The sequence below is a fragment of the Sceloporus undulatus genome, chromosome 2 (assembly GCF_019175285.1).
Source record: "Sceloporus undulatus isolate JIND9_A2432 ecotype Alabama chromosome 2, SceUnd_v1.1, whole genome shotgun sequence".
NCBI lineage: Eukaryota > Metazoa > Chordata > Lepidosauria > Squamata > Phrynosomatidae > Sceloporus > Sceloporus undulatus.
The window spans coordinates 169602992-169667539 of record NC_056523.1 but is presented as its reverse complement, the minus strand read 5'-3'; the positions used below and the strand labels follow the sequence as shown (position 1 = coordinate 169667539).

The following is a 64548-nucleotide window of genomic DNA, read 5'->3' as shown; positions in this document are numbered from 1 at the left end:
TTGTACATAATCCCCAGGAACACACATCTCATATAACTACCTGAATATTTCTGAAGAGCTCTTTATTATCATTACCTAGTGATGATTTGTCACTTGCCTATGAGTCACACAAAATCTAGCAGTTATCTGTAATCTTTCTGTCTTGATCAGTGAACAGAAAAGAAAGATAGAATTCTTCCAGCCTGCCAGGAATATTCTTCAAAATAGGTGTAATTAAAAAGTAAAGGTAAAAAAAGCAGGGTGGAAGGACATGGTGACTACTACATCTACCTCATCTGCACAGGGATAAATAAGCTTGTAATATGGGATCTTATATTTTCTCTCCAATACAGCAGACAAAAGGAAGTTAGATCATGATAATGTAAAAGCTTTCTTATACTTAGGAATTGTTAGGTTTGTTACGTAATTAAGGCAGATAAAATGTTTCATGGCCTCAAGACGCAAGGCTGCATTTGGAACACAACATGGGGCAGCAAATACACCTCTGAGAAATTTAGGGGCTGTGCAGACTGCCCCTGAAGGGGCGGCCTGCAGCCGCCTCCATCTTTGCCAGAACGGGCTGCAGTAACCGCATGTCACGGCACTGATCTGGCCTTTCCAGGGTGCCGTAATCGATACACTGTGGCTTTATGGTGTTTCTTTAGTGCTGCATTGTGTAGCTGCAGTGCCAGAGGAGTGCTGTGATGCTGCATGCCATGGGGGTGGTGTTGTGGCATGTGCCATATGGATGTAGATATATCAAGAAGTTGGATATATCTTTCCTCTATCTGCTTGTATGAGGGAGCAGACAGAGAAACTAATTAAGAGAAACTAACAAGATCCATCTCTTTGCATTAGTTTTCGGAAGTGGTGTCACTCAGGTTGGCATCACCCAGTGCAGTAACTTATGGTGTCACCCCCTCCATTGACGTCAGCCCACCCCACCCCATACAGAATCCTTAGTTATGTTTATTCTATTAATGTTACTCATAAGTTCCCATATAGCATTGAAAGTAATGGTAATAGTTGTGATATAAACAGCTTGCAAAATTAAAATTATACTTTTAAATTACAATATTGTATGCACATCCTAAATGTTTTTACACATACATAGTTTCATGTGGTTACAGTGAACATTTGGTAAAATGTGATGTTTTTAAATAAATTTTTAAAATGATAACTTTTTAATTTAAAAAAACTTTTAAAATAAATAAAAAAACCTGGGGCCTCTCCTTTCACTGAGCCTTACCCCAGTCAAACAATCTCTTTAGCATTTTGAAGGAACACAGGCAAATGACTCATCCCATTTCTGCCAAAAAGCAGGGGAGCCACAAGGTTACCCCCCTTTGGGTGCACTCGGTGCAACCAAAACTCCCTGCAGCCCCCTCATGATGCCACTTCTTCCAAGGAAAGTTCAGGCTTCATCTGCTCAAGGACTCACTTGTTTATCTTTTTGGCTGGCCACAGTGTCCTCAGCATTCTTCTCCAGCACTATAATGTGCTTTTTCTCTTTCTATTGGCTTTACTCACTGCCTAGCTCTCACATCCATACATGGGAATGGAGAATACAACAGCTTGGACAATCCTTCCTTTAGTGTTCAGAGTTATATCTTGCTCTTTAGGATTTTGTCCAGTTCCTTCGTAGCTGCCCTTCCCAAATCAAGTCTTCTAATTTCTTGACTGCACTTTCCATTCTGATTAACGTTTGACCCAAGGCAAGGGGAGTCTATGACTATTTCAATTTTCTCTTTAGAATGAATTCTTGTAGTTCTTCCACTGTCATTATTTTTATATTAATCATATTACAGTAGAGTCTCAATTATCCGACGTAAACGGGCGGTCCCATAGGTCGGATAGCCGAAAATGTTGGATAATCCGGAGGGTCATAGGAAAAGCCTAGCAATCACTATGAAAAGCCTTGAATCACTATGAAAAGCCTTCCAATCATTATAAAAATACAAATAGCAAAAATTTTTTGCTTGGAGCCCTTTCCGGTTGGGGGCGTGGCAAGAGCTCCAAGCCACGCCCGCTGACCTATCCGACATCTGATAATCCGGAATGTCGGATAATCGAGACTCTATTATATTGGAGCCAGCATGGCATGGTGGTTTGAGTTTTGGACTATGACTCTGGAGACCAAGGTGCAATTCCCAGCTCGGCCATGGAAACGCACAGGGTGACTTTGGGCAAGTTACACACTCTCAGCCTCAGAGGAAGGTCATGACAAAATCCCTCTGAAGAAACCTTTCAAGAAAACCCTATGTTAGATTTGTCTTGGGATTTGTATAAGTTTGAAAAGACTTGAAGACACATAATAAGGTTGTGTGGTATAGTGGTTTGAGTGTTGGACTATGACTCAGGATCAGCGTTCGGTTCCCATCTCAGCCATGAGACTTTGGGCAAGTCACACACTCTCAGCCTCAGAAGATGGCAATGGCAACCTCCCGCTGAAAAAAACATGGCAAGAAAACCCCATGATAGGTTCACTTTAGGGTCTTGCCATGTCAAAAATGACTTGAAGGCACGCAACAACAAGAATTAGATCTCTCTCTCTCTCTCTGTGTATAGATAGAGATATAAATATAGTTATGTTAACATTACCAAGTATTAAAATCACAATGAAACAATTGACGCACAGTAAGGAGAGAGAGGAGGGGGAAGACTTGTTATAACCTCAGTTGTGAGGCTCTCACTACCTCATCTCCAAGCTCTTGCTCCAGGTTCTGATCCTGTTGTTGTTAGCTTCCCATGAGTAGGTTCCAACTCATGGCAACCCGTCTCCAAGAATCCCTTTCTTCCACTGCCATGCCCAGATCTTGCAAGCCATTGCCCATAACCCCCCTGATTGAGTTCATCCATCTGGCTTATGATCTTCCTCTTTCTTTTACCCTCTGCCTTTCCTAGCATTATTGTTTTTTCTAGTGATCCATGCCTTCTTGGGGAGTGCTTAACTAATAAGCAGTATAGAAATGTACTTGCTAATGCTATTATGTGGCTAAAGTACGGTAGTCTCAACTTGATCATCTTTGCTTCCAAGGAGAGCCCTGGTCTGATCTGTTCAAGAGCCCATTTGTTTGTCTTCTTGGCTGTCCATGGTATCCTAAGTACTCTTCTCCAGCACCACATTTCAAATGAGTTGATTTTCTTTCTGTCTGCTTCCTTCACTGTCCATCTCTCGCATCCATACATGGTAACTGGGAATACAGTGGCTTGTACGATTCTAACTTTTGTGCTCAGTTGTATATCTTTGCATTTTATGATCTTTTCCAGTTCTTTCATAGCTGCCCTTCCCATTCCTAGTCTTCTTCTTCTTTCTTGACTGCAGTCTCCATTCTGGCCAATGTTTGATCCTAGATATGGGATTTATTTATTTCAATTTCCTCGTTGTCTAGATTGAATTTGTGTATTTCTTCTGTGGTTGTTGTTGTTGCTATTATTATTATTATTAAGTTTATTTGTATAGCACCATAGGCTTTACATAGTGCTTTACTTAGGAGAGAAAACCAACAATCTAAAACAGAAACCAAAGCCTGCCTACCACAACCTAAAACTGCAAGCAAGATGATAAAATTAATAAAATATGGCTATAAGAAAGTTAGAACAGTACTATAAAAGTCTAAATTAATACAAATAATATGTCATGAAATATACAGTCTTAAAATTATTTATGTTCAGCATCAGACCTGCCTTTGCACTTTCTTCTTTGACCTTCCTTATTAACTGTTCCAATTCCTGAATGTCTCCTGCTAATATTATGGTGTTGTCTGCATATTTTAGGTTGATAGTGTTGCTTCCTCCTGTCTTCTGCCTGCTCTGATTCTATTCCTGCTTTTCCTCTCTCAACCTCCATTCTTCAAAAGAAGCTCACTGCTGTTGTACTGAGGAGCGCCGCCAGGGGGCGCTCTGGCTCCTCGCCGTCGCTTTTCCAGGAAGAGGCTGTTGCTAGGAGACTGGGATGCTTGGGCCTAGAGCAGCAAAGACTGGGGAAAGAGAGGTAGGTATAGGGCCCTGGTGGGAGGAGGAGGAGGAGGAGGAGGAGGATGATTGTTATGCTTTATTTATATAGCTCTGTACATTTACTCAGAGTTGTACATACACAATCAAAACAGATAAAATAAACCTGCCTATGGCATACATTTCTACAAAAATAATTAAATATAATACATATTAGTACATGTTAACATTCACTAAAATAAGGCAGACAGCAAAGGGCCAGAGAAGGGAGAAAAGATGGGGAAAATAGGTCAGATTGCTCTCTTCTCTCTCTTGCTGAAAAGGGAACCTGGCTCCAGCTTTGAGAAGCATCTGATCTACGCAAAAGGGATCTTGCACCTTTGAGACTGCGGTTTTCCTAGACTTGAGGCTGCATCCGCACTGCGTAAATAATCCGGTTTGACACCGGTTCAGCTGCCATGGCCCAATGCTATGGAGTTCTGGGACTCAAACCAATAAAATAAAATAAAACTCTTGGTTTTTATTGGGGGATGGGGGTTTGTTTTTAGATTATTATTTTTAACTTTGTACATTTTAAATTTTATAATTGTAATTTTTTAATATTATATTTATATATTTATATTATATTTTTATTATTTTAATTGTACAGTTTTAATTGTATGATTTTTAATGTGTTTTATATATGTTGTTAGCCGCCTTGTTGAGTCCCACTTTGGGAGAAAGGTGGGATAAAAATAAATAAATAAATAAATAAATAAACCACAAACCCAAGTCCAATGCTCAAACCATATGCCATGCTGGCTCATTAATATATACTATACTATAATATAATTACTGCAGAAATAATCACCATGGAAGATCAACAAGAATTCATCCTAAGGATTCCTCTGAGGCTGAGAGAATGTGACTTGTTTTATGGCTGAGATGGAAATCGAACTATTGCACCATGGCAGCTAAACAGGTGGCAAACTGGATTATTTATGCAGCACAAATGCAGCCTTGGTCTACTTCCTCAGGCTAAATCTTTCCTAGGAAAGCTAATGCTAGTATGGGAGCATCTGCACTGGAGAATTAATGTAGTTTGACACCGCTTTAATGGCCAAGGCTCCATGCAGTGGAATCCTGGGATTTGCAGTTTGTGATGCCACCTTCTGACACAGAGGGATTAAGTGTCTCACAAAATTCCAAACCCCAGAATTCACATAGCATTGAGCCATGGCAATTGAAGTGGTGTTAAACTGCATTATTTTTACAGTGCAGATTAGCCCAATGTTTTATGCTCAGTTAGTCTCAAAGATGCTACAAAGTCCCTTTGCATGCTGATATTCCGTACTAGCATGGCTGTGTACCTGAAATATTTGTGTGTTTGTGTCTGTCTCCGTACTCTCCACTTGTCCCAGTTAATCTGCTCTCCCCACTTTTTCAGTTGCTTATAAAGCATCAGTTGCTTATATATCCCAGTTTCTCTTTGCTCCCACTTCCCCCCTTTGTCCTCAGCTTACTTTTATTGGTGCAATCAGAGGCTGCTTCTGCTTCTGCACTGCAAAAATAAAGCAGTTTGTCTCACTCCATTTTGACACCACTTTAACTATCATGTTAAATACTACGGAATTCTGGGATTTGTTGTTTGTTGAGGCACCAGAGCTGTCAGATAGAGAAGGTCATATAGCCCACAAAACTAAAAATCCCAGAATTCCATAGCAATGAGTCATGTCAATTAAAGTGGTGTCAAACTACTTTATTTCTAGATGGAGGAAAAGGTACCACGAAGAATTCTTAGTAAGGAGGAAAACCTTTTTGGAAAGCCAAGAAGGAGGGAAAATATATTTCATCCATCTTTTTAATGAGCAGAGGCTCCGTGCCTTGAGCAGCTGCATGTCAGGTAAAAATCAGCATTAAAATAGGTACCTGGTATGAAAACACAGGTGTAAGGAAATCCTCTCTCGTTAGTTTCTACTATCAGCATTGCTTTAAAAAGCCATAGGCACATGTTCCACAAACAGGATTTGGGACTACCCTATTATGGGGAGAGGGAAAGATGAACCAAGCCACCATGAAGTCTGTCAGTTGCTGCAGTGCTGACCATTTCTGTCTTCTCTTCCAGTTGATGTTCCTGGCAGTCTGTGGCTCATCAAACGTGTCCTTGTAAGGTTTTAGAGCTTTGCTGGTGGTGTGGTAGAAAAGCCATCAAGGCTAGTGTGTCACCTGATCCAGGTTTGACATTTCCAGGAGAAATAAGATACAAGAACTGCAGTCAAAGGTACAAGTGATGAAAGGGCAGGAGAAAGTTATTCAATTCATGTTCAAGTCCCAGATCAGCTTTGGGCTGATGATGTTGAGCTGACCACTATTTTTTGCCTAACATTATTCATAGGATCATGCTGAGGATAAAAAGTAGGGGAAACATGGACACAATTTTGAGATTCTTGGTGGAAGAGTAGGGTGACACAGGAGTGGGTACAGGTTCCGCTTAGTACTTGGATGGGAGACTGACAATGAATGCCATGCTGTGGGCTACATTTCATAGGTAGGAACTGGCAGAACCACCTCTGAGTATTCCTTGCTTAAGAAAACCCTATGAAATTCATGCGGTCTCCGTATGTTGACAGGCAACTTGAAAACACAAACACACATGGGGGGGGGAAGGGTGTAGCTTCCAGACATCTTTGAACTGCAACTCCCACGAGTCTTACTCAACAACCTAGTTAGTGGTGAGGGATCATAGGAGATGTAGTCCTATGCATTGAAGATGACAAGCTCCTCGTCTCTGGTCTAGCCATGCTGGTGTATGAGTAGTAGTGAGAGTGTGGCTTAAAAATCAAAGATGCCCCCTATTATTTTAGACCATCTCACCCAACTTAGTGGCCCCTAGATTTGGCAGAGTACAACTCCACAGTGAACATGAAATCATAAAGAGCCATTTCATGTGTCCAATGTACCACAGCCTACGTTTTGTCATCTTGGCTTCCAGGGAGATTTCTGACTTGATCTGCTCTAGAATGCATTTGTCTGCTTTAAATTAAATAGGTACATTTTTTTTTTTTAGTATATTTGGTCTAAAAGGTCCCTCCTCTTTATCATAGCCCCTTTTGCTTTCCTAGGTGAAACAATGCCGAAGAAGAAGGGACGCAAACGGGGCCCACTAAGTGAAGAAGAACGGTTGCTTATGATGCAACAAAAGCAACTGGCCGAGGAGGAAATGGCCAAGAAGAAAGAGGATATGCTGGCCCAGTTCCTAAAGGTACCATTTGTTTGTCTGGACTTAAGGAGCACAAGGCAACACAGAAGCAGGATATAAAATCAGTGAGTTGTGTTGTGGGGAAAAGAGCGTCAGCAATAAGCACAGAACTGTAGGAGATGTGTGGAGTAGTTTTAAAAATGGAAAAGTGTATGCTTAAATATGTAGGCTTACAGAGTTAAAAATTAATGTGCTAGAAGTTTTTTTCTTTTTCTCATTTTATGGAAAATTTTTGGAAAAACTAAGCAAATAATAAGAATCACAGAATCTTAAGGTGTTTCAATCCTAAAGTTTTCCTTAATATTTTTTTAATTGCTTGCAAGATAAAAGACAGAATAAAGAGTGAGAAAACACTGGTGGATTACAAATGGAAGATGCAGTTGTCTGGACCCCTTCTGCCACACTAAAATTCAGTGAATGAGGCAAAGTGATTGCTGTATAAAAGCCTTGTCTGGAAGCAGCCTTAGCTTTTGAAAAATGATGCTAAAATCCCTTTCTGGCTAGAATGTTTTTCCTGTATGCACCATTAAAACAGAATAGAAAGTAAAGGGCCAATATTTTAAAATCATGTGTTGTTATTACTGAAAAGAAATTTAGAAGAAGAAAAAATAAAAGAATGTATGGTAAAATGGGCGCAAGAATTGGGACATAATATAGATTTAGAAAAATGGGAAAAAGCGAGAATTAAAATAAGGAAATTTACAGTCGCCCAAATATTTTTTAAAAAACCATTTTAAAGTGGTAAATAGATGGTACATCACTCCTTCTAAAATAAACAGAATATATAAACAAAATAATAACAATTGCTGGAGATGTCAAAAAGAAAAAGGATCATATTTCCATATGTGGTGGAATTGCCCAATTACAGAGAAGTTTTGGACAATGATCCATTTAGAAATGAAAAAGATGTTAAATACAGAGTTCGATATGAACTCAGAACTATATTTTTTAAATTTAACTTCAGTATTAACCGAAGAAGGAGAAAGAAAGCACTGGAGAATAGGACTATATTTAATAACAGTAGCTAGAATGCTAGTGGCAAAAACCTGGAAATCCACACATACAGCGCGCCTGCGCCATACGCGGGCGTGCCATATGCGGCCTTGAGCATACGCACTCAAGCCGCGGGGCATGCGCAGGGCAGAAGGGGCGGCGCGTCCCATTCAATTGAATGGGCGCGCGCACCCGTTGCACCCCGCACGCGCCTGCGCCGCCGCGTCGCCGCACACGAGCCCCATTGTTTCCAATGGGGCTCGAGCATAGGCGGAATTCGCCTTACGCGGAGGGATCCGGAACAGATCCCCCGCGTAAGGCGAGGACGGACTGTATACCATCTTTAGAAGAATGGAAAAATAAAATATTTGAAATGAAGGAATTAGACAGATTAACAGCAATATTAAACAAAAAGGACATGGATAAATGGGAAAAAGAATGGTCAGGAGTGACATTCAATTTAATAAACGAATAGAATAGTCAACAGGGGAAACTTTATTTAAGATTTATACAGGTTTAATTATTTGTTTTTATCCTCCTTTAATATAAAGACAAATGTTAAATTGATGGTTTAAAAAGTTAGAGATATTTTTAATAACAGAACTGATTATGCTAAGTTTAATGTACTCATTCTGCTTATTGAATGTATACCGTATAATTAACTGAATGCATATTGTATTGTACAGTCAATGATGTGCTGATTAAGAGAAAAAATAAATAAATATAATAAAAAATTAAATCACATGCTGTGATTTCAGCCTTTGATGTAATCAGGCAATAATCCTGCTCCACGTTAATAAAGTAGATCTAGTGAGGGTTTCTTATGCGGTCTGTTGGTGAGAATGGGGCATGGTTGAAAGGTAGATGCTGAAAGCAATCCAAGAAAGGACACAAAATGATGTAAGTCTCATAAAATGCTAAAATAACAGTCGAGGTAAATTGTTAGCCTGAACACTACTGTATAGTGATTTTTTTTTTTAAAAAAAGAACTTCACTGTGAAATAGTTTTGGGTGCAAAATAACTTGAGATTTTGAAAAAAAAATTGATTTTTAAAAAATGTTTATTTATTGTTTGGTGGTTTGTGCCTGCCTGCTTTCCTGTTGTGCTGAATCTATTGCGACTGTCTTCTTGTGTTGGTTAATGAGTAGGTAAAAGGATAGATGTAGAAGGCAAAGAAATGGGTAGACAGTAGGAAGATAGACTGGCAGTGAAACAATTGAATGGCTGCCAGTGGCAACAAATTGCTCAAATTGAAGCATGGCAATAAGCTATAGAGCAGAAAGCTGCTGTGCCCATTGGGTGTTCTGGAATATATTTCTTCCAGTTCTTTACTATTGGCTGTGCTAAGGGGAGTCATTATAGTTGTGGGCAAACCATCTGGAGATGAACACTTTCCTACTTCTGCTTTACATTATATATTGAGGAGAAGGGGGATGTGTTGACTCGGGAAGATTCTTGTCATAGGGTGAAGTTCCAGTTCATATTTAAGTGATGGTTTATCTAAAGGCACCAGATCTTGTCTGATCTTGGAACCTGAAGGTCAGCCCTGGTTAGTACTTTGGTGGGAGACTGCCAGCATTCCAGATGCTGGAGGCTATATTTCAGAGAAAAGTATTGAAAGTATTGGCAAGGCCATCTCTGAGTATTCCTTGCCTAAGAAAACCCTATGAAGTTCATGGGGTCTTCCTAGGTCAACAGGTGACTTGAAGACACATGCACACACAGTGAACTGAACTGATTGCCACTCTACTTTCTAATACTAGGCTGGTAGAATTTCCACCCCAGAGATGGCAGGGATAAAGCAATGCCCTGTGTCCATAGATTGCTGTGATGAATGACAACTTTCAGTCCAGCATCAAAAACCGAGGCTGTATGCCAATGTACTCTGTATCCCATCTCTTATGTTTTAACTGTTGGCGAGGGGAAAGCCAACTACCAGCACAGTCTGAGGATGGGTCTACCCAGATGCAGCCATAACAATATAGTAGCAGAGTTCAAAAACAAAAACACCCAGCTAGTAGTATTGGCAATGCACTGACCACTTTCCATATGCAAGAGAAACACTCACAGACGTAGTTGATTCATCCAAAGTTTTGGAGGGTTTATCTTCAGTTTCAATGTGTACAATATAATACAATATATATACACACTCCTCTCTGTCCACACTCCTCTCTATAAACTTCCAACCAACTACTCCAATGTCTGCTCCAAACAACACTCCAACTCTCCAAACTAACCCAGCTAACTCACATGTGACCAGTCTCTTGGTCCACTTATATAGGAGGTTGGCTCTGAGTCTTTATTCAGTGCCATATAGCATGATTCAGCCTTGCTGTAACTTTGCCTCATGCCATGTGCTCCTGACTTAGCAGTCTGTGGTTGTCCTATGGAATATATGTCTATTGTTAAAGGCACAATTACTCCAACAGTAACCAGACATTTTTGCCATCTGGTCCCTTGAATTACTTGCAATAGTGAGGAGGAACCTGGAATTTGTTAACTCAAAATTATTTAAAGTAAAATTAGTTGTAATGTGGGAAGACTTCCTCACCCTGGTCCAGCCTTTTCTAATCTGGAGTTCTTCAGATATATTAGACTATAATCCTCATCATCACCAACCAGCACTGATTAAAATAACTAGGTGATGGAATTTAGATCTCAACCCATCTGAAGGGCACTGACTGGGGAAGGTTGCTCTAGTCAGAGGCAGGAATTCCCTGAATTTATACAGTATGAATAAAATGGTTGTACAATATTTATTGTTCCATCAGTGCCCTTTTTCTTAGACATTGTCTTGTGGTATCTGGGCTGTGTTGGGATATTCATTTTAATGTTGTGGCCTTCCATACAGGACAAACTGGCCAAGGAAGAGCACAATAGCACTCTGAACATGCACAAGATCAACCTACAGTGGCGCACAGTGCTTCGCGAAATCAAGGCCAGGGAGCTGCGCAAAGACATTGAAATTCTCAGCCAGACCTTTGAACGTGTGGTGGATTGCAAAGACAATGTCATTAAGGTAAGCTGTGAAGGCCCATGGAAGGAGATGGTATGAAGCAATGGATCTGTCAGAGGAGATCCATGGAGCCTCTGAGGCTCACTGTTGACATGTGAAATTGTGTTCAAAACTGCCTCCCCCCCAAAAAAAAACCAACAACAAAAGATTAAGGGAAAATAACAAATGGTGCCTCTGCAATTATAACTTGTCCCCCACTTGTTACAAGCTTGTGCAATGCTTATTTATTTAAAATATTTTTAGCCACTCACACAAAATAATCAAGAGGTAAGAGGAAAGGCAAAATAAAAGGATACCATAGCTAGCTTAGTGAACTTACATAATATGTGGAGAAGCTGTTCTGAAACAGCTTATCTAAGTATGATCTCAGTTAAAGGCTGAAACGAAGAGGAATTCCAAAATCTATATTGCAGTATTACCATAATTAGGTCAACAAGAAAAGCATACACATATGATAATTTTTTTGTACTTTTTAGTAAACCTTTTTAAAGCAATCTTTTTTTAATTTTTTTACATACTGATCAGGAAAAAATCAGAATAGAATCAGAAATAAACAATACAAAAGCAAACATTTTAAGATAGGTAAGCAACAAAAACACATGGGTACTCTTGGAATCAGCAGAATATGTCGTGAAGTGGGGAAATAGTTTCCCAAATGACTAAACCAGTTTTCTGTTATGATAATATTTTATTAATTTTATAGTAGTAGTAATGCAACAATCTGGATGCTGGAATTTTTCTCATGGCCAGCATGTCTACCCTGTTTTTTATATGAACTACAGAGGGAGGTGTTAATGGCATGCCTGAATGCCTGGACTGAAGGAATAAGGCATTAGGAAGGTGTTTCCTCAGTTTTGAAGCTACCACCAAGATGGTCTGGTCCCTTGCGCACATAAACCTAGCTGATCTTCACCAGAGAAGGACCCCTCTAAGTTAGTTGAGACTTTAAGTCAGACATGGGAAACTTCTTTCCTGTTGGGTTCCACATTACATTGATTGAAACCTCTCAGGGTCTGCCTTCCAGCAGTAGGTATGAGGCAGTTTTATCGATGTGACTTACTTTTTTCAGTATGCAGTTGCAGGGAATACATTTCCATCCAGGCATTCTCTTTACCTGTCTTATTCAAAGTGCCTTATATTACCTTTACAGCTACAGGACAGAATAGAAGAATAAATAATATCAATAACCTAGAATAGGTTGGCCTGGGGAGAATCTGGAGGTTGGTAATGAGAGGCTTTGAAGTTCAGTTTTAGCCCATGGACTACAAGTTCACTGTCCCTGTTTTAAAATTCCATCATGTTAAATTGGGCCCAGAAACTGGTCCAAAACACACTGCAGAAATAATTCAGTTTGAGATCAGTTTAACTGCCCTGGCTCAGTGCTAGGGAATCCTGAGTTTATTGTGGTAATTTATTGTGGCACCAGAGCTCTCTTACAGAGGCTAAATGTCTCACAAAACTATGGTTCCTACAATTCCCAAGCATTGAGCCAGGGTCATTAAAATGTTCTTAAACTGGATTATTTATGCAGTATATTTTGGACCTTAATGGTAGCCAGTCAGCATCTCTGGTACAATAAATAGTTCAGTAATCTTATGTGTCTGTCTTAACAGTTACCACCATAAGGAGAGCCAAAATATGAACTGGAACAGCATAAGGACTGGAGTAGTGATGGAGAAGCAGGGCAAAATCAAAAGAAGAGCAGTTCAGTAATCTTATGTGTCTGTCTGCCAGCCTGCCAGCTATGATTTATTTCAAATCTCAGAACTTATGTTTATGCATGAATTCGGAGGATTTATGGTATTTAATAAGTTATCACATAGATGGTTTTCTATGTGTGATCAAGTGATCCATCTATGTCCTTCCAGTCCCTTGCTAAGGATCTTGCAGAAGCAGAAGCTCAATATGCACATGCCCTACGCAGCCACCTGCACAATGTTGATAAACTGCTACAGCTGCAGCGCTGCCGCCTGGGCTACTTAGAGGAGGATTACCAGAGTGAGCTACAAGCCATGCAGAAGGAGTTTGACACAGAGAGGTAAGAGAGAGAATGGAAGCATTACAGTTCAGTTGCTGTGAAAATCTAATGGACTAGACTGTGGGAAATTAAGAGGTTGTTCTCTTTTCTGCCAGGAAGATGATTATAGAACATCACGAGCAGGAGACCCGCTACCTTCAGGATGTGCTGTTGGCTATGGAACAAAACTTTGCTGACAATGACTATGAGGCCAGACTGGACTTCCAGAGTACAAGAGATGATGTTAAGAACAAGGTGTGAGTTGAGATGCAGGAAACAAACATTGTGGCTAATGAGTAGGGGAACATTATTACATTTTGGAATAGAAAGTATCTCCATCAAAGTGTTTGTATGTATGTTTTAGAAATAGTATACTGTAGTCTATAAATCATACTGTAGCAGACTGTTGGTTATGTAATATGTAAAATGGATCTCATTATTTCATAATTAACTCTTGATTGTTGCTCTTCCTTTTTACTTAAATCCACAGTCAAGTAGCTATTAATGAATGACACAGGTTAATATGTCAGTATATTTATATTTATTTAAACTAATAAAACCAGACAAAGTGGAAGTGGGAGCTACACAGAGATACTCAGCAGAGGCTCAGTCAGGAAAAGTAATTGTTCTACATAATTGATATACATGATACTAGTGAGATGTATTGTAACCCTGTGGCCATGATCCAGTTAGCAGGCTAGAGTGACATAATTCTCAGCCATACACTTACACTGGTCATCCAGGGAACAGATGGAGCTCTTTCCCATTTCTTTCCTCAGTGTGCAACAGTACTTGGGGATGAGCCATCCAGGCACCAATAGGCTGCAGAGAACCACTTGAGTACATTCTGGATGCTCCTATTTCTTAAGGGATGCTTAAGGGCAGTGGGAATTCGCCTATAGGTACCCACAAAGCAGACCAGTGGCTCTACAAGTAGATGATGTTGCTGCTGAGCCTCCTGACACGGCCCAGACTCTGCTGGAGCAGGCAGAGCAGAGCTAGGGCCCGCTAAGCTTCAGGCTCAGCCTCAAACTGGGACTCTAACTCAGCCTCCTCAGCCTCCAAGTCCTCAGCCTGGCTGAGCATGTCATGCAGCACAGCGCAAAGAGGAGGAAAAGAAAGAAGGGGAAGGCAAGGCACAGCATGTTCAGTGGGATTTTTTTAAAAAAAAAATTAATTGATCAAAGAATCGATTAATTAGTTTCACAAGTACTTGCCTTTGCAAGTAGTTGAAAAATCAATGAATCGAATCTTCTTTTTATTTGTTATTATTTGGAAAAAAAAACATGCACCCATAGGTCACACCACAAGCAAAAAGGCAGCACTGGGGTGTGTGTGAAATGCTGGATCTACCAAAAACTGAGGAGTGATGGTAAACACCCCTCTGCCATTAGTCCCTCCCCTTCAGAATGAAGCGATTCAGATCTGTTGTTTCCACTTGTTGAATACACTTCAGAATCGATTCTTTTCAAAAGAACCGCTAGGAAACTAGTGTCTGGAAAAATTGGTTTTTTTGCATTTGCCTTGCTTTATCGCAACAGAAATCGATCAAAGTACGACAAGAACCAGTTTCAAATGGGAACAACAGTCATTTAAACTGATCAGCAATTCGCTTTATTTCATAGTGGGAACGAGCCCTTAGAATCACAGTGTTGGAAGAGATCCTAAGGGCCATCCATTCCAACTCCCTGTCATGCGGAAACACACAGTCAAAGCACCCCCAAAAGATGGCTATCCAGCCTCTGTTTAAAAATCACCAAAGAAGGAGACTAAAAAGCCAGTCAATTTTGTTATCTTACAGTGTGTCTACCAGAAAGCTTTGCTTAAGATAGGAGTACCAAGCCAGACTTAGCCAGACCAAAAGGAGCCACTTAACCAGATGATTGCAGAGCAGACAAAAAGGGCATTGGTGGAGGACTGATCCTTTTGTTTTCCCCCAGAACTTGGAGGAGAAGCATTACCTACGCATGCAGTTAGAAGGTAAAGTGGAAGAGCTGTGGAAACGCTTCCAGCAGGCCTTGCGTAACTACACAGAGGCCACAGAGGACCGCAAGATTGCTTTTGAAGCCCTCAAACTCAGGGATGAGAAGAGCACCAAGGAGATTGAGATGCAGATGAAAAAACTGCAGAAGATGCAGGTGAGTACTACAGAAGATACAGATGTATCCACCTTGGATAGCATTTGTGCCCAAGGTGATGCTGAAACTCCAGACACATTTTTCCCCTGCATTCCATAGCACTGCTGGGCTGCCTCTGCAACACAACCATGTTCTTCCATAAGTATAGTATTAATAGTTTCCTTCAGGACTCTAGCTGAGCCATCTCTCTCTTACACACACTCACCACAATTCAACTAGTCAGTGGCCTGTTTCACATCTTACTCAGTTCATATGCAGTGACTCCCATGAGCATGTGGGGTTGCAGTTTAACCCACAGCGTAGTTCAGTTCACATATGTTTATTGCAAACCTGAGTATTAAATCCATTTAATACCTATGTTACAATGGCTATCCATTACAGGAACTGGTGTGGCTGCAGATAAATTTTCTATCTGAAGGTGCTTATATGAACTGGTGCAAGGGTGGGCAACTGTGGGGGTCCAGGGGCTTATTTTCTTTCACTGGAAACCCTGGGGAGTATCCCTGTGTGGACAGTAGGGAGATCCCAGATAGGCCACAAAGGCTCAAGGAAAAAGCCTCAAGGGAAAATGAGTTGGGGACAATATGCCAGTGTGGAGCTAGTGCTATGCACGGCTGGACCAAGTAGACATAGCTGTGACAAAAATAGGTGAGGATACTTCTCCCCTTTTTCAATCTGTCTGGCTCGCTCCTTCTTCTTCACCCAAATTTGTGCTGATTTCTGTTTATACAACTACTATAGAGAACAGCTTGTAATCTGAATATATCCTTTAAGTTAGCATTGTTTGTTGTTTCCAGGATCTCATCATCACACTGAAGAACAAAATAGCCCTTCATGCACGGGAAAGTGAGGAGCAAAATCGGCGTGTACGTGATGAGAAAGAGTTGGTGCTGAAACAGCTACAGAAGCTCAAGAGCCAGATGAATCGGGCCAGAGCCAAAGCTCGCAGCAACTTGGCAAAGCTGACCCAGGAGAGCTTTAGGACTCTCAAAATGCTAGAACACGTGGTAGAGAAGGTAAAATGTCTGGGGGACACTTTGGGTACTTAGGTAAGTGAGCCTACAAAAATGGTTGAAAGAAGCCTAAATCTAGTTTTTGGCAGTATCTAGGAGCTGAAGGGATCACCAAAATGATAAAAATGACTGATTGGAAATGTGTTGACACAATTTTGGTATCTAAAAATAGTAGCCAATTGGGTCCAGACATGCTTGTCTTAGTGGAGATTCTTTTAGGTGCAGTTTCAACCTGCTGATTGCCCTGCAGATTCCACCTCAGCCTGTCCTGCCCAGGTGGTGAGGGGGTGGTCCCCCTCCACCTTACTATGTAGAGAAGGGCCTTTCAAAAGCAGAAGGGCCTAAAGAATCCTGGAAAACATAGTTTCTGGAAAGCATTGAGAATTTTATTAGACGTGCCTAACCTTTGCCCTCACAGAACAAGTTACCAATTTAGGATCTCACACAGTACCTTCCACCTTCGAAAAGAAACCAAGTGTCTGACTTAGAGGAAAATAAATCATACCCAGTGACTACTTCCTGTCTCTACAGGCAGAGCTGATTCTCCGCCTGGCTGAAATGTGCCGCAGGTTGGAGTCTGAGGAGGAGAAGGTGCTGCCTTTTTATGCAAGCTCTCTTAGCTGGGATGAACAGAGGGCTGCAGATAAAATTGCCATGGAGAAACCTGTTGAGCCACTAGCTGAGGTAAAGAACCTGGATGTGAAAATGGGCTGGGTGCACACATCTCTCTGCTTCACTGACCAAAAAGAAATGTTCTGTTGGTTCATTGATTAATCTCTTTTGAAACATTAGGATGATTCCATATCCCCAGGGCTTTGTCAAACTACATTGATTCAAAGCCAATATAAACTATCCTGAGACTTGCAGCAGTTGATAGAAGGTATTTTCACTTGTTCCAGATTATGCTCCACCTTGCCCATGCCATCTTCTGTTCATGAAAAAGTGTTTGGGACTTCAAGTGAAGTGATTGGTGTTATGTGTATTATGGCCTTGTGATGTTTGCCTTATCTTATCCTGTGATACCTTCTCAGAATCTCTTCTGGCATTCCTACCTCCTTACTCACTCTGTCCAAATCTGCCAGACCCGGTGCTCTTCTTTATGACATTTGGCTTCCATCCAGTTACAAGACATCTTTGTAAATAATTCAGAGGTTGTTATACTCTGAAGAAGCATCTGTTGATTTAAAGACTGCCCCAGGAGCAGTGTCTTTTACACAACATCACCATCAGCCCCAAGCGGGCATTCCTGCCTGGGCAAAACCATACCTATTAACTACAGCAGAAGGGCGATTAAGCCTGGTTTCTGGGTGTCCTCTCTCTTTTACAGATGATGCAGGACTATGTGGGGCTGGAGCGCTTCTGGCAAAGATACAACAAGGTGAGGTTGGAACAGCTATCGCTAGAGCGAACCAAAGAAGCACTGTTTCAGGACAACGTCAAGCTGAGACAGCTGCTCAAGCAGTACCTGGATGGCATCTCAGTTAATGATGAAGTTCTAAGCCAGATCAATCCACTGATGATTGTTAACCAGCCAACTATTATGCCATATCCAAACCAGCCTGCACTTGTTGGAGAGGAGAAGGTCAGGCAGCCTATCTATAATGTTATAGAGGCAGCACATGAAGTCAAGCGTATCCTTTGAGCCAAGACATAGAGATTCAAGTTTCTCTCTACCCCTTAGACAGACCATAGGGCATAAAAAGGACCAAGCCCTCCCAATTAGAGGTCCATACTAGTGCCTCTTTGTCAGAAGAAGGCTGTTCCCACAGCAAGCTGCCATTAAAGAATTAAACTGAGCTGGTTTTAGAGTCTTTTCTCCCCTCTGCAAGCAAAACTAGAGAGATGTGGTGTGTGCACATTCAGTAACTCCTACTCCTGTGTGCCAACTTTTAATAAAACACACTCTAAAACAGTGTTCTGTGGGATGCTGTGATCCTAAGGGAGCAGTAGAGGGGAGGATTGGTTTGGATCCATATGTGCATGATTTTTTCTCAGCCACCTTATCTTTCTACCTTGTTATATTTTTATTTACTATTTCCTCAGAGTTCATAGCAGAAATGTATAGGGGTCAGATGCAGAGCAAACGCCAGGACAAAAGCTACACGAGAGCTGCAAAAGAGCTCTCTTGACAGCTTCCTAAGATGATGTGTGTAGTATCAGTTGCTGTGCACACCAATGGAAGCATCTTTATTCCAAGGATGTACAGTATCTGTACCACAGACATTTATGTCTGCTTTATGCTGTACTTCTCCCTCACTGATCCACTCCTAAAATGTTGGGAGTTATAGCTTGGTGCAGGTGCTAAGAATTCTTTGTAAGAGGCACTGTTAGTCCCTGGGCACCCTCCAAGGAAGATGCAGTGGCTATAAAATGAGCTTAAGCTCTTAGTGTAGATGCGCTATAAGAATTACAAAAGCACCTCTGTCCTTTATTTCAACTCAGGGTGCATCTATGCTGTAGAAATAATGCAGTTTGACTGCCATGGCACCATCCTACAGAATCCCTGGATTTGTAGTTTTATCAGGCACTCTTTAGATGCAAACCTAAAACTACAAATCCCAGGATTCCTTAGGATAGAGCTATGGCACTTTAAATGGAATAAAACTGCACTGTTTCTAGTTTAGACGTACCCTCAATCTATGCTAAGATGTACATAATTAATGGCAAATGCAAACTTTACACTAATCCCTACTGCTGTAAATATAGCATATCTTGGTATAGTATATCTTGATTAAGTCCCTCATGATCATCTTGCAAACAGATTAGTAAAATCTGGGCTAGACAATGCAACTGTTGAGAGGATTTGAAATTGGTTCACCAGCAGAACCCAAAGGGTGCTCAGCAATGGCTCTTCTTCATCTTGGAGAGAAGTGACCAGTGAGGATGGAGCAAACTTGTTTTCTGCAGCTTCAGAGAATAGGACCCAGGGCAATGGATTTAAACTAGAGAAAAAGAGATTCCACCTCAACATTAGGAGGAATGTCCTGACAATAAGAGCTGTTTGACAGTGGAACACACTCCCTTGGGGTGTAGTGGAGTCTCCTTTGGAGGTTTTTAAAGAGGCTGAATGGCCATCTAATCTAACAGTGCCTCTTACATATACCTTACTGGTTGGACAGCTCAAATTACTAGATCCTAGCAGATGAGGTCAGTTATTGTCATCCTAATCTTCTGGATACCTTGTTAGTGGATGTCCATCTTATACAGCACTTTCTAATAATCTGAGTGACAGTGGTTATGAATACAGTATGTCAGTGCTTCCTACAGCATAACAGAAATAGTCACAAAGTTGTATTGAAAAAAGGGTAGTAGAAACAGCTTTATTTCCTCTTGGCCTTGTTTCTTTTCTCCTCTTTGAGTTTCTTCTTGGACACACGGGGTGTCTGTGCTTTTTTGTAGAGGTAGTAGCCAATGAGCCCTAAGAGGGCTGGAACAAGCCCAATGCAGACCAACGGCAGCACGTCATTGAATATCTTCTGCCAGTAGCTGGCTCTGGAGAGTCCTACTAGCTCCACCTCAAACTGCAGCACAGCATCAGCTGAAGAAAGAAAGGAGGGAATTCTATCAAATGTGACTGGGAGGGATGACAGGCAACATAACAGTACAAGTGAGGGAGAGTTATGGGTGGAGGCTGTTTGTCCACAAGAAGTTTGACACTCCAAATTTCTCAATCGTGGTTAAAGCACAACCAATGGTTTGCATGGCTTTAATCAGAGCAATGTCCCTACCAAACAAGGGAGACAGAAACATCTAGTACTGATTCTTTGTGCCAGGCAAACTTTCCTTCCAGCCCCTTACTGAAAATCAGTGTAAGGTTGGGCAGGGAAACTTTGATTCTCCAGATGTTGTTGAACTACAACTTCTGTCACCCCTCACCACTGGTAAAGCATCCTGCGGCTGAGGGGAATTTGAAGCCAAGCAATCTGGAGGGCCATTGGTTCTCTGCATTACCCACAGGGAACTGCACAAAGGGTAGTTTTCACCCTCTTTGTGCATGCAACACTATATGGTGTAATGGATCACTGACATTGATCTGTATTTGCTCTGTGGCTCACAGGGCTGGATGAGATGAGCCAAAGGGGTTAAAAGGTCACCATGGCCCAGGGATCTCAGTCAAGATGCAAGCAGTTGGAATCATGGTTCTTTTGCTTAATTGCAACTGCACTCAAACTGATTCCAAGAAGCCAGGTATAGATGCTCACCTCCCTTGCTAAATGGATGACTAGATTGTAAGCACAGATGCCTGTAAACATACAAACTGCAAGAGTGGCCAGAGAACAGGAAGTAATGGTGTTAATGCAGGATGATTAACCCAGGACACCTGCTGATACTGGTGTCTGCCTATTCTCAGTCTGCAGGAAGGCAAGATTGAGAAGCAGTTTATCACCCAATATCTCCCAGGACAAAGTACTGTAGAGGGTACATGCTAGAAATTTTGGTACTATACTGAGGACCCCTAAGGAGCCCCCGTTACTGTCTCCTAGATGATTATTTCTTTGTGGACAAGAATGTGTGATTCATGGTGAATGACTGATGCTTCATTCTACTTCACTGCAGGTACCAGCCACCAGGTCAAGCACCTGAATGGTTACCTCAGATGGCTAAAACTATAATAATGGATGGCATCCTGTTAATGGCATATAAATATCTTGTTTTGGCTGTTGTGAGTTGGTATTCTTTTCCACACTCTGCAACAACTGAAGTGCCTCCCCAGCTTACTGTTTACCTGCTGCAGCCCTGCCACCCTTACCATTCCATTGTGGTAGAGACTCTGAGTGAGATGTGATAAGTGTTTGGCAGTGTCCAATGACACTGGTGGAGACTTTTGGAGGATCTCAGTAGATGATGTAATAGTTTTGCATCTGGCTACAAGGACAGAGCCAGACACTTCTATGACCACCACGACTCCAGTCACCACTGCACACAGAATGACTGTTGGGTACCGCAGCGGTTCAACGGTAAATTGAGCAGGATTGAGTGGACAGCAGAAATTACTAGCTATGCTGTGCCATACAGGATCTTGGTCTATCTCTCCATAAAAGTAATGTGGCTTTAGTGACTCTGTAGCACTCCTGAGTGTTTTCCCTTTTCTCAAAGGCCAATTCACACTACAGCTTTCTCCATATTATTCTTCTACATTCTCTCCCACTTAGTCAATACAACACTTGAATCTGCCTCAGAGTGCACACTTGCCTCAGTCAAATCTCACAGGCCACTAGGACCTTTTTAGTGTCCAGCCCTGGAAACTATGGCCCGTTACAGATGGGCCTAAAAATGTGCGCTCTGCGCGTGCTAGGATTAGAAAGGGGCGTCCTTTCCAGATGCCGCCAAGCCTACGACGCGCGGAGCGCGCACAAAATGGTGGCAGCCATTCCACACGGCTGCCGCCATTACTACGTCATGACCGCGCTGCCTCTAAACGGGGTGGCGCGGTTGTGACGTAGTGGGGTCGCGCAAGGGCGCCTAGTGCGCCCTTTCTGCGGCCCCGGAAGGAGCTCCGTTTCGGAGCTCCTTCCAGGTTTGTGTTGCTGGGCGCAGCTTTTAGATGGCTGCGCCCAGCGACGCAGAGGAGAAAGGGGCCAAGCGGCCCCTTTCTCTTCCTCCCCGCCGCCACGGGGTGTCCTTGGGGCTTGAAGTCCCAAGGACACCCCTTTCCAGGCCTCGGGGAAGTGGCCTTTTGCCGCTTCTCTGCGGCCTGGAAAGCGGCAGATTGGGGCCTCAGTGGCTGCCGCTCTAGCCGCTGAGGCCCCGATCCGGCGGGGAAAGGGGCAAGTGCACATGCTAATATTTTTGCTTTCGTTGATGGCTAGGTCCAGTGATTTTTCCCCCACAGCTTCTCCAACACTCCTCTGTGCCAGCCCTTCTATGAAGCCAAGTACATCAAATGGCATCATGAAGGGGGGGTGGGGGTGGGAGTGGATAAAGGCAGGGATCGAAGTTTGAATGCTACAGAGAGTGAAGTGTCTTGTCACAGCTTCTAGTCACACTTAACATGCAGCTCAACGTTTTAGAAGTGATCTCTCCTTGTCTTGCTGTTTCACAGAGTGCAAGAAAGGGGAAATGTTAATGAAAAATGTTTAACACTGTGATGCTGGCATGAACAGTTAATGGTGCAGGATGATGGGAACTGTGATACAACACCAACTTCAGAGGCACACTTTCTCCACTCCTTCTGTAAATACATTTGCCACTCCATAAATTCTTCACAGTTGGTTCCTTTCTAGACTCTTCCGCTGCTCCCAGTGAAAGCCATAGTGACATAATCTAAATATCTGAACTGTAGATAGACCTGTCCACTGTAAGAGCACACTGAATCTTTGATGGCCTTTGCCAGCCCAGGTGTCCCACTGAATGGCAATCAGGTAGGTCCATTTGGGTATTTACCTGGGATAGCAGGTGGTGAGCCTCGTTTGCCATATGCCAGGTGAGGTGGGATGATGACTCTTCGTTTCTCTCTGCCAGAAAAAGGAAAGACCACCTCAGTACTTGAGAACAGAGCATTTGTACACACCCCTAGTGACTTCACAGTGAGTTTTATCAAAGGAATCTAAGCGGCATAAATAAACCAGGCACAGAATTACAATCTTCAATGAAACAAACAATGGAATCTTAACCTATGAGGGTCAAGGGAGAAAGCTGGATTTAGAGAAAGACTGGAAAGACATGTTAGACCAGTTTTCTTTATTGCATTTTTCAATCTCTGTTTAAAAGTTTATGTTTATATAGCTGGACCAAGGAATGAGAATTACTGCCCTGAGAATCTTGAGAATTTTAATTTGGTGGCACTGTGGCAGTGACTGACTACACTTTTATCCCACCTTTTCATAGCAGTATATTTCATTTCATAGCAATATATTTCCCCAGAGAAAGCCAATGGCTGTTGGACTCGTTTAACTGTGGGTTCCTGTATATGTCAATTGAGATGCAAATCCCAATGAAGTCAACAGAACCTAGTGGTGAGTACAAGACTGCACCCTAGGTCAAAAGCAGACAAACTACAGAACTGAAGGGAAATATATGGCCTTGTTGGTTATTAAGCCATTAAGAGGCTATGCAAGCCATTCACACATACACAAACTTGTCAGAAAGAACACCACTCCCATTGCCCAAAGGAGAGCATCTGCAGGGATGCTGCTTCCCCACTCCCTAACTAAAAATTGCCCTAGGACTGCAGAACTGACAGGAAACATTCTTTCTGTAGCTTCCTGTATTGGCCAGGACAGTAAAGGCTGCTGGGTTCTATGTGGATAAGGCAGTTTTGTTTCATATTGAAGAGAGCCTGCTGTAAGTCATTTGGAGGACTGTGAAGTCGAAGGCTTTCATGGCTGGGCTCCATAGTTTTTTGTGGGCTTTTTGTGGCTATGTGGCCATGTTCTAGAAGAGTTTTTTCCTGACGTTTCACCAGCATCTGTGGCTTGCATCTTCAGAGACTGCTTGCCTGGAAAAAGTTGGGTGTATTATACATTGCCAGGCTCACACAGTATATATACACCCAACTTTTTCCGGGCAAGCATCTCTTGGAGATGCCAGCCACAGATGCTGGTGTGAAACGTCAGGAAACTTCTAGAACATGGCCACATAGCCCAAAAAGCCCACAAAAACATCTGGAGGACTGTTTGATCAAAAAGACAGATATTAAATCTCCATTAAATACTTATAGGATTTTACCAAGCATTAAACCTATTGGGAGTCAGCTGTTGTCTTATGGTGACTTCATGAATTTCAAAGGGCTTTCTCTCACCCCTAAACACTCCTAGTCAGTCAGCACAGTCGTTAGCCATGCTGGTTAGGGGATGCTGGCAGATGTAGTCCAGAAAGTACATTTTCAAAGATCTAAGCTTATTTAACTGGCAATTCCCTATTTCAGAAAACTGTAGACTGAAGACAGTTATGATCAACAGCCCTCTCACCAAACAACAGTTTCCAGGATTCTCTATGAAAAGCAAAGGCAACTGAACTATTACATTTTCCAAGCCTAGGCTAATGTGTTGCAAAGTCAGGAAGTATATCTTCCGCAGGTGGTGACCTGCTGGAATACAAGCCAAGCACACAGGAGGTTACTTACCCAACACACATGTCCAAAAGACTCTGTTCCAAGCCTGAATGAAAGGGGGAAAAAGACACATGTATTCAGGAGATAGCATGAAAATATGTATTTCTGTGTCTTTCTAGCCGCTCAAATCATTTTGAGTGGGATGCGGGCATTCAGATCCAGTTTACTGTAATGCTAATCTTGTCCTGGGCTACATTATGCCAGCTTTGCAATTGTCCTCTGAACCTGTTTGTGTACATCATTCTTAAAAGACAGCATGCAGATTTGGACACAGGTTTCCAAATTTGGCCTGACAGGGGCAGAATAAGTCTGGAAACTATAGTTCTATTAATCAGTCTAGCATTATATAATGATGTAGAAAGCAACCAGCCTTTCCAAATTGAATTAGACATTTGAGCCCATCTACAAGATTGTATGGTAAGGCCTCACTCTTTATAAATTAGAATTCAGAGACACAGCCATGTCAGTCTGAAAAATCAGTATGCAAAGGAATCTTGTAGCACAAAAACTAAGTGAAAGAGAGAAGTTGGCAGCCTAAGCTTTCATAGATTTGAGTCTACTTCCTCAAATGTTGTTTACAACACCACACACTACTGGGTCATATTCAGCTTGTGAGTACAATCCACTGAACCTTTTCACTTGTACAGGTTCCAAGCCAGTTATCCTCCAATACCTGAGCTGATTTTTTTATTTTCATAAACACAATACTTTGCATTTGTCTCTGTTGAGATTCATTTTGCTGGTAAAATTGGGTACCAAAATATTTTATTGTTGTTGTGTGCCTTCAAGTTGTTTTCAACCTATGGTGACCCTAAATAAAACCCATCCCAAGATTTTCTTGGCAAGATTTGTTCAGAGGAGGGTTGCCTTTTCCTCCTTCTGAGGCTGAGGGATAGTGACTTGCTCAAAATCACCCAGTGCGTTTCCATGGCTGAGCGAGAGGATTCCAACCCTAGACTCCAGAGTCATAGTTCAACACTCAGGCCACTACATCATGCTGTCTTCCCCCACCAAAGAAGTGAGCAAATAGCGGTAGATAATCATTGAAAAAGATTTATTTGTGGAAACGGTTAAATTTTTTTGTTCCAATTATTCCCTAATTTCCTGGTTGTGCCCCTTTACCAGACTAGATTTTCTTTTCATCTGTCATCATGTTGACTTTGATTTATGCTGATCCCTATAAATGACAGATCTCCAAGATGTCTAGTCATCAACTGCTCTGCTCAAGTCTTGCAAACTCAGAGGCCTGGCTTTCTTGATTGAATCCATTCATTTGTACAATAATTTCTTTTCCTACCACCTTCTGCTTCACCAAGTATTAGCACCTTTTCCAGTGAGTCACACAGTCTCACGATACATCCAAAGTAAGACCTTTTAGTTTAGTCCATAATTCAATTAGTGCCATAATTCAAATGCCAGTGACATACCTGGAATGACTTGTCTTTTGCCCAGCTCCACCACCAGTGGGTCACGGGAAAGTGAGGTATCGATAACATGACCATTTTCAAGGGTACCCTGCCAAGATACAAGAGCAGGCATGTCACTGGCTGCAGATTTAATAATTCAGCTGGTGCCAACAGAACTGACAACTTGTCATATTCCTCAGCTGATTAAAATAAATAAATAAATCTAGAAAAAATATTGTAGCTTTTTGTTTTAAGATAAAGAGAGCAACATAACATCAGAGGTTGAGAAGGTCTGGTAGCCGTTACAGTCTTGTTAACATTTTGTTGTTGTTTAAAATTACTAATTAAAAACAGAGAAACAAATGGAAGTATAGAAATAAGGATGCATGCATAGTAAGTACAAAATAGATAAGCAGGAATAAATGTGAATATTAATGATAGACATGAAGCATACTTTTGTACAATCTATTTTGTTACTTATTAATTTTATGGGTTTTTTTCTTTGTTAGAAAAATACAGATTTTTTTTAAAAAGAAAATTACTAATTACAAACTGAGATGACAGCTGCCATGCTGGGAAAGGAATTCTTTTCTCAAAAATTAATTTTTATTAAAAATTTTCCAGATATAATAAAAGTTTACACAAAGTAATAACAAAAAGAGAGAGAGAGAGAGAGAGAGAGAGAATGATGAAAAGATATAGGGGGAAAAAAGAAGAGTATATAACATAAATCTAACCTCTTTTTCTAAATTATTTCATACCCTTCATCTTTTACACCTTATACCACATTAGTCTTCATAAGCAACAGGTAACAAAATAATTTTGTTTGATGAAAAAGTCTAGTCCTCACTAGTTGTTGCTCCATTAATCACAAAATAAACAGTTTTGCTTTTAGCTGTATGCTAGTTTTTAAGATTCCTCTAAATCAGAGTATATAATCATCATCACCATCATCATTATTATTATTTATGAAGCGCTGTAAATTTACACAGCGCTGTACATGCAGTCTTTTTAGTTAGACGATTCCCTGCCCTCAGGCTTACAATCTAAAAAGACATGACACAGAAGGAGAAGGGAGTGGTGGAGGGAAAGGGTAAGAGGTCCAGCAGTTCCTCTCTACCTCCAAGGCCTGGACCAAGGCAGATGGACTGGAGGGAGGGCTTGGCTTTGAATCCAAAACATTTCCAGTACACAATTAAAGCTTCTTTATACATTCTAGAGATCTTTTCTGAAGTCATATACTAATGGTACATCATTTTAGAACAGTGGTTCCCAACCTGTGGGTCGGGACCCCTTTGGGGGTCGAAAGACCCTTTCATGGGGGTCGCCTAAGACCATTGGAAAACACCTATTTAATTACAGTTATGAAGTAGCAACAAAAATAATTTCATGGGTTTGGGTCACCACAACATGAGGAACTGTATTAAAGGGTCGCAGCATTAGGAAGGTTGGGAACCACTGTTTTAGAAAAAGTTTGTTTTAAGACTGCAACACAGTAAACTTTAGGCCCTTTGACCACATTTCCCCCCATTAGTTTATTTGAATATTATATCCAAAATTCCTAGCCCATTTTATCATACAGTGATTCAGTTGTTTTCCTTGGATTTCAAATCTTAGCAGCAGTTTATATATTGTACCAATTTCATGTTCATCCAAATATAATTGTAATTCAGATTTTGATTACCGGTACTAGAATTCTTTTTATCTATCTACAATCTTTGAGACAACTGCAAATATGAAAATAACTGAAAATCATACCCCTCTGCTAGCAATGTTTCCTTCGTCTTCATGCATGGCAGGGGGTTGGACTGGATCTGGATGGCCCTTGTGGTCTCTTCCAACTCTGTGATTACACATTCTCCATAGTAATTTTCCAACGTATCTTGGTACCTTAACTATTTATTTATTTATTTAACCCGTTGTTTCTCTTCTGTGGAAAGCCTCTTGTGCTGAGATTCATAAAGGCACTTTTGGGCACAACCTTGGTTTGCATCTACTCCACATTTTCAGTAAGGCACATATCACATGATTGCTAAAGTCTTCATTCACGTTGACTTTATTGCGCCATAAATATCCATGCCATCCAAACCTCAGGTCATGCCCTTCCAAATCTAGTAATCTTTTATTTCGCAACTCCATCTATTCCTTCAGCCATACCAAAGAGCAGGAAGCAAAGTGCAGTTTCATATTTAGTAACCCTAATTCACTTCTTTGCTTTGCATCTTGCAAAACCTTAAATTTTAAATGTTGGGTTTTTTCCCCCTTGACATATGAACTTAGATATACCCATTGAGCACTGCTTAAAAGGTGCATCAGTTATCAAAACTGGTATAGCCTGCAATGAGAACAAGAGTCTAGATAAAACATTCATTTGTATCACAGACATCCTCCCCAGTAAACAAACAAACAAACAGTTTTATAGTTTTTTATGGTCTGAAAAAGACTTTAGCAATACCCTACCTTGTGGCCAAAGTTTTTGACACTGACCATATCAATTCTTGGAAATAATATATGCCTTTCAGAAAAATAAGTATATTCCTTTGCATTTCCATGAATCCAAATTTTTCATTAGATTTAACTTGTCTTGAAAAATCTTGATATCTTTCTCCACTGTTTACACAATTCCAACCCCCATAAGGCAGCAACAATCACAAGTCAAGTCCATTAACTTGTTAATCTAGTCCTTGTAAAATGCTACTTTATTCTCATTCAGTGCATAGACCACCAAAACCAGAGTCTTCACGCTCTGTACTCCTACATTTTTACTCTTCTCACCTGTAGGTACTAATTCTGGGACCAAGTGTGGTTTTTATATACAAAATGACTGTGTTTTTCTTTTTGGCTCTGCAGAAACAAAATGCTCCTCCAATTTTTATACACCAAAGGGCATTGGACTAGATGGCCTTTGTGGTCTCATTTAATTATTTTATTCCTTTCTGAATCATGTTTCCTACAAACAAAGTATGTCATGATTAAGCTTTGCCAAATAATGAAATATCTTCCTCCTCTTTCATGGGCTATTTTCCACATTAACATTCCAGGTAGGAAAATTGCAATCCATGCTCAAGTCAGTTGCTCAACAGAATCCTTGCTTATAGACAGAGAGGTACGCAGCACCTCTACTTTTTTTGGTGGTTTTTCAGTTTTATCTTGTTCTTGACCTGTTGGGTTTTTTTCTTAACTTCCTCCTATCTCTGTTCCAATTCTCTTTTTCCACAAATTCCTTCACTTTCTTTACAAAATAAATTCAAAACCTTTGTTCTTTGAAGGTAAAGTTCATTCCTTCCCGTTTTTCCCATCTAAATGGAATCCTTTTGTATTTCAAAGTCTCTACCAAAAATAATCTTTTCCATTGTGCAGACTCCTGACTGGAATCTCTTTGAGCACTATTGCCTCTCTTTCATTTATCTTAAATTTGTCATCACTATGCTTCTGCAAAGTTTGATCTCTCTGTTTTTGAAGGAAAGGAACCAGCACATCTCATAGAACCTTTCTTACCCTTGCAGTTCTTGAATTAACTCTGTAGACTCTTTCCATTTCAAATTCCATATCATCATCTAATATTTCCAAAAACTTTGCCAAGGCAACAATAATTTTCTCTTTAATATCTTCCTCTAGTTCTTCTGGAATCGCTCTAAATCTCAATTCCATGCCTCTCGTTTTCGTTTTCTTCTCCTCCACCTTCATTTCCCAGTTCTGTGCTTTATCACTGATCTGTTTTATTTCTCCTGTCAGCTGATCAAACAACTTGGTTTTCTCAATTTCAGTATATGTTGATTCATCAATTTAATCTTCTCTCATATATTAGCTGGCCTTCCAGCTTCAGGTATTCTTCTTGGTCTAGTAACAATTTTATTTATTTTTGCTTTTATATTCTTTTCTGTTGTCCAGAAGGTGGCAGTATTTCATCATAATCGTCTTATAAACAATTTATATATATTTAGCTACTAGATAGCATTATTTTACCAAAAGGGAGGAAGAATTAATTTTTATTAATTAAGGTGAAATTCCCTTGGTACAATTGTAGACATGGCTTTATTAAGCTTTTTACTATTTAAAATTTGCTTTTAAAAAATCTCCTTCTCCCCTTTTCTTTTCCACACACTTATGTGCAGGAGTCAGGCAACTCATTGGGATCTCAGAATCACAGAATCATAGAGTTGGAAGCGACCACAAGTGCCATCCAGTCCAACCCCATTCTGCCATGCAGGAAGTCATAATCAAAGCATCCCTGACAGATAGCCATCCAGCCTCTGTATAAAGACCTCCAAAGAAAAAGACTCCACCACTCTAAAAAATTTGCCAAGGCAAATTTTAATATGGAAAAAGCTTAATAAAATGATGTCTACAGCCTAGAATCACATTGGCCTTTTTAGCTGCCACATCACACTGTTGACTCATGTTCAACTTGTGTCTACTAGAACTCCTAGATCCCTTTCACACGTACTTTTGTTAAGCCAGGTGTCCTCCATCCTATAGCTATGCATTTCATTATTATTTTTTCCCTAAGTGCAATACCTTACATTTCTCCCTGTTGAAGTTCATTTTTTTAGGTTTGGCCCTGATTTCCAATCTATTAACTCATTTTGAATTATGATCCTGCCCTCTGGGGTATGACAGTACAGTGGTACCTCGGGTTACGAAATTAATTCGTTCCGCCGCCGCTTTCGTAACCCGAAAAGCCTTCGCAAGCCGAAAACCCATAGGCGCTAATGGGGAAAAGCCGCGATTTCGTGTGAAATAGCGCCGAAAAGCACCAAAATTTTCTTCGTAACCCGAAATAACCTTCGTAACCCGGAACAGTTATTTCCTATGGGATTTTTTCGTATCCCGGAAATTTCATAACGTGGGTATTTCGTATCCCGGGGTACCACTGTATAGTTGTTGAATTTTAAAGTTTCTCTTCACTTTAATTCAAGTTTCTAGGCATAATTTACAAAATGAGGCTTTTGTGATTTTAGAGACCTTGCAAAATGTGATTTGCTGTTTTGGTGGGTAAGTTAGCTGTCATTTTGCAGGGGGAGGGAGGGCACTGCCTATATTCGATCACAGCTCATTTGGCAGAATCTGCTGCTGGCAAGTTCCCAGGGCATGTGGGGTTGATCTCTGGACCCCACTTTATCTGTAGAAAGAGATTTCATTAGTTGGATCTTGTCTCTGAACTGGCGATCACTGCTAAAAAACCCTCCTCTGCTATGGAGCCCAAAGCAAAGGCTTCAGATCACCATTTTGTCTCATTGGATGTCCCCACTTTGAGAGAGGTATGGGAGTGAATGCCTCTTCTAGGATAATGCCCATTGTGACATACACATACATTGCCTAAAATGACAGGGGAAAATGTTTCTCCCCTTCCTGTTTCAATCCTATACAAAACAATACAAGTGTAATCAGATAATGACCACCAATTAGCAGACACTAATCCTCTTTTGCATTAGCCTCCCAGCCTGAGGCCTGCCATCAGCAACAGAACATACACATGCAAACCATTCCTGCATTCTCAGGCTCACACAGTATATATATACCCACCTTTTCCAGGCAAGCATTCTCTGAAGATGCCAGCCACAGGTGATGGTGAAATGTCAGGAAGAAACTTTTCTGGAACATGGCCACATAGCCCAAAAAACCCACAAAAAACTATGGATGCCGGCCATGAAAGCCTTCGACTTCACAGAGGGGAAACTTATTACTAGATGAGGTGGGAATGCCTGAAGCTAGGCTATTGCCCTAAGCAAAATCTAATATACATACACACAGCAATAGTTTTTCTGTATGCATCAGTGTCTCTGTGTATGAATCTGTATCTATGTGAGACTGTACTCTCTCCTTAAAAGTCTTCGCAACTGGAAATAAGTGAGGGGATAACTTTTGGAAGGCTTTACTTTTTATCTTTAAAATATAATTGAATAGTCAACTGTATAAACCAATTAAAAATTTCCAGGTAGTTTACAATAATAAAACAATGAAGAGTTCAAATTTAAAAAGTGAATACAGCAGGAACAGCAGGAACAAGAAAAAGATGGGGAGATCAACACAGATTATATTTTTTTATTAAGCCCAGATCTTTGTCACTGGGACCAGGAGCAAAAAGGTTTGGAACTGGACTTGTCTCTGAAATGACTTGAAGGCATAATAGACAACAACAGACTTACTGCTCTGCTTCAGGCAGCAAAATATTTGGGTCTGCCGACTCTGCTACTTACAAGCCCCCATGTTCTTTAACAGGACCGTGTGTGTGGAGGGGCACTAAGCACGTCTCAGGATTCACCTTCTTGGTTCCAGTGGGACATTAAATGAAGACTAGACTGACTTGTAATGATATTCTAAAACTGGTTGCCAGCCTTTCGCCCTCCAGGTGTTTTGACCTACAGCTCCCTGAAATCCTTTGTGGTGGTTGGGGCTTCTAGGAGCTGGAGTCTGGCAAAACATCTGGCAAAACATCCAAGTGGTTGAGAGCCACTGCTGCCTGTTTCCAACAACCTCGCTGCCTCTGTTTGTGTGTAGCAAGCTCCCCTCCATGTTTAGGGCATCAAGGGAGCAGGGAGGAAACCAAATACATTTTCCAATAGGAGCAAGGAACAGTGCTGGATTTGCCATGGACCATGTGGTGCAAAACTGCAAATGGTGCAGCTGAGCAGGTTCCACAAAAAAGGCTCCCAAAAGAAATGACGCATACATATATACTATATATCTATAGATGCACATGCATAAAATACATTCTCAGTCTATACTTCATTCTCTCTCTCTCTGCACACACCCACTATATATTGAGAGACATTATCTATATCTATAGATACACACACAATATACACTCATGCCTCCATATTTGTGGCTTTTATTCAGAGATTTTATTGATATGTTCTCTCTAGGAATATCTAGGTCCTCCAGGGCAACTCTATGGTCACACTGAAAGACCTAGAGATTCCTACAAGGACTTTGTAGCTCCTCCAGTGCAGTTCTATGGTCAGTGTCTGTTGGACGCTGACCACAGAGTTGCACTGGAGGACCTAGAGATTCCTAGAGAGGTCTCTTCTCAGGTAAAAACATGGAGTTTTTGGCATTTGTGGCTTTTCCATATTCATGGGGGGGGGGTCTTGTACCTCTAACCAGTGAATATGGAGGGACAAGCATGTATTCTCCCTCTCTACACACACACACTCTAAGAGGGAATGTCTATATATATATATAGTGTGTGTGTAAAGAGGGAGAGTATGTGTATCTATAGATATAGAGAATTGAGAGAGAGAGAGTGCCAGCATGGTGCACCGGTTTAAGCACTGGACTAGGCCACTGGGAGTCTAGGGTTCGAATCTTGGTTCAGCCATGCAAACCCACTTGGGTGAGCTTGGGCAAGTCACACTCTCTCAGCCTCAGAGGATGGCAGCTGGCAAACCCCTTCTGAAGAAACTTGCCAAGAAAACCCCAGGATAGGCTCCAGCTAGGAATCAAACCCTGCAGCCAGCACTCAAACCACTACTCCAGGCAGGCAGCCTTCTTGTTGTGTGTGCGGCCTTCATTCTGACTTTATGGCGAGACCCATCCTCCTCCTCTGAGGCTAGTGGGGGTTTTGTGGCCCAGCCGGGATTCGAACCCGATCCTCCTGAGTGCCAGTCCGACGCTCAGACCGCTACGCCATGCTGACCTAGCCCTCCCTCCTCCCCCGGCCACCATTCTTCCCTAAAAGGGCAAAGGGGGCGTGGTCCGAGGAAATCCCCGCCCCCTGCGTGGCAGAGGGAGTCCCGGCAGAGGAAGAGCGCGCGAGGCGCTGACGTGTAGCTGCGCGGGCTTCCCCCTCCTTCCTTCCTTCCTTCCTTCCTCCCCTCCTTGGCTGCTCTGCTCTCACCGTGTAATGGATGCGGAGGGTGTCTCCCAGCGCCGAGGGCTCTGCGCAGCCGCCAGGGACCTCCACCTGCGAAGGAGGGAGAGAGGCTCAGAGGGAGCAGCAGCAGCAGCAGCAGGGGAACCCCCCCATGGATGGAGGACGCCCAAGGGGGAATGGAGGACAGGAACCACATACACACACTTCCCACCCCCATAAAAGCCCCAAAGAGTCTTATTAGACATGTAAACCCATGCTTCCCAGTAATAGAGGACACTGGGACACATATCAAGCTCATAGAAATAATACAGTATAAACCCATGCTTCTCAGTCCTGCTCAAAATGGAGGACAGTCCCCAAAAATGGAGGACAGGACCACATAGAAAAGCTCAAAACACTCATTTAGAAATGTAAACCCATGCTTCTTAGGTACCACAGAATGGAGGACATTGGAGAATAAAGGGAGGACATGATGACTGCAGAAATGCTACAGAAAAGCTCATGGAAATATATAAAACCATTCTTCTCAGTCCTGCTCGAAATGGAGGGCAGCCCCAAAAATGGAGGACGTGGCCATATAGAAAAGCTCAAAACAGTTATACAGAAATGTAAATCCATGCTTCCAAGTCAGGCACCATGCAGTGGAGGACACTGGAGCATAAATGGAGGACAGGGCCACAGAAAGCAGCTCAAAACATTCATAGAAATATACAGCATAAAGCCATGCTTCTTAGTCCTGATCAAAATAGAGGACGTGGCCAAATATAAAACCTCAAAAACACTCGTAGGGAAATATAAACCCATGCTTCTTAATGAAGTATAAAAGGAGGGCATGTTGACTACAGAAAAGCTGAGAGAAATATATAAGCCCCTGCTTCTTAGTCCTGCTCATCAATGGAGGACTGGAGAGTCCAAAACATGGAGGACGTGGCCACGTGTGAAAGCTCAAAACACTCATATAGAAATGGTAAACCCATGCTCCTTAGATACCGCAGAATAGAGGACACTGGTGCATACTTGGAGGACATGTTTACCACATAAAAGCTACAGAAAACCTCACAGAAATATAAATCCTCTGGTGTGGAAATGGAAATGCATGCTTCTTAGGCACCGCAGAATGGAGGACGTTCGAGCAAAAATGGAGGACATGAGGATGGCCATATAAAAGCTACAGAAACTCTCAGGTGAACTCATAATAAATTCATGCTTCTTCGTTCTGCTCAGAATGGAGGACTTTTTGCAGTCCTCCCCCTTTCTGGGCAGAAGGTTGAAAAATGTAGGGCATGTCCTGGGAAAGGAGGACGTGCCTGTGCCTCCCTCCCTCCCTCGCAGGGTGACTAGAGGTCCCATGGAGGACTTTCCAGCAAAAAAGGAGGACAGGACCACGTATACAAACTAAAAAAACACTCCTATGTAAAAAAAATGTGAGCCCATGCTTCTTAGTCCTGCTCAAAATGGGGGGACCTTTGGGGGATGCCTCCTGGACAAGAGGCTGAAAAGAATGTAGGACAGGTCCTGCTTTCTCGGTCTATGACTGTGGAAGAGGAGGACCTTCCAGGAAAATGTAGGACAGGTCTACAGCCCAAGCTCCAAACCCTCATTCCCATCAATCCATGCTCAAAGTGGAGGAGGAGGAGGCCCTTTGGGGGGGGATGGAGGGAGGCTGGAAAGGAGGACGGTGTCCTGGCCCCCTGCTTTCCTGCTCACCAGCGTCTCCAGCTGCAGCGTCCTGAGCGGAGTCTCTCCTCCTCCTTCTCCTCCTTCTTCTTGCTGAGCCTTGGTCCTGCAGCCCAAGAGGAGGAAGAGCAGGAGGAAGCTCAGGCAGAGCCTTGGGAGGACCATGGCGGGAGAGGCAGCAGCAGGAGGCCAGCCACGAGTGCCGCCGCCGCCGGGCTTTGGGACCCAAGCTGGGCTGGGCAAACCAGGGCCGCCCCCTGCCCCCTCTGCCCAGCCCCTTCCCCGCCCCCAGGGCTCCCAGGGAGCCTCCCACCAGGAGCAGCTGGAACCCAGACTCCCCCAAGACACCCAGCCCAACCCCTTTCTGCCATGCAGGAGCTCACCATCAAAGCATGCACACACACAGATCCAGCCTCTAGGGTAGCCCTGTGGGCCATATAGTCCTGGACGGGGTCACACGCCCCCTAAAGCAGCGATTCTCAACCTGTGGGTCACGGCCCTTTCATAGATGTCGCCTAACACCATTGGAAAAGAGTTGCAAAATTACAGTTATGAAGTAGCAATGAAAATGATTTTATGGTTGAGGGTCACCACAACATGAGGAGCTGTGTTAAAGGAAGGTTGAGAACCACTGCCCCAAAGGACTGTGTCCATGGCTTGGGGATTGCCCCTGGATTCCTTGCTTCAGATGACAAATCAGGTACAATGCAACTGTCAGGAGGACTTGTTATCAGCTTCGGTTGATATGCTAGCTGCATCCTTTCCTGGAACCGGGGAACCTGGAAACTGGGGTACATGCTCTAGTAATCTCATGACTGGACTTCTGTAATGCGCTCTGCATGGGGCTACCTTTGCGCCTAGTCCAGAAACTTCAACTAGTTCAAAAGAAGTGACCATATAACAGAGGTTTAAAATCTCACTGGCTGCCCATTAGTTTCCAGCCACATTACAAGGTGTTGGTGATGACCATTAAAGCCTTTCATGGGTTGTGTCCAGCCAACTTTCAGGATCACCTCCTTCCATACAATCCACCCCACATGCTTAGGTCCTCTGGGAAGAACTTACTGCAACCAAAGAAGACTAGGCTGGCTTCAGTCACCCAGAAGGCTTTCTCATCTGCTGCTCCCAAATTATGGAATGGCCTGTCAGAAGAGATCCGACATGTCACCAATCTTGACGGCTTTAAAAAGGCTGTCAAGACAGATCTCTTCCGACAGGCTTTCCTGAGTAACTGACGTATTCACTCCCACTGATATGGCATGATATGGTCTATTCTAGTGACTCCCCTAAGATGTCCTGCACCCTATCATTGATTGTTTTAAGTGATTTTAATTGCATTTTTATTATAATTATTATATAGCAATTCTGTGTCAATTTGTCTCAATGAGGGAGGGGGAATGGGATTTTTATTGTATTGTATGGTTTTTATTATTGTAATGCTGCCTCAATCTTACAGGAGAGATGGGGTAAAAATAAATTATTATTATTATTATTATTATTATTATTATTATTATGGCAAAGCCAATAACATCCAAACAATGATACCTTTAGTTTTTTGTGGGTTTTTCGGGATATATGACCATGTTCTAGAAGAGTTTATTCCTGGTGTTTTGCCAGCATCTGTGGCTGGCATCTTCAGAGAAAGGCTGGCCATTTGCAACTCAAAGAAGATGTTTCCTTAGATCCAGCCTCCGTTTAAAGACCTCCAAAGAAGGAGATTCCACCACCCTCCACTGTTCCTCTGTCGAACAGCTCTTACTGTGAAGACGTTCCTCCTAATGTTGAGCTGGGATCTCTTTTCCTGTAGCTTGCATCCATTGTTCCATGTTCTAGTCTCTGGAGCAGCAGAAAACAAGCTTGCTCCATCTTCAATGTGACATCCCTTCAAACACTTAAATGGGGCTACTGTGTCGCCTCTTATCCAGTCCAACTCCCCAAACATCTGCCTTTGGGCAGGAAAAGGCTCTGATATTCACCTGTGTCCCATTAAAATGTTCCTGAGCAGTGGCATCACTAGGGCCAGTGACAACCAGTGGGGTAAATCATGTGAGATTATTAGGGGGGGGGGGGGGGGGACTAAAGCGCATCACTCCCATCCTTATCACACAAAATATTATCACACGCGTCATGCTTATCCAGTCAGTATCCCATCACCGAAGAGGAACTGTCCTGTCACTTTTGAATAACGTAACGTTATTCAATAATAACGTTAATGAAAAATGACAGTGACAGGATAATGACCTGATAAGCGTCACATTGTTGGATAATTTTCCCACATTACTACACTACCCTCTTATAGTGCCGCTGTTTCACTTTTACTGCCCTGGCTGCTTCCTGTTGCATTCTGGGGTTTGTAGTTCAGTGAGGTCTAAAAGCCCTCTGGCTGAGAATTTGAAATGCCCCCTCCTTAAACTACATATCCCAGAATGCAACATGAGGCTGCCAGAGCAGTTATAGTGAAATAGCAGCACTATAAGAGTGTAGTGCGGTAATCTTTCCTGCAATAAGGACAAAAAAAGGACATTTTTTCCCCATACCACAACGTACAGAAGGCTTACTCATGTTTTTTGTACTAATGTTATTCATAAATCCTAATCCCCATATATATCCCTGAATGTCATGATAGTTGTTGTGACATAAACAACTAGCAAAGTTAAAATTATACATTCAAATTACAGTATCATACACACAGCCTAAATGTATTTACATATACATATTTCTATGTGGTTAAAGTGAAGATTTGGTAACATTTGGTTAAATATGATTTTTTAAAAGAAAAATTTAATGGAATAAAAACATTACTTTTTGTTAAAAATAAAAATTTTAAAAATGTTAAAAAATGAAATTTGAAATTTTAATTTAAACAAAAACAATGCTGGGTCTTCTCCTTTTCCTCCCACTGAGCTTAACCCCACTCACCCCATCTCGTCCACATTTTAAAGGGATATAGGAGAATGTCATATCCCATTTCTGCTAAAATGCAGATGTTTGAGCAGCAGTGGTGTCACCCCCCCTTAGGTTGTCACTTGGCGTGGTTTGTGCCCCCTTAGTGATGCCATTGCTCCCAAGAACCAGGAGGGAGGGAAGTTCAGAGGCATCACTAGAGGGTGCAGGGAGTGTAGACTGCAGCAGGTGACACCCTAAAGGGCGGTGACACACCACTGCTCTCCAAACATCTGCCTTTGGGCAGAAATGGGCTCTGGCAATTCCCTGTGTCGTATTAAAATGCTGAAGAGATGGGGTGAGTGGGGTGAGGCTCAGGGGGAGGAGAAAGGAGAGGCTCCAGTTTATATATATATATATATATATATATATATATATATATAAAATTTAAAAACATCAAATCTTGCCAAATTTTCACTTTAAGCACCTGAAATGATGTATATGTAAAACCAGTTAGGCTGTCCATATGACATTGAAATTTAAAAGTATAATTTTAGTTGTGCTGGTTTTTTTTATCTCACAATAGTACAAAAAATATGACTAAGGGTTCTGTATTGTGAGGTATGGAAGGAGGTCAATGGGGGTGTGTGACACCATGAGTTACCACACCAGGTGACACTAACCCTAGGGATGACATTGGAGGGAAGGAGGGACCACTGGGCCTGCTGTCCATGGAGCTGGCTTTCCTCATGCATGGGGTTTCTTACACACAAAAGGAAATGTAGGGCATGTGCCTGTGTGAGCCTACACGCAGAAGGTCTGTAAACTGAATGACAAAAAGGACTAAGCAGGAAAGTCTGGTACTTGTTAATACTTTTTGAACAATACTGCAAAAATGTACAGTGGTGCCTTCCCATATGCGGGGGATCCCGCGTAGGGGAAATTCCGTGTATGCTCGAGCATAAAAGACATTAAAGACAATGGGGCTCATGCCTGCAACATGGCAAATGCAACATTACTTATTCCGGTGCATTGCGCCGCTTCTTTTGGCACTGGTTCCAGCGTTTGCTGGAAGCTGCATAAAGCACACCCATGTATGATGCGGGCTCATTGTATTAAACCATACATTGCATATGTTTACTTCAATAATACAATGTTAAACATCCAGTGGAATAATGAAACTACCATATACCTATAAGTCTACAAGTAAAAAAAAAAATGCCCAAAAATTGACCCCAAAATCACAGATTAATTTATATATGGGTCAGTTTGGTAATCTGATAGCAGCTCTTTCAGATTTCCCCATGAGGTCAGGAGAGAGTTTCTTTTTCTCTTGAGCCAAGCAGAAAGAGTCCTGGGTGATCGATTGCTGTTAGACAAACAAAGAGTCCCTCTCTTATCTGCCAGCAACTGCTGTCTGGGGAGTGAAAGCTGAAACTAAGGTGAATCACTGAAGCAAAAAGCCTCAATTAGAGTCCCTCTTGTTGCATGCAACATACACACAGTGAATGATCCTCCAAGTTTTACCCTCGACTTATCCACGGGCCATGGAAAAATCCATAATTTTGGCCCCCAAACCTGCCCTCGACTTATACATGAGGTCGACTTATAGTTGAGTATATACGGTATATCAGCCATCTAAAAAATCATCATATAGTAAAAATATAGAAAAGCAACCATAAGGTAAGGTATCACAACTTAACAAATCATCAAGGGAACAGATATATAGTTTCATTATTCCACTGGATGTTTAAAATTGTATTATGGCATGCAGTTTGTGGTGTAATAAGTTTTTGCATTGTTGTTAAATAAGTTTCTTACGCACTGAGAGAGAAGCATGAGGTCCACACTAAGTGACTATATGACAAGGAACTTCCTCTGCAAGAGAGACCGAGCCATGTGGCTCATTTCTGAAGAGATGGCAACCCTAGGGTGAACTTATCTTGGGTTTTCTTGGCAAGTTTCTCCAGAGGGGTTTGCCATTGCCACCCTCTGGGCTGAGAGAGTGTTACTTGCCCAAGCTCACTCAGTGGGTTTCATGGCTGAGCAGGGAATTGAACCCTGGTCTCTAGAGTCATAGCCCAGTGGTCAAACCACTATGACATGCTGGCTCTCTACTGCTTAATAAATGGATTAGTCTGCAACAAGAGGCCAACTCCCCCCCCCTTTTTTTTTTCCAATACAGGATCATGATCATTTCCAGCAGCAGCAGCAATTCAAGGAGGCTTCTTTTCTGGATCCAAGAGTATTATAGATTCCCTCTGTAATCCCCCCCTCCCCAATAACAATTTCCCTTCTGAAGGGGATGGAAATTGGGGGAGAAAAAGCGATGCCTGCCAGCATATGGCAACTAGCCTGACATTGGCTGTACGCCAGGATGTGCTTGTTTTAGGATTAGGATTTGTGTGCCAGCTATACAAGGAAGGCAACTACGTGGCACCAGATTTGCACTGTTTCCCATTCATTTAAATGAAGAATCCTCACTGGATCAGTATTACAGAGGATAAACACGTTCCAACTTAATTCTCCACCTCTGGCACCAAAATTCAGACTCAGACTTATTTTTTTAAATCTACGTTTCAGTAGGAGAGTGTGCATGCTTAAATTAGGTGCTGTGTCATTGCCCCATGTCAGGACTGTGCATGATGTGACAGATTATAGCAAAATCTTCTTCAAGCATGGCCAAGTGCAAGTGGATAACATCCCTCCTCCCTGCTGAGCTGCCTGGCACAAGATCTTTCCTTTTCTATGCTCTTCACATTGAGTTAATTGGTAAGTGTGCAAAGGTGCCACCTGTTCTTTTCTCATAATATGTGGGACCAAGATTGGCTTCCCCTGAAGATCTTATATGGGCAAGGGCATATAATCCTTCAGATAGCCATGATCCAAGCAGTGCAGGACTTTAACAATCATAAACAGTACTGTATTTTAATTCTCCCCAAAAGAGGCAGAAATAGTGGAGCTGTTGTAACAAGGATATCATATGTTTTCTGTAACCTGCTCCCCTTAGCTGGAAGAAACAGAAAACCCACTTTCTGTTCTCTAGATGTACATATTTCCAGATATTCTGTTCCTATATATAGCATTTATGGTAAGTTCAAAATACTTAAAAATGGCGGTAGTAGTATCACTGAGAATAAACAAAAGCAAACTAAAATAATATTTCAGTAGCTGAAAATTCTAATAATACCACCTGCACCAATTTTAAAGTTACATAACTGTAAGAAACAAAAGATGGATGCTGGTGGACAAGGGGACTGAAGGAAAGCGAATTCTTAAGCAATTGTTATGAAAATTCTGGGTCCCATCTTGACTACTTCTGTGTACAGTTATGACCAATTGAGGACCACTGATGTGAGATACAGTGTAATGTTTGTGAACTCTAGGAAAAGTTCAGGGCTACCTCAAGACATTTTGCTGTCTGAGGTGGAATGACCAATGGCAACCCGCATTGACCCAAGTCCAGACGTATAATACCCAAATCCAGTCTGGTTACTTTGGCCCTTGAGCAGAAACTCCCATATACCATCAATTGCACCAAAATTACCGTAATTAAATAACTAACTAATAGCTGTCCTTTCCTCAAACTCAAAAGCTGCTGTCTGAGGTAATGGTAGGGCTGGGTGATTATGGATTCAATCCAATGTACAGCCAGCCCTCCATATCCATCAATTCTATATGCACAGATTCAACCATCCATGGCTTTAAAATATTCAACAAGAACAAAAAACAAACCTTAATTTTGCCATTTTATATAAGAGACACCATTTTACTATGCCATGGCATATATAGTTGGCCCTCTATATCCATGGATTCTGCATCCATAGATTCAATCATCCATGTCTTGAAAATATTCAACAACAACAAAAAATCCACAAAAGCAAACCTTGATTTTGCCATTTTATAGAAGGGACACCATTTGTACTACACCATTGTATATAAGGGGACTGGAGCATCCACAGATTTTGGTATCCACAGGGGAGCGGGGGCCAGGACTGGAACCAAATCCCAGTGGATACCAAGGGCCCACTGTACCATAAGCATAGCGTAAATATGTGCATGCACAACACAATCCACATACAGATACATATCAATGGCTAGATGCTTGTGAATAACACACATTGTATAACGGCAGTGTGAAACCACCATGAGCATGCACAGCAGCAATGTGCAATATTATTGTATGTGCAACTCCATGTCTTCTGCTGTCAACAGAATACATCCATTGTACTGTGGTAAATAATTCACCTCACCTATGTAGCGTGACTTATTCAAAAGGGTGGCTGAGATATATTACACCTTTGTTGTCTGATGGATCAGTGCTCATAAACTTTTGTCCGTGCACAAAATTATTGAAAATATGGTGCATAAAATTACCTTTAGGTTATGTGTATAAGGATTATATGAATTCTGATAATGAATTCCATCTTTAGACCTGGGTCCTACCAAGATATCTCATTATGTAGATGTAAGTATTCCAAAATCTGGAAAAAAAATCCAAAATCCAAAACACTTCTGGTTCCAAGCATTTTGGATTAGGAACACTCAACCTGTACCTTCAATGTGGATCTAAAGAAGTCAACCAAAGCTGTACATACATTTTCATACAGAGGCTGATATCCTGTTAGTAACATACACATACTTATGGATTTTGAAGTATTTTAGATTTTGGAGTTTCCAGTAAGGGATACTTGACCTGTACTGATGATGACATTTGAAGGTGTAAATGGCTTAGGACCTTGATGGTTGAAGGAGTATCTTTCCTATATAGACCAGCCTGAGCATTGAGATCTGGTGGTGGTGGTGGGGAGCTTTGGTACAATAGGTATCACAAGTTCAATACATAATATGGAGACATGGGAGAAGGCCTTCTGTTGTGAAGTACCAGTTGTGGACATCCCTCTTCTTCAAGTCCACTAAGCACTAATGTTGGTTTAATTTCACTGTGAAATTAAAACTTAGCTCTTTGTTAATGTTTTCAGGGCTTAGAGATCATGGTCAGACCAGGATGTGACGTTCTGTTTCAGATGGTTTAAACCTGTTTGAAATATATTAACTTCCTTTTGGCTTTTTGAATTATTACATTGTTTTTTACAGTGTTTAACTGTAAACATCTACTATAGGTTCCACACAATGAGGTCTTTTAATGTAGGATAGAATATAGAGTAATGTATGGCAGAGTATCCCATCTCGGCCATGTAAACCTACTGGTGACTTTGGGCAAATCACACTCTCTCAGCCTCAGAGGATGGCAATGGGAAAGAAATTTGCCAAGAAAACCCTGTGACAGGTTCACTTTAGGATTGCCATAAGTCAATAATGACTTGAAAGCACACAACAACAAAGAGTATAAATATTTAAGTAAATAACACTGCACCAATTTTTTACACACAAAATGTGAGTGGCAACATATGCTTTCCTCTGAGTCTGACCACATGCATAGATCTTGATTGACAGTTAATGGAGGACTTCACATGTACGAACAACTGACTGCAGAAAAGTCTGAAGCTATGGTACACATGTGACTATAACCATCTCCTACCATATGGAATAAAAAAAAGACTGGTGTATTCATGGGCTTTTAAAGCTAACGTGGCTTTGCCTGCTGTTAAGGCTGACGTAGAAAGCAAACATACCAGTGATTTTCTGCCAGGAGAGATTGCCACTGGCCTGTGACCTTGAGTGCCATGCCTGAGGAACAGAGTCTGCAGGAAGGAGAAAGTGATTTCTAGAAGAAGTGGTGCTCGAAGGGTCTAAAATAGATGTGGACAGGCACTGAGGGCCATTTTCAGCATCTCCTGACTTTTAGTGGGGTCAACAGCTATCAAAACTGACCTTTCCAGTTGCCATGACTCACTTCTGCTCAGTTCTTTGTTTTTGCTAGTACTGTACCTGTAGGTGAAAAATGAAAAGTATTTTTCAGGTTTTTTTCCCCATGTAATGTTTGAGGGGTAGGCAAAAGATCTCAGAGCCACAAGTGGCCATGAATGTCTCATGGGGTAAACAATTCCCACTACTAACTTAAGCAAAACAGAGATATAATAGAGCTGAAGGAAAGAAACAATGCCATTCATTTCTAGAAGCCTGGATATTTAAGTGATCCAAGAAGGAGACAAAGTTGCCGCAGTGATTAAATGGAACAAATTCAGTTCTTCTTCACCAACTCTGTATTTATTCCAGATTCTGTGGTGGCAGCACCAAAGTTTTAAGAGTCTGAGTTACTAGCCAGCTAAGATTCATTTGAAAAATTACTCTTTTGGAGGACCAGTTCCAGAATTCTGTGGCCAGTACAGGCTTGGGAGTCCCCCAAAAGCAACTTTTCCAAACCCTGGTTATATCTGAAGAGCACACATATAAAAGGGTATGGATAAAATAGAAGATCCAAAGAGTCTTCTCTAAAAACATTTGGACTAATCCTCAGCATCTATCTGAGCATCCAGGAGAGATTATCTTTTTTTAAAAAAAGCCAAAAAAGTCCATGCTTGGGCGGGGTGTGTGTGACACCACTGTTCCCCAAACATCTGCCTTTTGGAAAGTACTGTTCCCCCCCCCCCCCCAGCAGCAGCAGCAGCCACTGGAAGGGGCAGTACTATGGCCTCCATAGGGCCACTTGCAGTCTGGCATGATGCTGGGCAAGCAAGCAAGGGATGCAACATCCTTTTTTACTTGCTCAGCAGCCACGCCAGTCTCACCAGGTGTACTGCCCCACTGGATGTACACCCTTCTCTGAGGTGTCACCCTGTATGGTCAGCACCTCCTGCATCCTCCACCAGTAATGCCACTGCTTCTTACAGAAATGGCCTGTGGTATTCACCCACATCCCTTAAAAATACTGGAGATCAGCTGAAGAGAGTAATGGGATGGATGAGAGAAAACAAACTCAAGTTGAATCCGGAGAAAACAGAGGTACTCGTGATAAGTACCCCAGGCACAGGCAGGGAAATTTGTCATCCAGTCCTGGACGGGGTCACACTTCCCCTAAAGGACAAAGTCTGCAGTTTGGAAGTACTCCTGGATTCATCCCTACAGTTATCATCTCAAGTGGATGCGATGGCCAGGAGTGCTTGGTACCAGCTTTGGCTGATACGCCAACTGCGTCCCTGTCTGGACCGAAAGGACCTTGAAACTGTAGTACATGCACTGGTAACCTCTCGTTTGGACTTCTGTAATGTGCTCTACATGGGGCTACCTTTGTACCAGGTTCAGAAGTGTCAGCTAGTTCAAAATGCTGCAGCCAGATTGGTTGCTGGAACTTCCAGGTCCGACCATATAACACCGGTACTAAGATCTCTACACTGGCTGCCTATTAGCTTCTGGGCTCAATATAAAGTGTTGGTTATTACCTATAAAGCCCTATATGGCTTGGGCCCGAGTTACTTGAGGGAACGCCTCTCCCCATATAGTCCGCCCCACACTCTCAGAACATCAGGAAAAAATTTATTAGTACACCCTAATAAATCATCAGCAGCACCAAGGTACTGGAATAAACTTCCAGAAGAGCTTCGTACAACCCCCACATTGGACGCCTTCAAAAAGGCTTTAAAGATCCACCTCTTCCGATTAGCATTTCCTTCAGACTCCTTAGAGATTGTCTCCCCTGATACAAATGGTTAACTACAATTGATAGATTCCTTGCTTGTCTTATTGCTTGTTTTATTGATGTTCGATTTTTATTGGTTTTTATTGATAGATACATTGAGAGGTTGTTTTTATGATGTGAAAGTTTTAAATGGTTTTGTGAACCGCTTTGATCGCCTCGGAAGAGCGGTATATAAATAAAGCATATTGTTGTTGTTGTTGTTGTTGTTGTTATTTTACATTTTAAAATTCTTTTTAAATTTTAAAAAAATCACAATTTATCAAATGTTCATTTTAACCAAATGAAACTATGTACATGTAAATACATTTAGGCTATGCGAATGATATTGTAATTTAAAGATATAATTTTAATTTTGCTAGTTGTTTATGTCACAACTATTGCCATTACGTTGAGAGATACATGGGAATTATGATTTATGAGTAGTGTTAGTACAAAAGACATTATGAAGGATTCTGTATGGTGTGGTATATAGGAGGAGGTCAATGGGGAGTTACTATAATGGGTGACACAAACCAGTTGATGCCGCTGGGGAGCTGTAATTTAGGCAAGTAATTTTTTTTCATATGCTGAATCATCTAGAGGCACCACACCACACTAGGGAGTATTTCACACAGAGCTTTTTGGGGAATTTCCGGCTCAGTTCTGATGTGACTGCACTTCCAACGATGTGCATTCACATTGTAACGTGAATGTGTTTTCAGACGCCATTCCTTTCTATGGGAGCTTCTTGCGAGGTGCTTCCACAGTGATTCCAAAGTGACACCTCATTTTGGTAAAACCAAAAAAAAGTGACTTCACAGAATTCCCATTCAAGCTCAGTTCAATTGCACTGCGGATTGGTCTGATGTGGAATGCAACTTTGCTTGTGCTCTGGTACACCACCGCAAAACCCCTGGGTTGCAAATTTCCCATGATGCCATGCTGCAATTTTGCCCCATTTGCTTCCGGTACTCCCTCCTGAATGAATGCCTTCACTTTTAACAGGGACAGGAGACATGCTGGCGAGGAGGGGGAGATCGGCGGGGGGGGGGGGGGGGAAAGGGAAAAGGGGGGGGAAAAGAGAGAGAGTGAGGTTAGTAAAGTTTCTAAAGGACTCTTTGGGGGTGAGGGGGCAGGACATCCTCCAAAGTGGGGCCAAGGTGGAGGCAGGATTTACTTCCAAGTAGAACAGCAGTTTCCATACTGATTATTTTACAGTGAAAGAAATGTATTAATAATAATAATAATAATAATAATAATAATAAATTCTTTCACTGCAAAATAATAATAATAATAACAATAATTTTGCCAGTGGGTGATACATTCAGATGAAGCAGAGGGCATTTAGAGATAGGTGACATTCCCTATCATTCACGTGAGGCTAGGGATGGAGGGTAGATCCAGATGACAGATGTGAAGGGAAAGAAACAGGAGGCTGGAGGGAGAGATGGAACTCCCAGAATTCCATAGCCTCAAGCCAAGGACCCCACAACAAACTCCAACTCCAATAATAATAATAATAATAATAATAATATATTTTAAAATAATAACAATTTATTATTGTAAAATAATAATAATATTAATAATTATTAATTTTTATAATAATAACAATAACAATAATAATTTAAGTTATTAGTTTGCTGAGGCACCAGAGCTCTCTGGCAGAGAAGGATCAATGTCTCAGGACACTACAGTTCCCAGAATTCCATAGCACTGAGCCAGGACAGTTAAAGTGGAGTTAAACTGGATTATCTCCCCAGTGTGGATGCAACCTAAGAGAAGACAACTGTTACAAAGGGAAGGAGAGTTGTAGATGAAATAGATAAGGAGAATGACAAGAGGATAGATGTAGACGAGGATGAAATGGATGGAGGCTCAGATACGGAGGACCCCTTTGAATTTGGCTGCCAGGGATGGGAAAATAGAAGGGAGGAAGAAAGGTGAAGCTGTCATTCATGGAGGCAGGCTCCCTTCTTCACCCCGGAAGTGCAAAGGTTCAGGATGCCTTCAGGGCCCCACTGAGCATGCGCAAGGGTCCCAATTCAAATAGTTGAATCCCCCATGGTATGCACCGGTTTGGAAATACAATTTGCACTCATTCCGCTTTGCCTGAATCCACATCACATGACTTGCCTTGGAGTCAATTCCCCCTCGATTCGGAAGGGCAACGGAAGGGCAACCAGGTGTCATAAAACATTCACGTTATAACGTCAATTTGCATTGTTTGACCCGCAGTCATCTCTGATCTTAGCTCCAATAACCTCCGTGTGATAAACGCCTTTGCTTCAGCCTAGAACAGCTCATCACTTTCTTTCATGGAATCTACATGTGGTTCTATGAGATTTATTGATGGCTTTGAAATTTAAGTTGCAAGTTTTGCTTTTGGTTTCTATTACTTTGGCTCTCAGGGTCTTTGAGTGGAGGGTCCTGCCAGTCTGTGAGGATTTCATAAATATTCAGATACTATAGGACTGGCACATTTGCTTCAGCAGGTGCTTCCTTTGCTAGGTGTATTCTGCAACAGGTTGTGTCTATGTAGTAAGTTGTTGCCCGCCCAGGTGGTGTAGGGACCAGTTGTTTAGATCCAGCATGAAGGACTACCTCTCCCCACTGCTGTAGGGTTGCCATAAGTCAGGACCTCCAAACTGGGACAAATGTAGGACAAATGTAGGACAAAATTTTCAAATGGAGGACACATTTTGACAAAATGGAGGACGCTAAAAAATTGATGGTTTTTAAAAAACATTTCATATAAATGCATGTTTCTTAGGCATGATAAAAATGGAGGACATTTGGCATTATTCCTAGACAGATGGCAGAAATGTGCTTCCCTTTCTTGCCAAAACCAGAAGAGGAGGAACAGTGGAAGAAGCAGAGGAGGAGGAAGCGGAGAAGAAGAAAAGGAGGAAGAAGAGAAGGAGGAGGAGGGGTAAAGGAGGAGGAGGAAGAAGAGGAAGTAGAGGAAGAAAAAGGGGAAGGAAGAGGGGAAGGATGAGGTGGAGAAGAAGAGGAGGAGGAGGAAGAAGAGGAAGAAGAGGAGGAAGAAGAGGAGGAGGAGAAAGAAGAAGAAAGGCTCTTTTCCCTGCCTTGAAGCCTCCCTGGCTGGCGGAGGAAGCTTCAAGGCAGGGAGAAAAGGGTCTCCCCGAGGCGAGACCCTTCGTCCCTGCCTTGAAGCCTCCGTGGCCGGCGGGGAAAGCAGCAAGGGAGGGGCCTTGCCGAGGCGAGACCCTTTCCCCTGGCCCTCCCAGGCCGCCTCCCTGGCCAGCGGAGGAGGCCAAGCAGGGAACGAGCCTTGCTGAGGCGAGGCTCTTTTCCCTGCCTGGCGTCGGTGGGGGGGGGGGGGCCCCGGGGTCGGGGCCAAACCGGGGTGGGACTGTGTGGCCATGCCCCAAACCGGGAAAGTCCCGCCCCCAGGCGGGATATGGCAACCCTACACTGCTGGAAAATGGAACATTGGTACTTACTGTGAAGGCTCCTTTTCTGTTGTTGTGAGGAGGGAATCCTTCCCACTCTATGTGATAGAGATTGTCCCTTTTAATCTGCTGGTGTTACTTTGTTTGTCTGGGGCTTTGTCAAACCATTGCTGGGAAGGTGGGACTGGCTCTCCCTCTTAGGATGATTGACAGATGACCAGATATCCTCCTTTTCCAAGGCATGACCTACATTTCAACTTTCTGCCCAGGAGGAATTCCAAAATGTCTTCCTTTTTGAGCATGACTAAGAAGCTTGAATTTATATTTATATGAGTGTTTTTAGTTTTCCTTTGTCACATTCTACATTTTTCTGGAATGTCTTATATTTTACAGTGCTTTGTCCTCCTTTGCAGTTAGGACATCTGGTCACCCTGCCTGCCCCTGAAGTACAAGGGAGGAACCAGACCCAGCATGAAGGTTTACCTCTCCCCAACTGCAGAAAAGGAACCTTCACAAGTGCCAATGTTCTGTTCACCCATCTAACTTACTATGATAGCTGTACCAACCACTGCAGCAACAGGACATTTTCCTTTTAACCACAAGCCACCAGTAAGAAAGCAGGAAGCATCAACCCTGGTCTGTCATGTTACCTTGGTTCAGCTTTATGCCAAAGTCAACAAATTCAATTTCTTACTGTATGATTTGTAACGGGACAATTATTTACAATTCCCCTTTGGAATTGATTTGCACATTGCAATTCATAAAGGACCAGCCAATCCTTATAACAAAATGCAGTATTGTACCATCACCACAATGTGGCAGCAATGCATTAACAATTCATGGCTTCCTCTAAGAACTAAGCAATGTCCAGGATATTCAGAAGGATAATCTAGATCCGAAAGACTTTTTGATAACTCATGCCTGATGTCTAAGTGGAATGCATCCATAAGTAGTACAATGGTACATGTTGGAGTAGAACAGGAACTTGTTATACATACATTCATATTATAGGCAACAGTTGCATAATACCAGTTTATTAGGATCATAGAATCATAGAGTTGGAAAAGAGTATGACTCCAGCCGCATGTTCAGTTGTTTGGGCATATGTTCCATGGAACTCAGTGATGCTGCCTTCTGACTGCAATGATATGTCCAGTACAGTAATCACACTGAACTTGTGGCAACAGTAATGCTTGAAAGCGTGGTTACCACCTAGCTCATTTGCCAAAGCAGCGAAGGTCCATAGATTACCTTCTTTTCCCAGATTTCTTCCAGCACTTACATCTCTTTCCTGTGACACTATCATTTAGTAGTCTTCCAGTGAATGCATATGAGGGCCTTTCCTATTCAAAAACTTTGAAAAGCCCCTTCCAAGACTTGCAGGCAGGAATTTTTGGTCTTGTCCTTTTGGCCTCACCTACCTCTGCAGCACTGGAGTATGTTTTTTCCTTTGTGAACAGTCTTCATGCACTTGTTGGTTCTTAACCTGGGAGTGGGAGTGGAATTAATGGTCACTTTTAAGAATCTGCTAAAAGCTATGGACCATCCTCCCCAGAAAAATACACATACACACAATTTTTTGTATACATTTTGCCCTATTAGAAGTCTATTTCTTGCATATACATAGAGTAGGAAAACAAAATAAATAATTTTGTCTCTGTCTTGCTATTTTTTCATGAAAAAATTAATAGATTTTTTTTTGGAGAAAGAAGACAGAAAGCAAGAAATCCAAACTGTAAGAGCAAATGTAAGAAATAATAAACATTCAGCCTGCTGAATAGTAAATAAGCTGCTGCTATTTGACTTAAATAAGAATGAGATATTGTGATTTGAGGTTTCACATAGCAAAGAGCATCCTATCAATTTGATATCCAATCAGTTTTGACTGTTCATTTGGCTGGCAACAAATGCTTCAAATTATGATTCACAAAACTATAGAGGATTAAAGCCAAGCAGAGCTTTGCTTTGTGTCAAGAAACCTCCAAATTCTCCCAGCACCTTGAGTTAAATTTACATTGCATTGTTTACTTTGCGCTCAAGTAAGAAAGACTGTAAGTTCCCTGCCCACATACACATGACTGCCTGTTACCTGGCTGTGTATATCACACCCCAGGTTAACTGAAAGTCTGTATCTTCCTGAACCTGCCCAAGCTCTAAGAACTTCAGAGAAGGCCCTTCTCTCTACCCCACTATCTTCAGAGGCACAGTTGGTGAGAAGGCAGGAGAGGGCCTTCTCTATGGCTGCTCCCAGACTTTGGAACTTCTCCCCTAGGGAAGATAGGATGGCTCCTTCTTTGCTGTCTTTTTGGCAGCAGATGAAAACCTTTCTATTCCAGCAAGCCTTTGGGAACTGATTATTAAGAAGAGAAGAGAGTTTTTTTTCCCAGAGTTGTACTATTTTTAATCTTTGTTTTAAAGTAATATTTTAAATAGTTTTTATTTGGTTTTTGATTTAATACTCTTTTAATTTCAACTTTTAATTTTTTTTTAAACGAATTGTGTTTTTATTGTAATTTTCTGTCTTTTGTAAGCTTCTTTGAGTCCCAGTATAGGAAAAGGGGCAGGTTGTAGATAAAAGGATGGAAGTATGCCAATCTACACTTCAAAGAGGACCTTCCTAGTATACTTCCAAATATTTTTCTCGTGAAAGACCATTTTCAAAATGACAGAGAGGAAATGTCACACACGCACACACACACACACACACATACATGTACATATACACAAACACCCCCTCAATTATATTACACATAAGTGTCCTGTTCTCCAGACTATCTGGGGCCACAAGTTAAGAGCCTCTGTTACATATACCGTAATCAGACTCACCATTCTAAAGCCACACACAAACATGGTTATGTTCAATCATCCTTGTGTAACTCGCAGAAGGTTACTCCTTTTCCAGAAAATCTAGGACATTATTCTCTGGGCATTTAGTCAAAGCTACAACACCTCCCCTTAATTCCAGAAACAGGGTGGGGTGAGGCATAGGTATCCAGGATAAGGGCCACTATTCAAGTCTAGAGTCCATATCAGTCCACTAACCTTGCCAAGGATCCCTAGGGTTCTTTTTATAACCCAGAACGCTTCCAACATCCCTGTGTTGCCAACTGAATAAAAAAGATCCCTTCCTTTAATGCAGAAACCAGTCAGGGAAGAAGATGCCAAAAGAGAGTCCATGTACATAAATCTGACCAGTTGGTAACCTTGAGGTATCATGCTGCTGCCAACATCATATTGTGTTTTTAAGATGACAATTTTCATGTAGATGACATGTATGTGAACATTTTCTTGCATGCATGATGTGTGCACAAGCACATACATACACCCGGTTTGCTGCATGCCAATGATGTCATATAACCACTGGCCTACACTGTGAGCCAAACAGGGCCAAGGGCAAAGTGGTGCTTAGTTGGCTGGAGGAGGCAAAGAAAAGAGAGTCCTGGAATAGTCCCTGCTGCAAGGGAGGGTGGGTGGGCTGGCTGGCTGGCTGGGTGCCCCCGGTGACAGAAGAGGCACGCCAGCTATTTCCCCTGCTGGGTTGCTGCCCCCATTGTCATTCCAAGCTGTGGTTGCCCCCCTATGTACTGACATACCAGTCCTGGTTGCTGTGATCAGACGAAGACGGACTGGCGGCTTCTAATGGGATTATGGGCACTTCTCCCTCCCCTGCCTAAAGACAATGCAAGATGGATGAGCCCACAACTGGTGAGAAAGGAGAGGCAGGCTCCAGCCCAGGCCAGGGGTGGAGGGCTGGGATAGGGAGGGGAGCCAGGTTGGTGGGGAGTGGGGAGAGAAGGCCTGGTTCTCTCCTGTGGATGCTGTTTGCTTGCTGCTCTTCTCTGATGTCAAAGTGGTGGCTTCTCTTGAGAGGCAACAGGATTGAGTCTTCCATGGGAGCTCTCGGTGACATGTCCCTGCAGTGATCGGTAGCCAGCCGACACTGGAACTGGTGTCTTTTAGAGCACATTGACTCTAGTTCAGGGCTGGGACTCAGATTTTGGTGGACTACAACCCCTCCCAAAAAGTCAGCACCCATCTCAATTATAGTATCCCAAATAACAGAGCAATAGATAATACTATGAAAACGCCTTGTATGCTTACAAAATTGTATTATGACTCTAGATATAAATTTCAAAAGCCCCAACATTTTTAGTATCATGTGATAATACAGTGGTAAAGAAGATGATAAATGCTGTTTGTGTTGAAAACTGTGGCCAAGTGATTTGTTTGTATAAACAGTAACTTTGTCCATTGGCATATATAATTTAAGGCGATATGGTATTATACTTAACTAATTAAAAGAATGTTTGTTTGTAAATAAGGACTGAAGAAGAGCTATTGAATAATAAGGTTGAATAATTCCGGATTTGCCATCTTGGTGTGATCTCTGGTCTACACCGAATTCCTTCCACACATCCTATGTCAACTGCATATGTGGAGGACTTTTTCAAGAATTTGAAATAGCAATAGGTTACATTGTATTATCACATGATACCAATAAACTGGAGGGTTTTGAAATGTATATATGAGTTTATAATACAATTTTGTAGGTATACAAGGAGTATTATCTTTTGCTTACAGCCTCTGGCAGTCCTCACCACTGGCTATGCTGACAAACTTGTACTCCACCAACATCTGGAGGGCTGTGTGGTTCCCATCCTACATCAGTGATTCTCAGTCTGTCTGATATGGCAGACCACCAATTATTTTTTCCCAATGTAACAGGTAATGGTACCATATTTATGCCCATTGGTCACAACAGTTTCTTTCTTTCCTGGATACTTGCTTGCCACAAACAGGCAGCCTGTGGCTCAAGTACCAGCACCAGTCCAGGGACCCCCACTTTAAATAGCACAGCTCTAGGCCACCATCCTTATCATAGTTGTCACTGTTTAGAAAAGTTCCTTTTTTGGACTGTGATTGTCAGAATGCCCAAGACAGCATAGAACTGGTGAGAAGCACCTATCATCTGTAGTTGGCCCTCCATATTTGTGGCTTTGACTTTTGCAGATTTGATTATTCATGGATTTGATAAATATGTTCTCTCTAGGAATCTCTGGGTTTTCCAAATCAACGTCTGCTAGAAGTTGCATTTGAGGACCTAAAGATTCCTAGAGATAACATTTCACTAGACATTTTAGGCCCTCCAGCACAATTCAGTTGCCAACTTCTGGCAGATGTTGACCACAGCCTTGCACTGAGAACCTCAAGATTCCTAGAGAGGTGTTCTCACAGGTAATAAAAAGGTGGCTTTTATTTGCAATTTCCCCACTTTCCACAGCACATGTGGAGAGCCCACTGTATACTTACTTTTTCTTTACATCTATTGGGAAAAAAAAACCTAAAGACATACATACAGGCAGGACACAGAGGGGTGACCTAGTCACCAGGGTCCCAAGACTTGCTCATCTGATAAGAGAGGTGCCAGGGTTCGCATGTGTGGAAAAAGCTAAGAAGTGGGACAGAGGCATTTGGTTGATAAGAGGAATTTGCACACTGTTTCTATAGTGACTGTTTGATTTCTGATTTTTATCTTACTAGAGTTGGCCTTCTGTACCCACAGATTCTTTATCCACAGATTCAAGCATCCACAGCTTGAAAATATATACAAAAATTCCAAAAAGCAACCGATTTTGCCATTTTCTATAAAGGTCACCATTTTACTATCCATTGTAATGGATGATATTTGTGCCTATTGGCTACATTGTTTTATCCCCCCCCCCCCCCCATTGAAACTTACCAAGGACTGGCAGCCAATGGCTCCAGGGCCCGTGCCAGTGCAGGGACCACCACTTTTGAGTAGAGGTGGCTTAAGCCAGTGTGGGCAAAGTGTGGTCCCCAGTCCATAATCAGCCTCCCACCGCCACCACTGATGTTTTTCTGTCCCTCAAAACATCCAGAACCAACAGATAAGACTTTTTGTTGGTCAAAGGATGAGTTGCTGCTCTTGGAAGTTTTCAGATGCAGCAACTCACTTTTTAAAATAGTTTGCAAAGCTTCCTGGTACTGTTTAACATCAAATGAAATGTACTCCTTTTGAGAACCAGAAAAGCACTTCCATCCACTTTGGGATTGTTTTTACTCTATTTCTCGGTAGACCATAAAACCCCTGGAGGATCCTGGGGTGCTTTATGGCCTTGAACCTACTGCAGTTGACTTAGGTAGATACAGGACGTGGCAGGGAGCAAGAACAGAGATGTGCCGACAGGCAGCATTAGGTATGGCAATACTATTCTGTCAACCGCTTTGAATGTATTTATTTTTAAAAAAGTAAAACCAACTTTGTAAATCTCCTCCAGTGCACACATTTTGAAAAGCTAAATACTGAATATTTTAAAACAAAAGTCTTTGTAAAAAGGACTTTTGCATGGGCCACCGTCTTAGAAGAGTCATTCCTTTTGAAGAGAGAAGGGATTGTGCTTCTTCTGAGAATATGATTCTTGATGTAGCACAGAGTGAACCCCCCCCTTCAAATGGATTAAATGCAACTCCCATTACACTTCTTCATTGGCCAAGAGGATTAGGGCTGATGGGAACTTGAATTCAACAACATTTGGAGGGCCACAGGTTCCCTACCCCTAAAAATGTGTTAGCATTTATCCTGCTGTTCCTATAGCAGCTGATTTAGTTGGATATAGTCAATCAAAAAATATCTAAAGCTATGATTCTTTAACTTGGGTCCAAAACAAGTCTTTGACTTTAACTACCAGAAGTCCCAGGCAGCTTGGTAATAATCAGGGATGCTGGGAGTTTTAGGCCAACAGCAGTTCCCAAGTATGGGAACCACTGAAACAAAGATTTGTTTAATCAGGTGACAGCACCAGTTCAAAACAAGAGGAATTAGAGGCATGTTGTGAATTAACTGAAAACAGATGGGGCATCTCCTAGTGATTTCTAGATGTTTACACTATAACTGCCAGATCAAGTCCCAGCCAACTTGGTCAATGGCCTGGTTGTGATCAGTGTTGTACTCCACCATCTGGATAGCACCAAGTTGGAAAAGCCTGAAATGCAGGTGATTCTAGGCACTGCCAAGAGTAGGCACATGGGTGGGAAACAGATCACTCTTGCACAGCTGATATTTGCATGATCATTGCACAAGAGGACTTGAAGAAATTATCCTCATGATAACTGGTGGGAAGTGAAGCTTCTTCAGACCATTCATACCATGAAGCAAAAAGAATTGGACTAGATGCAGAGAAGAAAAGGTGGCTGGGGAAGGATGTCATATTGAGGATGGTTTTCTGCTGCTCCAGAGACAAGGATATGGAGAAATGGCGTCAAACTACTGTACATGAAAAGAGATTTCACCTAAACATTAGGAAAAACATCCTGATGGTAAGATCTGATTGACAGTGCAATACCTTGCCTCCAAGTCTGGTGGAGTCTCCTTCTTTTGGAGGTTTTTAAACAGAGGCTGGATGGCCATCTGTTGTGGGTGTATTCCTGATTGGCAGAATGGGGTTGGAGTAGATGACTCCGGTAGTCTCTTCCATCTCTGTGATTCTATGAATTTGGTGTAGCCATGTATGTGTGGGCATGCTCCTATGAGACACACTGATACCTCTAACACACCCTCTTGCCACAATTTGATTACCTTATGCAGCTGCCTTATACTGAGTCTGACCACTGGTCCAACCAGCTCCTGACTGCCTACGCCAGTGGTTCTCAACCTTCCTAATGCTGTGACCCTTTAATATAGTTCCTTATGTTATGGTAACCCCCAGCCATAAAATTATTTTCATTGCTACATGAAAATATGTGTTTTCCAATGGTCTTAGGCGACCCCTGTGAAAGGGTTGTTCAACCCCCAAAGGGGTCCCGAGCCACAGGTTTGAAACCACTGGCCTACGCCCACTTTTTTGGCAATCATATTCAGATTTCAGGGAATCCCTGCATATAAATTATACATACAGCTCAAAAAGCCCAATAGTTCCCCCATTCACAAACTCATGCAAAAGCCTTGGCAAGCTGTCTTGGAGCCCCAGGGTTCCAGGGAAGCCAGGTTGAGAAACTCTGGTCTACAGTGTCTGTCAAGGTTCTAGAAAAGAATGTTTCTCAGCCCTTCTTGGAGACGCCATAAATTACACCTGGGACCTTCAGAAAGAAAGTGTATGCCTTGTTAGTAAGCTATATGGCCTCTCTCTTTTGGTGGTGATGGGACTCAGAGTCAATGCACATTCCCCTGTTATTTGCTTTAATTTAAAAACCACCAAAGAACTGATCCTTACATTTACCCAGCAGGAAGCAGCATACACCAAAATTTATTCAGCTTCTGTTGAAGAGATGCACCCACTCTTTAACTGCAAGGGCCCATCGGGATGTTAAACAGTGCCCACTTCGCTATGACTCATGTAATGTATGCCTGTGTGCATGTGCACACTTCTATTCACGGCAAGTATACTACTTGTGTTCTCTCTCACTCGCAGTCACGTCCTAGTCAGTGTAAATATTGATTCGACAACATTCCGGCTAGGCCAGGACCCGGAGGTTAATCATACTGAATTTCTCATTCCTGCTAACCACTAATATGGCTTTTTGAGTTTCCTCAAAACAGGATACTGCTCCATGGTACGTAAGGTAAACAGAAATCCCACCCTCACAAAATCCAACGGACTGGCTAGGGCCACATCTAGCCTCAGCATTTTGTAGTCCTAGATCAGGGGTGGAACTAGGAAGCCATCAAAATGTAGTTGGACTGAATCTCCTATCAGACCTAACCAACACAGCCAATAGTGAGGAATGGTGGAATTTGTAGAATATTATCTAGCGGGTCTCATGGTTTCCACCCTATACTAGATGAAGGAACAGTGCTTCTTTAGTACCAGCAAAGATTTCAAAGTTCTGGCCAAAATAACATAAGGCAATAGTAAGAAATCTTAATTCTGTGTTTTCATTCTAGCTTCATTGAGAATAGCCACTTGTACACACCATAAAAGAGGCCAAAACATACATATTTTTATGTTATTTGCTCATGCTAGTGTATATTGCATCTGAAGAAGTAGACTCAAGTCTATGAAAGTTCATGCTACCAGCTTCTTTCTTTCAGTTAGTCTCAAAGGTGCTACAAAATTTCTTTGCGTACTGATTTTCCAGACTAACACGACTATGTCTTTGAATGCTAGTTTATAGACATGGATATAAATGTGTCTATTTGCACATTCTAACTTACAGGTATGTGGTTTAGTGGTTTGAAACTTGAGCCATGGAAATCATTGGGCAAACCTCATTCCCAGAGGAGGGCAATGGCAAACCCTTTCTGAACAATCTTGCCAAGAAAATCCTATGACAAGGATACCAGAGGCTAGAGAGAAAAGCAGATAACAAATACAAACGTTGAAATAAATGATATCATTTACACAGAAATACAATCATAGTGGGGAAGACTGTAACCAGGGCCAGTTACAGACAGCCAAAATAAAGCTGCTTCGAGTCACAGTGGAGGTATGGTGTTTCAATGATGCATGAGTCCTAAGAGTCCAGAAGCCACACCAAAGCCACGCTCCAGTCTGGAGCGTGGCTTTGTTGCGAGTTCTGGACTCTTAGGACTCATGCATCATTGAAACACCGTACCTCCACTGTGACTCGAAGCAGCTTCATTTTGGCTGTCTGTAACAGGCCCAGGTGACCAATATGAGCTTCTTCAGTCTAAGACCCAGATGCTACATATTGATGGAGAGCTTCAAAGTCTCTCTCTGCTCTTCCCTGGACTAGACAAACCTTCAAACTAAAGGACACCTCAAATGATTTGGCCATCCTAGTCATTTATTAGTGCAATCTTTGTTTCTTGTAGGCCTCAGTAGTGCCAGGTTCTCAACATCAGTGGAGAGTGCTAAGCAAAATGAGGCTTCAGGTGACAGGTGCTGGGATGCAGCAGCAAGGCACTGGAGAGCAGTGTGCCAAGTCATCTACCTTTCTCTCCCAAAGGTCATCCACTGCCTTCAGATGTTGTGGAAAATGTTCCTGTTATGTTTCAAAAAAAGAAAAGGGTGAGGGGAAGGTTCATCTGCCACTGTAGTCAGCTTTCATACACAAAATGGAAATAGGTCCCATCTTGTTCACCAGGAAATTGTCTTGGCCTGGCTCTGATGCTGGAGGAACAGTGTTGTAAAAAGTGTTTTCACCCAGTCCTCTTGCTGACTCACCACACCCACACTAGCCACAAGGGAAAAATTCTCCTGCATGGAAGCAGAGTGCCAAGTGCCAAACCCACTTAAAACATGCTAATGTCTAAAGTGTCTTAAATAGGTTGATCATATTATAAGCAAACAGCCAACTCAGTTATCTGAGTGCCTGTCCTTTTATAATCAAAATGCCACCATCCACACACAGGAGGGCAATGTTAGCATTACAGCAATATTCTTGGGTGAACCTCAAGGTTTGCAGTTGTACAGAAACACTTTAAAAACCTAAATGGGGCAAGGGGAAAGGATACCAACACAGCATGCTCAGGGAGCACAAAGGTCCCCATTTAGGGGGGCCAGGAAAACGTGATGTGTCCTAGAAAAAAAAGCATGGTCAGCTTATTAACAAAGCTATTTCTCTCCCTGCTAATGGTCCCCCCCCTATTTTTTTGTCAAGTCCCAGTTACTATATTTCTACCCCATCTTTTTCTTGTGGAATGCCAGATAACATACACAGTTCTTAGAGAGCTTTCCGTCCTAAGTACTGGCCAGATCCGAAGGCACTTAGCTGAATGTCACATTACACTGTTACACTGCTATTATTCCACTTCAATTGCCATGGCTGCCTCCTGTGGGATCAGTGGGATTTGCAGTTTAGGAATGGACATTTAGAAGTCTTAGCCAGTGAGCTCTTAGACCTCAGTAAACTACAAAGTCCAGAATTCCACAGGAGGCAGCCATAGCAGTAAAAGTGGAATAGCAGCTCCAGTAACTTTAGGGAGGTGCAGGGGATGCAGACCGCATCAGGTTACACCACAGGAGTGACAACTGATGAGTGCCCCCACCTCCTGCCATGTGCCCTGTACCTGCCACCTGCAGCTTTACTTGCAAGTATACCTCACCCAGCAGGGAGAAGGCCCAGTTTCCCCTGGTCCCTTCCCTGCGAGGCTTTACTTGCAGGAGTTGGGAGTGCCCTTTTGGCTCTGCCTTCAAGCCCCTACCAGGTGACACTCCAGTTTGGAACGCCACTGAAGAGCCTTATAACGGTGTAGGGTGATGTTGACTTTAGTTTCATCACGCTTGCTGGAATCATGTGCCTCCAAGACTACACCTCTGGGACTGAGGAACACTCATGTAAAGTATGCAGTCATTCTTTTCAAACTGGAAAAATGACTAGCACCTTAAGATGCTTCACAACTAGAAGCACACTCCTCCTGCAGTGAGGCAATGACTACTATTCTTTGCATGTGATGAATGTTTGACATCTATCTATATGTTATCAAATAGGGAACATACAAGGATGGGTGAGCTTAGCCCTCTCCCCATGTTAAGAGACACAGTCTGAAAACAAGAATCTCCTTTTGGAGGGTCATTTAGAAGCCTGAAGATGCCAGCCACAGATGCTGGTGAAACGTCAGAAAGAAACTCTGCTAGAACATGGCCACATAGCCCGAAAAACCCACAAAAAACTATGGATGCCGGCCATGAAAGCCTTCGACTTTACCCTGAAAAGGTAGTCTTATATCTTTCTTTTTGAAGACAAAGATGAGGGAACTTTGAACCCTATGGATATTTTAGGCTACAGCTACAAGAGCTTGTTACTATTGGACCTGCTGGCTGTGGCCTCTAGGAAGTGGAATCAAAACAACTGGGGTAAAAAAAAAAAGGTTCCCCCACTTCTTTGTAGTTTTGAAGATATGTGTGCTATGGTATAATCAAAGGCCTTTAACAGAGAGCCAGAAGAAAGGATGGTCTTGAACAGGGGACTGTAACACAAACGTATGTCCCTTTTGACAATAGGATTCATCAGGAAATTTTGAGAGCGGTAGTATTTGATATTAGGTTTACTTGTTGAACATGAAATTGCTTCGAGTTTGATTTACAGCACCAATGTAGAAAATGTATTTGTGATAATGCCAATTAACATTACAAAAACTTCTTGCTAAGAGCTATGAGGGAAGCTGAAAGGTACAGTAGATGCCTATCATGTTCTGCTTCCAGATTTCAAAACAGAAGTAATCAGAACTTCTGTACAAGAGGGCAAAGGTTCAAGCTCTCATGATTCTTCTTAAGGCTTAAAACAATGGTTATGCTGTGTAGCAAAGGGCAAGATTAGCTAAGGCTTGAGAGGACCTGAGAAAGGCCAGTGTAAGGGTATAGCAAGTTTCTCTTTTCTCCTGTGTTCTCCAAGGGCACCCCACCAAACACAAGGAAGTGTGTTGGGTGAGTTCAGAGAAGTCCAAGATCATGCTCTTCCATGCTCCTCCTTTGAACATCTTCATAAAGAGGCTGGACAGCTACATACTGGAGATGCTTTAGATGGCAATTCTGCATTGAGCAGGGAGTCAGACTTTATGGCCCCTGAGGCTCTTTCCAACTCTATGATTGTATGAGCCTGACTGACAAAACCACATAGCCAGAGTGCTTATAGAATTCCTTGCAATGCACAGGGGTGGTCCAATCAACATGTCTCACAGCTACTCAGCTGTGATAAGATATGTTTTGCACACAGAAGGCTGGAAATTTGATTGTTACCATCTCTGGTTAGTAGGCATTGGGAAAGAGGTCTTTCTCTCCAAGAGCCTGGAAAGCCACCGCTCAGCTAGAACAATCAAGACTATATGGGCAGGAAGTCTGAACTGGCATACAGCAGATGCTTGTGAAAGTTGGCCATGGTACTCTGGGGATCTGGCACTTACGCTTCACATGCTTGTGTTACAACTGTTGTGCAAGGGACAGGGAGTGGTACCTAAGAGCCTAGCTTCATAGGACTACAGTATGAATAGAGAAGCCATTTTCCCTTTTCAGCCACTCTCAATAAACTTCTTCTCTCACAACCATAAAAAAAACTGAGACAAGGCACTTATGTGAACAAGGTGGTTTGGGGTGTGGGAATCATTTTTTAGACCATGGTGCCTTCCCTTCTTATTTCAGAGCATGGAGCGGAACGGAAAGCCCAATCCAATGTCATCAGGGTGGGCAGGACTCCTTTTTGGATTAGCAACTAATGGGATTTAGTTGCTCATCCAATATCTTCGCTTCAATACAGGGAAGGGAGGGAGCTAAACACCACTTTGGATCAAAGACGCCCCCTCCTCAGAGAGAAGTGCAGCTCAGTTAAGCTGTTTCTAATTAAAGTCAGCGTCTACATGTCCATCACCAGTCCTGGGCTAGCAATGTCTAAAGGAACGCTAAGGGGAAGCTGGGTAAGGGGCTGGAGAAAGAGAGACACTGAGGTGGGAAAGGCTTTTTAAAAAACTGAATTGCCAGTAAACCTAGAGGCTTCTACTCAGAGGGTGGGAAAAGCACAAAATCTCATTCTTTGGTCAAATGTCAGAGTGCAGAATCTCAGTCTCAGATCCAAAATGCAGCCCAAACCCTCTTGGACCATCAAAAATCTCCTGTACCGAGGATCAGGTATACAGATTCCATTTTCAAAGGGTTATTTTGTATTCCTCAACTACATATAGTAACTCCCAAACCATTTCCCCTGAAGACAGGAATGAACAAACCTGGGAGAACCTTGTAACACACAGCACATTCCCTAACAGCCCCCCAATCACAAAACTGGAGCCAGCAGCTACATAAACAAGTTTAATATCCAATGAGGGTGCACAGAGGTCATGGTGCATCCAACTGTTCAGGGGGGCCCAAGAAAAACACGTATAGGGAGCCATGGCCCTGAGAATGAACAAAATCCAAAAGGGGATGGTAAACCACTTTACACCAAGCAAAGGGAACAGAAGATTTGGGGGGGGGGAGACGGGTAGGAGAGGGAGGTAGGCGGTGGGAAGAGAAAGAAGTCAATACATATTTGCCAGAATGGGGAAGGGGAACACGCAGTACCAACACTGTCCAGAGGCAGGGAGTGGCCAGAAGGTTACATGCAGTGAACTGGGTCTGACCCTAATACAATCATTACCCTCCCTCCCCCCCAAAAAAAAAATTAAAAGGGGAGGGGGGGAGAGGAAAAAAGATTCTTCCACTTTCCCCAGCATGGAAAACAACTTTTTCAAGAACCAGAGTTATACCTCTGGGCAGGAGAGAATGAGGGAAAAGTCACCTATCTGATGCAATGACACATGTGGTACAGGCAGCAATGGGGGGAGGGAATGCCCTTGTGAAGCCTCCAGAGGGATGGCAGAACAAGTTGGTAGCCAGGGTGCTGCCATGCCTGTCCCATGAAGGGAAACAGCAGGGAAAGCAGGGAAGGATTTTGTACAGAGCTGTTGACAGCATTGGTCCCAAACCTTTTCAGCAGCCCATGCCCATGCCCAATGAATGCTGGTCCAATTCTCTGGAATAGGGAATGGAAAGAACTGAAGAGATCCATGGGGCTGAGGACAGGCAAACCACAGAGGGCCCCAGGTGCCATGCCACACAGCCAGAGAGGTTGGAATGCAAGCGATTCAGTTCATCAGCAGCACCAAGAGTTGCTAACATGCGTCACTAATGATGTTGTTAATGGGGCAATAAAGGGGGAGACAAGAAATGTTTTTTAAAAGAATGCTCAGTATTGCTGCAATCTCATTCTTGTCAGCAGGGGCCACTGCCAAACGCAAACACAAGGCAAGAAAGAAATACCTAACTAGGAGGTGGTTGATATAATTAAGTGGAACTCCCTGGGTCCCTCATATTCCAATGTCTCCCCATCAAGAAGGAGAAAAAGGCCTGTGGCCCCATTTCTGTGAATCCCCCTTTTGCAATTATTACCTCTGCCTCCCCAGTGCACAAACGGGGCTGCCCACGGTTCCTGCTGCCAGCCTCCACTCTGCACTAACAGCACACTAAAGAAAGCAAGTAAAGCAGCTGCCACTGAGTACAGGTCACCTCCAGTCAAAGAGCGTGCCAAGTTTCACAGACTACCAAGAGAATACAAAACTGACCAACAAAAATAGAGAAAGGAAAGGGAAATAAGGGGAAAAGAAAACAAGGAGAGAGAGAAAAAAAAGAAAGGCCACAGAATTGGTGTCCAACCTCCACTTGCCCCAAACCCTCCCACCACACCCATATATTTTATTATCTCTATATATATATTTATCACACACGCACGCGCACACACAGAGACCGTGCAAAAAAATTCCTGGCAGAGCCAAGACATGAGAAAATAAGAGAAAAAGAGAGAGCAAGAGAGAGATTGAGAGAGAGAGAGAGAGAGAAGAAGAAGGAAACCAAAAGTTCACCCCACCCTGCCCCCACCCCCACCCCCACAGCAACCGGTGCCGGCGAGGAAAAGCAAACCCAACAG

At 42.4% G+C, this 64548-nt stretch overlaps 3 protein-coding genes across 7 annotated transcripts in view; 1 reads left to right on the top strand and 2 right to left on the bottom strand.

Annotated features, from left to right (window-relative positions):
* The first annotated feature begins 3830 nt into the window (after positions 1–3830).
* CCDC65 (coiled-coil domain containing 65) lies at positions 3831–18262 on the top strand. 4 transcript variants are annotated; one of them, XM_042451412.1, is made up of 10 exons: positions 3834–3973; positions 6038–6193; positions 7035–7174; positions 11017–11184; positions 13050–13219; positions 13315–13453; positions 15139–15336; positions 16134–16352; positions 16881–17033; positions 17677–18262. In XM_042451412.1, the coding sequence occupies exons 3-10, from the start codon at positions 7043–7045 to the stop codon at positions 17989–17991; spliced, it is 1494 nt and encodes a 497-aa protein (XP_042307346.1). In that variant the 5' UTR covers positions 3834–3973; positions 6038–6193; positions 7035–7042; the 3' UTR covers positions 17992–18262. The 4 variants fall into 4 exon arrangements, with proteins under 4 accessions (XP_042307350.1, XP_042307346.1, XP_042307349.1 ...); XM_042451415.1 differs by lacking the exon at positions 3834–3973 and adding an exon at positions 4875–4894; XM_042451413.1 differs by lacking the exon at positions 3834–3973 and adding an exon at positions 5679–5815.
* Positions 18263–19641: 1379 nt separating this feature from the next.
* Positions 19642–35544, bottom strand: FKBP11 (FKBP prolyl isomerase 11). The gene is made up of 6 exons (XM_042447353.1): positions 35332–35544; positions 33649–33714; positions 25830–25917; positions 24415–24448; positions 22734–22804; positions 19642–19887 (listed from the first exon to the last, which is right to left on the bottom strand). Exons 1-6 carry the CDS (start codon positions 35464–35466, stop codon positions 19670–19672), a joined length of 612 nt encoding a protein of 203 aa, XP_042303287.1. The 5' UTR covers positions 35467–35544; the 3' UTR covers positions 19642–19669.
* A 27337-nt stretch (positions 35545–62881) lies between these two features.
* Positions 62882–64548, bottom strand: part of ARF3 (ADP ribosylation factor 3) — a 23382-nt gene continuing 21715 nt past the window's right edge. For both annotated transcript variants that reach the window (XM_042452172.1, XM_042452171.1), the window contains exon 5: positions 62882–64548. This exon is cut by the window's right edge and continues 266 nt beyond it. The gene's annotated coding sequence lies outside the window, so the exon portion shown is untranslated.

Excerpts from the sequence above, each read along its gene's own strand:
- CCDC65 (XM_042451416.1), top strand. The coding sequence starts at position 7,043 with ATGCCGAAGAAGAAGGGACGCAAACGGGGCCCACTAAGTGAAGAAGAA. Across the intron at positions 11,185-13,049 it reads GCAAAGACAATGTCATTAAG|TCCCTTGCTAAGGATCTTGC; the intron begins GTAAGCTGTGAA and ends ATGTCCTTCCAG. Across the intron at positions 15,337-16,133 it reads AAAAACTGCAGAAGATGCAG|GATCTCATCATCACACTGAA; the intron begins GTGAGTACTACA and ends TGTTGTTTCCAG.
- FKBP11 (XM_042447353.1), bottom strand. The coding sequence starts at position 35,466 with ATGGTCCTCCCAAGGCTCTGCCTGAGCTTCCTCCTGCTCTTCCTCCTC. Across the intron at positions 33,715-35,331 it reads CGCTGCAGCTGGAGACGCTG|GTGGAGGTCCCTGGCGGCTG; the intron begins GTGAGCAGGAAA and ends CCTCCTTCGCAG. Across the intron at positions 25,918-33,648 it reads CCCTCCGCATCCATTACACG|GGTACCCTTGAAAATGGTCA; the intron begins GTGAGAGCAGAG and ends GTATCTTGGCAG.